This window comes from Anomaloglossus baeobatrachus, chromosome 5, assembly GCF_048569485.1.
Source record: "Anomaloglossus baeobatrachus isolate aAnoBae1 chromosome 5, aAnoBae1.hap1, whole genome shotgun sequence".
Classification (NCBI taxonomy): Eukaryota; Metazoa; Chordata; class Amphibia; order Anura; family Aromobatidae; genus Anomaloglossus; species Anomaloglossus baeobatrachus.
Window position 1 is genome coordinate 247,471,071 of NC_134357.1, and position 71,678 is coordinate 247,542,748.

Sequence of the window (71,678 nt, forward strand, 5' to 3'; positions counted from 1 at the left end):
TGCTCTCTCCCTGCTGCAGGCACACTGCTCTCTCCCTGCTGCAGGCACACTGCTCTCTCCCTGCTGCAAGCACACTGCTCTCTCCCTCCTGCAAGCACACTGCTCTCTCCCTCCTGCAAGCATACTGCTCTCTCCCTCCTGCAGGCACACTGCTCTCTCCCTCCTGCAGGCACACTGCTCTCTCCCTCCTGCAGGCACACTGCTCTCTCCCTCCTCCAGGCACACTGCTCTCTCCCTCCTGCAGGCACACTGCTCTCTCCCTGCTCCAAGCACACTGCTCTCTCCCTCCCACAGGCACACTGCTCTCTCCCTTCTGCAAGAACACTGCTCTCTCCCTCCTGCAGGCACACTGCTCTCTCCCTGCTGCAAGAACACTGCTCTCTCCCTCCTGCAGGCACACTGCTCTCTCCCTCCTGCAGGCACTCTGCACTCTCCCTGCTGCAGGCACACTGCTCTCTCCCTCCTGCAAGCACACTGCTCTCTCCCTCCTGCAGGTACACTGCTCTCTCCCTCCTGCAGGCACTCTGCACTCTCCCTGCTGCAGGCACTCTGCTCTCTCCCTGCTGCTGGTGCACTTACCTTAGTTGCAGAACTGACTGTTTTGAAGCAGCCGCTGTGCAGAGGAGTCAGTCACATGTGAGCATCCTGAGTAGAGGGGGCAGGCAGAGGGGGCGTGGCCAGCTTCGAGAGCAGCAGGAGGGTACAAGGAAGGTATCCAAGGAGTGTGTGTGTGTCCAGCATAGAGAGGGGGCGTGGACGATTGCAAAGGGGCGTGGCCAGCAGCATAGATGCCAAGGAAGGCATCCAGAGAGTGTGGCAGGCATCCTGAGGGGGCGTGGTTGGCAGAGTGCGGGGGCGTGGCAGCTGCTTCTCACTGCACTGCGGGACACAGAGCTTCCCGGGCGTGAGAACGGGACTGAAGTATTAAATCGGGACTGTCCCGCTATATCCGGGACGGTTGCGAGGTATGTTAAAACTTGTGCACGGAGGCAGGCTCCGGATCATCAAGCAGTGCTGCAGGGGACGGAACCCGGACGAGCTCCCCCAGGAGGGCAGCGGCACCCAGAGACTTGGTTTACTACATTGTCAGCGTCTGCTTTCCTTCCGAGTGAGTCCTTGATCACCGTCTGCTCCCAACGAGCCTGCGCTCCCCTGCAATCCATCCCAGCATCCAGAGTCTCAGGGCCTTCCCTACCTGTGGAGGGTAATGTCATCTGGCTGCCCCCCATTCCATCACCCCGGGTACTCCCAATGGCAGCGGCAGTACTCCTTATTACCACATACCACAGGTGGCGTCACAAACTATATCTCCTGTAAATAGCCCCTTCTTCATTTAAAGTGTGGTCCCTAGCCCCCGGGTCCGGAGACCCTCGAACCATGAGTAATCACCCCCGGATCCGAGCGGTTCAACCGCTGCTGCACACCTCGACATCACCAGGGGGGCACGAACAGCACCAGGGGAGTATGGACAACTGTGGGGGTTACACAGCATTGAGGGGGCACACAGCACTGGGGGCTGGTACACACACTACTAGGGAATACACAGCTCTGGGGGCTGGTAAACACACTACTAGGAGGCACACAGCTCTGGGGGCTGGCACACAGCACTGGGGAATGGTACATAGTGTGACGCCCTGGCAAAACCAGATAGTCACACATAGGCATAACACCTTCCCTCACCTAGGTTACACACAGCCGACCTGAAACCCTAGTCACCCCCCCGTAGGGCAAGACAGGCACACCAGTGGGCGGGACCAGGCGGTTAGGAAACGCCCACCTAGGGGTCTAGACAGCCCAGGGCGGGAAAACAAGCAGTTCTGAGTCAGATAATTTTGTAGTTTGAGTTGAGAGGAGTGTGGGCTGGAGCTAGGCGTAGCTCCAGCAGAGGAAGTTCAAGTTGAACGGTGCCAGGGTCGGAGCCCTGGTACCTTGGCTAGGTGGCAGACGGTGGTCTCCGTCAGCAGGAGACGGAAAGACGGCTCGACAGATCCGAGGAGGACCGGAAAAGGGTTGGAGCCCACCGGTACCGACACCGGAGACCCGACCGGAAACCGTGCACAGAGGGGGTACTCGGACCCTGAAGCCGGGACCGAAACCAGCAGCCTAGCTAATTAACCGATTGAGGGCAGGATTATAGGTCCTTTCCCAACCAAAGTCCCGAAAGAAGACAACCACCTACAGAGAGGGATAGGGCCACCACCAGGGCCCATAGATCCCACGGGTCAGCGTCTGCGGGCACGGCTCCTTAGGCACACAGAAAGCCGGGAGCGGACTCCTGAGTTCCAAACCAGGCAGCCAACAATACACAAAAACAGTGCAGAGGAAAGGACAGCGACCACCAGCCCGGGTGGGGGACCAGAGTATAACCGGCCGCGGCGGCCGGCCACCAGCACCTTGGTTTACCAAAAGACTCGTGTGATTCTGGTCCACCTGGGCGTGCAAGCCCCTGCCGTCGCCATACCCTGCACAGAGACACTGGGCCCCGGGGCAACCATCCCTACCCACGGAGGGGTTAACATCCGGCTGCCATTACATCTCCCCCGGGTATCCCACAACAGCAGCGGTGGTGTCCCACCTCACCACACATCGTGGGTGGCGTCACAGACATTCTACAATCAATCCCGTACAAATACATCCCCCTTTTATTCGGAGTGAAAGCGAGACCCCCGGGTCCGGGGACCCCTCAAGCCGTACCGTAGGCCCCGAATCCGAGCAGCTGCTGACACGGGGGCGGCACACCCCGAAACTTGGCGTCACGAACAGGATTCAAACCCATCCACCTACCTGGTGGAAGTGCGCCTTGAATTGGACAGTCAGCGGTGATCTGTTGAGAAATTTTCAGAAGTCGCCATTTTTGCCGCCATTTTTAGGCGCGAAAAACTACAGCCCAGCGTCTTCTCCCCCGAGAAAGGGCGCAAAGCTGAAACCAGCCGCACAAGAGAGTGCTTGCAAAAGACAACTGTGGGGGTTACACAGCATTGAGGGGGCACACAGCACTGGGGGCTGGTGCACACACTACTAGGGGGTACACAGCTCTGAGGGCTGGCACACAGCACTGAGAGCTGGCACAGCATTCGGGAATGGTACATAGCACTGGGGGTTGGCACACAGCACTGTGGGATGGCACACACTACTAGGGGGCAGCCAGCACTGAGGGGGACACACACACTACTAGGGAGTACACAGTACTGGGTGCTGGCACACATCACTGGGGGATGGCACACACACTACTAGGGGGCACACATCACTGGGGGATGGCACACACACTACTAGGAGGTGGCACACATCATTGGGGGGTGGCACACACACTACTAGGGGGCACATAGCACTGTGGGATGGCCCACACACTACTAGGGGGCACATAGCACTGTGGCATGGCACACACTACTAGGGGGCATACATCACTGGGGGATGGCATGCACACTACTAGAGGGGCACACAGCACTGGGGGCTGACACACAGCACTGGGGGCTGGCACACAGCACTGAGGGGGTCACACACACTACTAGGGTGTACATAGCACTTGGGTGAAGGCTGAGGCTCACCACATGGGGGGGAGAAGGCACACCCCAAAGGTCCGGGAGGCATGTCCAGCAGAGCGGCGGGTAAAGCTGCTGCTCCTCTAGTTCATCTGTGGGATGGGATCGAAACTCGCGCTGCTTACCCCGCCCACAAGCACAGTGGATGGATTGATAGAAATCCCATGCCCTCGTCGCTTCTTTTCTACACAGCGTAAACTGACATACAGTGCGGATTCCCTAGATGCAGCATGTCAATTTATACTGCGGAAAGCAAGTGTCTAAACCTGGGAAAACAGAGTCTGCTGCCTCATTAGTGAATAGATCCATGGTGGATTTCCCTTGAATCACGTATTTCGGAGATGTAGATAGAAACTCTGATGTAAGCGCTCAGCATAGAGCACAGGATAAATGTGAACTGATCAAAAATGTTCTGTACCAAAGTGTCACCAAATAGCATTCAACTCAACCCACAAAAACACCAGTCCCCACTCAGGTCCATCATGGGCTAACGGAAATATAGGGGGCTTCCACGTTACTGGTAGTGTGCCGCCCTCGCGTCAGCCGCCGGGCTGTTCAGATCCGGATCCGCGGTGGCTCGAGAGATCTCCGGATTTGGGGGTAGGGGTCGCGCGGCCACTCGGAATAAATGGGGATTATCTACAGGGGATTGTAAGGACAGTTTGTGATGCCACCCGTGGTGCGTGGTAAGATGGAGTACCACTGCTGCAATGGGGAGTACCCGGTGGCGATGGTGCGGGCAGCCAGATGTTTAACCCCTCCACGGATAGGGGGAATGCCCTGTGACTCGATGAGGGAGACGGGGAGGTGCCGTTGGGACGGTAAGGAGTCGTTTGTGTACTCACTCAGTCCAATAACACTGACACCGACAACTGTGCTAAACCAAAGTTCTGGACACCGCTGCCGCTTGGTGGGAGCACGCCTGGATCCCGTGCCCGTTGGTGTTGCCTGTTAGTCTGTGGCCTTTACCTTGGCACCTAGTTTCTCTTGTTGGTCCATTGAGTATAAAACTGGTCCAGTCACGGCCGCCATCAGGGCATTACTACTGAGACTGGTGTAGGGGGCCCAGTGAAGAGGGGGGCCCGACTGAGCCAGGGACAATTACTTAGTTTATTAAGCCCCGGGCCCCCCTTCTTCACCGGGCCCCCCCAGTCACAGCCGCAGCAGAGGACCCGGCAGTGTTGCTTTTGCCACTATACACATGGCTAATTTGCATCGCATGTAAATTAGCCACGTGTGCTGGAGATACCGGGTATGCCGCTGCATACTCGGTATCTAGGGGGGGTGGGGCTGGCAGTGCATCTACCCTGGGCGCAACTCTGAGGGGGGCACTGTCAGGCTGCCTGATGAGGCAGTGTAAAGTCTCCGCAAACGCAGCCCCGTAGTGGGAGCCAGTTATTCTCTGAGTGCTGCAGTCACGCTGACAGCCACACTCATAGAATCTGCAGCGCGCGGCTCCCACTGCTCAATTGTCCTTGTATATGTCAGACGCGAGGATAATTGAAACTGTGAACGCTGATGCTGACTTCCGGGTCAGAGCGACGGCTGTTATGTAATCAGGTCAGCTGATCACACTGCTGACCCGGAAGTCAGGGCCGCAGTGCTGAGGTGGCAGAGGACGCTGATAAGTGCTCCAGTGGAGCTGAAGACACAGAAGAGGAACAGTATGTGGTGAGAGGGGGGTATCTATGGAAACAGTTCCCTCCCCCACTCTCTCTCCCCCATACTATCTGTGGTATACTGTGAAAGTATGGTCGGAAGAGAGGATGGGGAGGGAGAAATTTCTTTGGACACCGTATGGGGAGAGAGGGGATGAGGGGTGATGCATGGGAGTGAGAGAGGATGAGGGGTGATGCATGGGGAGAGAGAGGATGAGGGGTGATGCGTGGGAGGAGAGCATGAGGGGTGATGCATGGGAGGAGAGGATGAGGGGTGATGCATAGGGAGAGAGAGGATGAGGGGTGATGCATGGGGAGAGAGGATGAGGGGTGATGCATGGGGGGAGAGAGGATGAGGGGTAATGCATGAGGGGTGATGTGTGGGGGGGAAGAGAGGATGAGGGGTGATGCATGGGGGGAGAGAGGATGAGGGGTGATGCGTGGAGGAAGAGAGAATGAGGGGTGATGCATGGAGGGAGAGAGGATGAGGGGTAATGCATGGTGGGAGAGAGGATAAGGGGTGATGCATGTGAGGAGAGAGGATGAGGGGTGATGTATGGGGAAAGAGGATGAGGGGTGATGTATGGGGAGAGAGAGGATGAGGGGTGATGTATGGGGAGAGAGAGGGAGGATGTGGAGCGAACTGGAAATAAATTTGGAAGACACAGAATAAAGAGTGACATGGTACGAGGAGCTAGTGGGCAGGATGGGGAGTGAGGGGAAAAGTATATGGACACGCAGGAGGTAGTGAGGAGACAGTAAGGGATGAGAAGAATGTGAGGGGTCACAAAATAGAGACTGGGTAGTGGATGGGGGCGGTATGGAGAGGGGGAAGAATGGGAGGACAGTGAGGCCATAGCAAGGAGGTGGAGTGTGATGAGGGCACAGTATAAAGACTGGGCAGTTTAAGGGGACACAGTGTAAAGGACAGTGTGAAGACTTTGCTCAGTATGGAAAGAGAGGGTGTATGGAGGGCATGTACCATAAGAGGGTCAGTGTGGGGTCATATTTTGTGCAGAGAACACGGTGAGGGGACGTTATTTATTCTGGGGCATAGCGTACAGCAGATTTTTTTAAATAGGAATATTATAATCATTTTGCTATTTTTAGGGGCATCGTGTCTGGATGTGCTGCAGAAGACCGGAGAGGATGGAAATCTGCAGAGACGAGATGTGAATGTGAAAAGTCATCATGGCGTCAGGACAAGGTTAATAGAAAGAAATGAATCAGAGACAACATCATCTAAAAGATACCTGAATGTAAATGTTTATTTGTGATACTGACTGTGTGTCATCATTAGGCCTGGGTCCCACTTGTGATTGCTTCTTATTTTAGCGCAATAGGACCCCCACTGATCAGCTGTTCTTGGTGAGGAGGGTTTGTAAAATGTTTGGGGTTTTTTTTATTTTCTTTTTGCGGCAAATATGCCAGGAGGGGTTCAAAAATGGGACAAAAGCCAGGATAAGTACATATACCAGAATGTGCCAAGGAGGGATATATATATACAGTTAGGTCCAGAAATATTTGGACAGTGACACAAGTTTTGTTATTTTAGCTGTTTACAAAAACATGTTCAGAAATACAATTATATATATAATATGGGCTGAAAGTGCACACTCCCAGCTGCAATATGAGAGTTTTCACATCCAAATCGGAGAAAGGGTTTAGGAATCATAGCTCTGTAATGCATAGCCTCCTCTTTTTCAAGGGACCAAAAGTAATTGGACAAGGGACTCTAAGGGCGGCTTTGCACACTACGACATCGCAGGTGCGATGTCGATGGGGTCAAATCGAAAGTGACGCACATCCGGCGTCACTTGCGATGTCGTAGTGTGTAAATCCTAGATGATACGATGAACGAGCGCAAAAGCGTCGTTATCGTATCATCGTTGCAGCCTCCGACATTTCCATAATGCCGGGGGAGCGACAGGTACGATGTATTTCCTCGTTCCTGCGGCCGCACACATCGCTGTGTGTGAAGCCGCAGGAGCGAGGAACTTCACCTACCTGCCTCCCGGCTGCAATGAGAAGGACGGAGGTGGGCGGGATGTTTACATCCTGCTCATCTCCGCCCCTCCACTTCAATTGGCCGCCTGCCGTGTGACGTCACTGTGACGCCGCACGACCCGCCCCCTAAGGAAGGAGGCGGGTCGCCGACCAGAGGGACGTCGCAGGGCAGGTATGTGCGTGTAAAGCTGCCGTAGCGATAATAATCGCTACGGCAGCTTTCACTAAATATCGAACGTGCGACGGGGGCGGGACTATCGCTGCAGCATCGGTAACACATTGTTACCGATCTTGCAACGTGCAAAGCCCGCCTAAGGGCTGCAATTAACTCTGAAGGCGTCTCCCTCGTTAACCTGTAATCAATGAAGTAGTTAAAAGGTCTGGGGTTGAAAAAGCTAGATGGAACCTTGAATGTCTATACACCTGAAAGGGGGCATTTGCGGGAACATTTTCTGTCACAATGTAAAAATGTAAAGTGTGCCTTATGTCCTATTTCTTGGTGTGTTGAATGTATCTTACAAAGGTCCATTTGATCTTAAGAACTGTTACGTGTACTGTTAAAGGATTACATTTATAAATAAAAGAATTTAAAAAAAAAAAAAAAAGGGTCTGGGGTTGATTACAGGTGTGTGGTTTTGCATTTGGAAGCTGTTGCTGTGACCAGACAACATGCGGTCTAAGGAACTCTAAATTGAGGTGAAGCAGAACATCCTGAGGCTGAAAAAAAAGAAAAAATCCATCAGAGAGATAGCAGACATGCTTGGAGTAGCAAAATCAACAGTCGGGTACATTCTGAGAAAAAAGGAATTGACTGGTGAGCTTGGGAACTCAAAAAGGCCTGGGCGTCCACGGATAACAACAGTGGTGGATGATCGCCGCATACTTTCTTTGGTGAAGAAGAACCCGTTCACAACATCAACTGAAGTCCAGAACACTCTCAGTGAAGTAGGTGTATCTGTCTCTAAGTCAACAGTAAAGAGAAGACTCCATGAAAGTAAATAAAAAGGGTTCACATCTAGATGCAAACCATTCATTAATTCCAAAAATAGACAGGCCAGAGTTAAATTTGCTGAAAAACACCTCATGAAGCCAGCTCAGTTCTGGAAAAGTATTCTATGGACAGATGAGACCAAGATCAACCTGTACCAGAATGATGGGAAGAAAAAAGTTTGGAGAAGAAAGGGAACGGCACATGATCCAAGGCACACCACATCCTCTGTAAAACATGGTGGAGGCAACGTGATGGCATGGGCATGCATGGCTTTCAATGGCACTGGGTCACTTGTGTTTATTGATGACATAACAGCAGACAAGAGTAGCCGGATGAATTCTGAAGTGTACCGGGATATACTTTCAGCCCAGATTCAGCCAAATGCCGCAAAGTTGATCGGACGGCGCTTCATAGTACAGATGGACAATGACCCCAAGCATACAGCCAAAGCTACCCAGGAGTTCATGAGTGCAAAAAAGTGGAACATTCTGCAATGGCCAAGTCAATCACCAGATCTTAACCCAATTGAGCATGCATTTCACTTGCTCAAATCCAGACTTAAGACGGAAAGACCCACAAACAAGCAAGACCTGAAGGCTGCGGCTGTAAAGGCCTGGCAAAGCATTAAGAAGGAGGAAACCCAGCATTTGGTGATGTCCATGGGTTCCAGACTTAAGGCAGTGATTGCCTCCAAAGGATTCGCAACAAAATATTGAAAATAAAATATTTTTTTTTGGGTTTGGTTTATTTGTCCAATTACTTTTGACCTCCTAAAATGTGGAGTGTTTGTAAAGAAATGTGTACAATTCTTACAATTTCTATCAGATATTTTTGTTCAAACCTTCAAATTAAACGTTACAATCTGCACTTGAATTCTGTTGTAGAGGTTTCATTTCAAATCCAATGTGGTGGCATGCAGAGCCCAACTCGCGAAAATTGTGTCACTGTCCAAATATTTCTGGACCTAACTGTATATATATATATATATATATATATATATATATATTATATTTGGAGGTCCCCAGGGTGGGCCATATATTCCAGGATGGGGACAAATAAACCAGGATGGGAACATGTATAACAGGAGCATCCCAGGGAGAGGACATATATACCAGGAGGATAACATATGTGGTAGGTAGGGGACGAAAACCAGAATAGGCCTAGGAGGAGAATATATATACTGGAAGGGGGACATACATACAAGGAAGGGCCCAGAATGGGGACATACTGGTGCATTTTAGTAAATTAGAATATCATCTGTAAGCCATAATCATTAACAGAAATAAACACTTGAAATAGATCATTGTGTGTAATGAATCTATACAATATATAGTTTCACTTTTTGTATTAAATTACTGAAATAAATTCAACTTTTTGATGTTATTCTAGTTTATAGAGATGTACCTGTATATGCCAGGATGGGCAGTGTGTGTGTGTATGCGTGTGTGTGTGAGATACTATACAGAAGGGCTGCTTGTATGGGGGATAGTATACAGAGGGGCAGCGTATGTGAGGGATATTATATCAAGGGGCAGTGTGTGTAGGGGATATTATATATAGAGGCAATGTGTGTGGGAGAGATATTCTACACAGGGGTAGAGTATGTGTGGGGATATTATACATATATAAATGCAGCCAAGCAATAGTGTAACACTGTGGTAACAATTAAAATATAACCTTTAATGGTTAATGATTAAAAATATCAAACCACACAACAAATACGGTTGTAGAGAACAACCAAACAGATTGGAGCAGATGTAAAGCTCCTAGTATCACCATGGAAGGACAAACTTCACACGGGGGGAGGGGGGGGGAACCTCCCACCACGGTGATAGAAAAGCAGACAACACTAGACAAGTTGTCAAATACATAAAACTGAGTCATACAAAAGATAGTATAGTCATATAGACAAAGCTCATAAAATATATAAAGAAAACTTTAGTTGTCCAATATATAGAGGGGGGGGGGCAATTCATAACAGCCTCACAATACCCCTCAATTGGCAACCATCTGACCTGCTATGCTCTTAGACGTCCCAACGCGTTTCATAATATGCTTATTCCTCAGGGGACTATGGTCAAAAGAGAGCTGCAGTAATAAACAAAAAAGGTCAGGATGCTATTTGAGTACAAATGTAACAAAAGAGAACGTATATTGTAAAAAGAAACCACATGTTTTTACCTTCAGTAGAGCAGACCTCCAGCATGTTGTGTCTGGGCCTTGGCATACAGCACCAGACTTTCAAAACTCCCACCCTTAAATATCCTGTAGGTGTACAGGGGAACGCCCCTCTCACGTTAATGGGGCTAATGATAATTGTCCACCATATGTAGGGAGGCAGTCCTATCCTCGGGAAACAAACGCCCCTAGGGTGTATGGGCGGAGATATACTCCTATTGTTCCTCCCTTAGCAATCCCCCCATACAAGAGCAGGGCTTTCCCCGCGATCACGTCACGGGGGCACTGCCCACCTCTGACCCACGCCGACATGGGCGTGGCCCAGGCTCCGCCCTACATACTAACACCTCAATCAGCCGCTTGTCACTAGGCGGCGTATATGTAAAGCGACACACATCCGGTCGCACAGTGTTTCCTCACCATCATGCTGTCACATGCACGAACAGCGTAATATCCGGTCACGCGGCCGCGCACGTGACCCGGTGACCATGGAAGCGCTGGACGCACATCGGCCAGAGGACCACGTGCGCGAGCCGCGCAACATCCGGTCACGTGGCTATGCAAATGAAGCGACCATAGACGCGCTGAATGTACAACGGGCAGAGCATTCCATGTGCAAACAGCGTAACATCCGGTCACGCGGCCGCGTACGCGATCCGGTGACCATAGAAACGCTGGACGCATATCGGATAGAGGACCATGCGCGCGAAAAGCGCAGTGTCCAGTCACATGGCAATGCAATTAAGTAGGCGACCATGGATGCAATATCCGGTCACCTTAAGCCGTACAAGTGAACCGGTGACCATAGAAACGCTGGACGCACATCTGCTAAAGGGGGGGAGGTGCGCGAGCAGCGCCATATCCGGTCACCCGGCTATGTAAACAGTCTGGTGACCATGGTAATGCCGGACTCCCCACGGGCACCACCCACCCACAATAATACTAACCTATAAACAATGACGTTATTAACTATCACTACTAAAAAAGCTGCAAAATGTAGTTTGTCAATTGTAAGATCACTGTCAATAGCCCATGTTAGATGTAAGACCGCACTTTTATGTTAAAAAAAACGTGAATATATAACACATACTCAAGAGATAGCGTTATTATGAATTCAAGTAATAGCCAGCTAAGGTTGTATAAGTGCAACACACTACTGACTAATGCCACATGCTAAGGTCATACAAGGTATAGGTAATGGGGGTAGAGAGGAGCAGAGGTGGAGCCAGGGGAGGGGGGGGGAGGCAGGGGGAGGGCAATAGCTGGCAAGCCTAAATATTATAATGGCTCAAAAGGTACAGCCCCAAACGAGGAGAAGGTAAAATATATACGTTAACTCAGGTTGTCCTACCAACGAAACCCATATAAGGTAGACATATAGATCGGATTAGGGCAGGCATCCACACAAAAACCGTGACCAAGGGCACCGGGAAAGAAAACTAAGGAGATGGAAAAAGCAAAAAAACAAATATTGAGAAGGCCATGATTCCTGAAATGATCCCTAAAATGGCCCTAAGAGACTCCTACCTACCGACGGAGTGTAACAACACCTTAAGGTACCGGGTGCCCCCGTTCCACGGTGGCTGTCCCTAGGAGTCCCTCACTGACCCTACAGGACTATAAGAAGCATCCAAAAGTAAGAATCTCATTAAGGCCTAATGGGGTCTGTGTCCTGAGGGTATGGATCCATCTGCATTCCCGTTGGAGAATCCTACGATCCCAATCCCCACCCCGGGCCGGATAATTAATGAGATCAATGCCCATAAATGTAAGGCCGGAGATGTTCCCATTGTGTACCATTTCTACATGTTTGGCCAACGGGGTGTCTCTTTTGTTGGCAATATCCCGAAGGTGTTCCCCGACACGCCTCCTGAACTCTCTACTTGTTTTGCCCACATATTCAAGACTGCAGCTACATCTTGCCTTATATATTACACCTCTCGAGCGGCAGTTAATAAACGCTCTAATCTGAAAAGTCTCTCCCGTTACGGAGCTCGAGAAGCTTTTACCAGTCTGAATGTGTGGGCAAGCGACACAGCCACTACATTTGTAACATCCTTTAAGGTCCGAATGCAACCAACTGATTTCCTTAGGACGTACAAAGTGGCTGTGAACGATCCTATCACCGATGGAGCGACCCCGCCGATAGGTGCATTTCGGAAGGGTTCCCACTATATCACCAATATCTACATCCATTTTCAGGATAGCCCAGTGCCGCTCGAGAATCCTGCGTACTTCTATGGAGCAGTTATTAAAAGTGGTGATAAAGCGGAACTTGCCATCCATTATCTCCTCCTTCTTTGGTGAAGGGACCAGTAGACTTGTCCTGTCTCTTGATAGTGCCGTCTGAAATGCCTGGGAAAGGACCTGATCGGGATAACCTCTTTCTCTAAATCGGCTGCGTAGATCCTCTGCTTGATGAGAGAAATTCGAGGGGGTCGAACAGTTCCTACGTGCCCGCAGGTATTGGCCCTTCGGGATGCCTGCCCTAAGGGGTCTAGGGTGGTTACTTTCCCAGCGCAGGAGTGAGTTCGATGAAGTGGGTTTACGAAAAGTACTTGTAGCAAGGGTGCCATCTGCCTGTTTTGTAACCAGGATATCCAGGAAAGAGAGCTCCCTTTCACTACTCTCTGCCGTGAAATGAAGACCAAGGGGGTTCTGATTGATATCTGAGACAAACTGAACAAAAGTCTCCTTCGTCCCCCGCCACAATACGAAAACATCGTCTATGTAGCGGGTCCATAGGACGATGCTGTTCAAATCATAACTGGAACCCTCCCCAAAAATCAGGTTTTCTTCCCACCAACCCAGGAGCAGATTTGTGTAGGATGGTGCACATGGACAACCCATGGCGGTGCCCCTGAGTTGGTGGAAGAAAAACCCGTCAAATAAAAAGAAATTCCTGGTGAGACAAAACTCAAGCAACCTGAGAAGCCAATCATTATGTTTGAAAAATTGACAACCCTGACCTTTCAAAAAGTATTCCACTGCTCTCAGTCCATCACTATGTACAATTTTTCAAACATAATGACCCACTTCGTCGAACTCACTCCTGCGCTGGGAAAGTAACCACCCTAGACCCCTTAGGGCAGGCATCCCGAAGGGCCAATACCTGCGGGCACGTAGGAACTGTTCGACCCCCTCGAATTTCTCTCATCAAGCAGAGGATCTACGCAGCCGATTTAGAGAAAGAGGTTATCCCGATCAGGTCCTTTCCCAGGCATTTCAGACGGCACTATCAAGAGACAGGACAAGTCTACTGGTCCCTTCACCAAAGAAGGAGGAGATAATGGATGGCAAGTTCCGCTTTATCACCACTTTTAATAACTGCTCCATAGAAGTACGCAGGATTCTCGAGCGGCACTGGGCTATCCTGAAAATGGATGTAGATATTGGTGATATAGTGGGAACCCTTCCGAAATGCACCTATCGGCGGGGTCGCTCCATCGGTGATAGGATCGTTCACAGCCACTTTGTACGTCCTAAGGAAATCAGTTGGTTGCATTCGGACCTTAAAGGATGTTACAAATGTAGTGGCTGTGTCGCTTGCCCACACATTCAGACTGGTAAAAGCTTCTCGAGCTCCGTAACGGAAGAGACTTTTCAGATTAGAGCGTTTATTAACTGCCGCTCGAGAGGTGTAATATATAAGGCAAGATGTAGCTGCAGTCTTGAATATGTGGGCAAAACAAGTAGGGAGTTCAGGAGGCGTGTCAGGGAACACCTTCGGGATATTGCCAACAAAAGAGACACCCCGTTGGCCAAACATGTAGAAATGGTACACAATGGGAACATCTCCGGCCTTACATTTATGGGCATTGATCTCACTAATTATCCGGCCCGGGGTGGGGATTGGGATCGTAGGATTCTCCAACGGGAATGCAGATGGATCCATACCCTCAGGACACAGACCCCATTAGGCCTTAATGAGATTCTTACTTTTGGATGCTTCTTATAGTCCTGTAGGGTCAGTGAGGGACTCCTAGGGACAGCCACCGTGGAACGGGGGCACCCGGTACCTTAAGGTGTTGTTACACTCCGTCGGTAGGTAGGAGTCTCTTAGGGCCATTTTGGGGATCATTTCAGGAATCATGGCTTCTCAATATTTGTTTTTTTGCTTTTTCCATCTCCTTAGTTTTCTTTCCCCGTGCCCTTGGTCACGGTTTTTGTGTGGATGCCTGCCCTAATCCGATCTATATGTCTACCTTATATGGGTTTCGTTGGTAGGACAATCTGAGTTAACGTATATATTTTACCTTCTCCTCGTTTGGGGCTGTACCTTTTGAGCCATTATAATATTTAGGCTTGCCAGCTATTGCCCTCCCCCTGCCTCCCCCCCCCCTGGCTCCACCTCTGCTCCTCTCTACCCCCATTGCCTATACCTTGTATGACCTTAGCATGTGGCATTAGTCAGTAGTGTGTTGCACTTATACAACCTTAGCTGGCTATTACTTGAATTCATAATAACGCTATCTCTTGAGTATGTGTTATATATTCACGTTTTTTAACATAAAAGTGCGGTCTTACATCTAACATGGGCTGTTGACAGTGATCTTACAATTGACAAACTACATTTTGCAGCTTTTTTAGTAGTGATAGTTAATAACGTCATTGTTTATAGGTTAGTATTATTGTGGGTGGGTGGTGCCCGTGGGGAGTCCGGCATTACCATGGTCACCAGACCGTTTACATAGCCGGGTGACCGGATATGGCGCTGCTCGCGCACCTCCCCCTGAAAGAAAAAGGTTCTCGTAGACCTCGAGAGCTAAGAAGACGTTGTAGACAATCCGTTCCAAGCAAAGACTGAAGTTTATTCCGAGATAGCAACAGAGCAGATAAGACAGGTTATCGGCACGAAGACACACGCAGGTGTCTTGTAGAACAGCAGAATTAGCAACAGATGAAGAAGTGTCCCCGATAGGTGTGTGGGGGCTTTTATACATGTTAGACAAAGGAAAGCTCATACTGCAGAGAAAGGCGTACACATTAGAAAACAAAGAATATAATGATACATCATGACATTATTTACGAGCATTGCGGTAGAAACGTATCAGATCCCTATGGGCCTCCATGGTACTTTTAATTAATTCAGTAATGTTGTCATGGCTAACATCTCTGATCCCTGAAGGCGCCTCTACTTCACATAACTCTTCAAACACTGACAACTCTGACAACTTTGTTTCTTTATCAATTCAATATACCTACTGTTTATGACTACACATCACCATCTATCAACTGACGCAATTGTATTCTTCTATTCGATTTAACCTTTTTAGACTTTTTCTTATACTTGCTAACAATACTGATGTCATCTCTATCTCCTCTCTGGGGGTGAACTCTAGCCAATGCATCTCATTAGCTGCAAAGTTAGTTTGCTCAAGTCTGACCAAGATGGCTGTTAGATGCAACATGGCTGCTCAGCATATTTTGGCTGACTAGTCTCTAACACCCCCCCTTTAGCAGATGTGCGTCCAGCGTTTCTATGGTCACCGGTTCACTTGTACGGCTTAAGGTGACCGAATATTGCATCCATGGTCGCCTAATTAATTGCATTGCCATGTGACTGGACACTGCGCTTTTCGCGCGCATGGTCCTCTATCCGATATGCGTCCAGCGTTTCCATGGTCACCGGGTCACGTGCGCGGCTGCGTGACCAGATATTACGCTGTTCGTGCATGTGACAGCATGATGGTGAGGAAACACTGTGCGACCGGATGTGTGTCGCTTTACATATACGCCGCCTAGTGACAAGCGGCTGATTGAGGTGTTAGTATGTAGGGCGGAGCCTGGGCCACGCCCATGTCGGCGTGGGTCAGAGGTGGGCGGTGCCCCCGTGACGTGATCGCGGGGAAAGCCCTGCTCTTGTATGGGGGGATTGCTAAGGGAGGAACAATAGGAGTATATCTCCGCCCATACACCCTAGGGGCGTTTGTTTCCCGAGGATAGGACTGCCTCCCTACATATGGTGGACAATTATCATTAGCCCCATTAACGTGAGAGGGGCGTTCCCCTGTACACCTACAGGATATTTAAGGGTGGGAGTTTTGAAAGTCTGGTGCTGTATGCCATTCATTTAAACTGCCTGTATGCCAAGGCCCAGACACAACATGCTGGAGGTCTGCTCTACTGAAGGTAAAAACATGTGGTTTCTTTTTACAATATACGTTCTCTTTTGTTACATTTGTACTCAAATAGCATCCTGACCTTTTTTGTTTATTATTGCAGCTCTCTTTTGACCATAGTCCCCTGAGGAATAAGCATATTATGAAACGCGTTGGGACGTCTAAGAGCATAGCAGGTCAGATGGTTGCCAATTGAGGGGTATTGTGAGGCTGTTATGAATTGGCCCCCCCTCTATATATTGGACAACTAAAGTTTTCTTTATATATTTTATGAGCTTTGTCTATATGACTATACTATCTTTTGTATGACTCAGTTTTATGTATTTGACAACTTGTCTAGTGTTGTCTGCTTTTCTATCACCGTGGTGGGAGGTTCCCCCCCCTCCCCCCGTGTGAAGTTTGTCCTTCCATGGTGATACTAGGAGCTTTACATCTGCTCCAATCTGTTTGGTTGTTCTCTACAACCGTATTTGTTGTGTGGTTTGATATTTTTAATCATTAACCATTAAAGGTTATATTTTAATTGTTACCACAGTGTTACACTATTGCTTGGCTGCATTTATACATCAATTGTGAAGCATGCGACATCTTTTTGAAATTGGATATTATACATAGGAGCAGTGTGGGAGAGGAGGTGTAGAGCGTGTAATATGGAGCGGGGCGGTGTAGAAAGTGTGTTATGGAGAGGGGCGGTGTACAGTGTGTATTATGGAGAGGAGTGGTGTAGAGGCTGTATTACAAAAAGAGGTGGTGTAGAGAGTTTATTACAGAGAGGGGTGGTACAGAAGGTGTATTATGGAGAGAGGCGGTTTAGAGGGTGTATTATGGTGCGTGGTGGTGTAGAGGGTGTTATGGAGAGGGGCGGTATAGAGCGTGTATTATGGATGGAGAGGGGCGGTGTAGAGGCTGTAATATGGAAAGAGGCTGTGTAGGTGGTGTATTATGGTGTTATGGAGAGGGGCAATGTAGAAGGTGCATTATGGAGCAGGGAGGTGTAGAGGGTGTATTACGGAGAGAGGCGGTGTAGAGTGTGTATTATGGAGCAGGGTGGTGTAGAGGGTGTATTATGGAGAGAGGCGGTGTAGAGCGTGTATTATGGTGCGGGGTGGTGTAGAGGGTGTTATGGAGAGGGTCTGTGTAGAGCGTGTATTATGGATGGAGAGGGGCGGTGTAGAGGCTGTAATATGGAAAGAGGCTGTGTAGGTGGTGTATTATGGTGTTATGGAGAGGGGCAATGTAGAAGGTGCATTATGGAGCAGGGAGGTGTAGAGGGTGTATTACAGAGAGAGGCGGTGTAGAGCGTGTATTATGGAGCGGGGTGGTGTAGAGGGTGTATTGTGGAGAGAGGCGGTGTAGAGCGTGTATTATGGTGCGGGGTGGTGTAGAGGGTGTTATGGAGAGGGGCGGTGTAGAGCGTGTATTATGGATGGAGACGGGCGGTGTAGAGGCTGTAATATGGAAAGAGGCTGTGTAGGTGGTGTATTATGGTGTTATGGAGAGGGGCAATGTAGAAGGTGCATTATGGACCAGGGAGGTATAGAGGGTATATTACGGAGAGAGGCGGTGTAGAGCGTGTATTATGGAGCGGGGTGGTGTAGAGGGTGTATTATGGAGCAGGGTGCTGTAGAGGGTGTTATGGAGAGAGGCGGTCTAAAGCGTGTATTATGGAGCAGGGAGGTACAGAGCGTTTATTATGGAGCAGGGATTTGTAGAGGGTGTGTTATGGAGTAGAGCGGTGTAGAGGGTGTTATGGAGAGAGGCAGTGTAGAGCGTGTATTATGGAGCAGGGAGGTACAGATCATGTATTATGGAGCAGGGAGGTACAGATCGTGTATTATGGAGCAGGGAGGTGTAGAGGGTGTGTTATGGAGTGGGGTGGTATAGAGCGTGTATTATGGAGCAGGGAGGTACAGGGCGTGTATTATGGAGCAGGGAGGTATAGAGCGTGTATTATGGAGTAGGGAGGTGTAGAGCGTGTATTATGGAGCAGGGAGGTGTAGAGCGTGTATTATGGAGCAGGGAGGTGTAGAGCGTGTATTATGGAGCAGGGAGGTATAGAACGTGTATTATGGAGCAGGGAGGTATAGAGCGTGTATTATGGAGCAGGGAGGTACAGAGCGTGTATTATGGAGCAGGGAGGTATAGAGCGTGTATTATGGAGCAGGGAGGTGTAGAGCGTGTATTTTGGAGCAGGGAGGTATAGAGCGTGTATTATGGAGCAGGGAGGTATAGAGCATGTATTATGGAGCAGGGAGGTGTAGAGCGTGTATTATGGAGCAGGGAGGTGTAGAGGGTGTATTATGGAGCGGGGTGCTGTAGAGGGTGTTATGGAGAGAGGCGGTGTAGAGCGTGGATTATGGAGCAGGGAGGTACAGAGCGTGTATTATGGAGCAGGGAGGTGTAGAGGGTGTGTTATGGAGCCGGGCGGTGTAGAGGGTGTTATGGAGAGAGACAGTGTAGAGGGTGTATTATGGAGCAGGGAGGTACAGAGCGTGTATTATGGAGCAGGGAGGTATAGAGCGTGTATTATGGAGCGGGGTGCTGTAGAGGGTGTTATGGAGAGAGGTGGTGTTTTGAGCGTGTATTATGGAGCAGGGAGGTACAGAGCATGTATTATGGAGCAGGAAGGTTTAGAGGGTGTGTTATGGAGCAGGGAGGTACAGAGCGTGTATTATGGAGCAGGGAGGTATAGAGCGTGTATTATGGAGCGGGGTGCTGTAGAGGGTGTTATGGAGAGAGGTGGTGTAGAGCGTGTATTATGGAGCAGTGAGGTACAGAGCATGTATTATGGAGCAGGAAGGTTTAGAGGGTGTGTTATGGAGCAGGGAGGTGTAGAGCGTGTATTATGGTGCAGGGAGGTACAGAGCGTGTATTTTGGAGCAGGGAGGTATAGAGCGTGTATTATGGAGCAGGGAGGTGTAGAGCGTGTATTATGGAGCGGGGTGCTGTAGAGGGTGTTATGGAGAGAGGCGGTGTAGAGCATGTATTATGGAGCAGGGAGGTACAGAGCGTGTATTATGGAGCAGGGAGGTGTAGAGAGTGTGTTATGGAGCGGGGTGCTTTAGAGGGTGTTATGGAGAGTCGCTGTAGAGCGTGTATTATGGAGCAGGGAGGTATAGAGTGTGTATTATGGAGCAGGGAGGTATAGAGCGTGTATTATTGAGCAGGGAGGTATAGAGCGTGTATTATGGAAAGAGACAGTGTAGAGAGTGTTATGGAGCAGGGCGGTGTAGAGGGTGTATTATGGAGAGAGACAGTGTAGAGCGTGTATTATTGAGCAGGGAGGTGTAGAGGGTATATTATGGAGAGAGACAGTGTAGAGCGTGTATTATGGTGCAGGGAGGTACAGAGCGTGTATTATGGAGCAGGGAGGTATAGAGCGTGTATTATGGAGCGGGGTGCTGTAGAGGGTGTTATGGAGAGAGGTGGTGTAGTGAGTGTATTATGGAGCAGGGAGGTACAGAGCATGTATTATGGAGCAGGAAGGTTTAGAGGGTGTGTTATGGAGCAGGGAGGTGTAGAGCGTGTATTATGGAGCAGGGAGGTACAGAGCGTGTATTATGGAGCAGGGAGGTATAGAGCGTGTATTATGGAGCAGGGAGGTACAGAGCGTGTATTTTGGAGCAGTGAGGTATAGAGCGTGTATTATGGAGCAGGGAGGTGTAGAGCGTGTATTATGGAGCGGGGTGCTGTAGAGGGTGTTATGGAGAGAGGCGGTGTAGAGCGTGTATTATGGAGCAGGGAGGTGTAGAGGGTGTTATGGAGAGAGGCGGTGTAGAGCGTGTATTATGGAGCAGGGAGGTACAGAGCGTGTATTATGGAGCAGGGAGGTGTAGAGGGTGTGTTATGGAGCGGGGTGCTTTAGAGGGTGTTATGGAGAGAGGCGGTGTAGAGCGTGTATTATGGAGCAGGGAGGTATAGAGTGTGTATTATGGAGCAGGGAGGTATAGAGCGTGTATTATTGAGCAGGGCGGTGTAGAGGGTGTATTATGGAGAGAGACAGTGTAGAGCGTGTATTATTGAGCAGGGAGATGTAGAGGGTATATTATGGAGAGAGACAGTGTAGAGCGAGTATTATTGAGCAGGGAGGTGTAGAGCGTGTATTATGGAGCGGGGTGGTGTAGAGGGTGTATTATGGAGCAGGGAGGTGTAGAGCGTGCATTATTGAGCAGGGAGGTGTAGAGCGTGTATTATGGAGCGGGGTGGTGTAGAGGGTGTATTATGGAGCAGGGAGGTGTAGAGCGTGTATTATTGAGCAGGGAGGTGTAGAGCATGTAATATGGAGCGGGGAGGTATAGAGCGTGTATTATGGAGCAGGGAGGTATAGAGCGTGTATTATGGAAAGAGGCGGTGTAGAGAGTGTTATGGAGCAGGGCGGTGTAGAGGGTGTATTATGGAGAGAGACAGTGTAGCGCGTGTATTATTGAGCAGGGAGGTGTAGAGGGTGTATTATGGAGAGAGACAGTGTAGAGCATGTATTATGGAGCAGGGAGGTATAGAGCGTGTATTATGGAAAGAGGCGGTGTAGAGAGTGTTATGGAGCAGGGCGGTGTAGAGGGTGTATTATGGAGAGAGACAGTGTAGAGCGTGTATTATTGAGCAGGGAGGTACAGAGCGTGTATTATGGAGCAGGGAGGTGTAGAGGGTGTATTATGGAAAGAGGCAGTGTAGAGAGTGTTATGGAGCAGGGCGGTGTAGAGGGTGTATTATGGAGAGAGACAGTGTAGAGCGTGTATTATTGAGCAGGGAGGTGTAGAGGGTGTATTATGGAGAGAGACAGTGTAGAGCGTGTATTATTGAGCAGGGAGGTGTAGAGCGTGTATTATGGAGCGGGGTGGTGTAGAGGGTGTATTATGGAGCAGGGAGGTGTAGAGCGTGTATTATTGAGCAGGGAGGTGTAGAGCGTGTATTATGGAGCGGGGTGGTGTAGAGGGTGTATTATGGAGCAGGGAGGTGTAGAGCATGTATTATTGAGCAGGGAGGTGTAGAGTGTGTATTATGGAGCGGGGAGGTATAGAGCGTGTATTATGGAGCAAGGAGGTATAGAGCGTGTATTATGGAAAGAGGCGGTGTAGAGAGTGTTATGGAGCAGGGCGGTGTAGAGGGTGTATTATGGAGAGAGACAGTGTAGAGCGTGTATTATTGAGCAGGGAGGTGTAGAGGGTGTATTATGGAGAGAGACAGTGTAGAGCGTGTATTATGGAGCAGGGAGGTATAGAGCGTGTATTATGGAGCAGGGAGGTATAGAGCGTGTATTATGGAGCAGGGAGGTATAGAGCGTGTATTATGGAGCAGGGAGGTATAGAGCGTGTATTATGGAAAGAGGCGGTGTAGAGAGTGTTATGGAGCGAGGCGGTGTAGAGGGTGTATTATGGAGAGAGACAGTGTAGAGCGTGTATTATTGAGCAGGGAGGTGTAGAGGGTGTATTATGGAGAGAGACAGTGTAGAGCGTGTATTATTGAGCAGGGAGGTGTAGAGGGTGTTATGGAGCGGGCGGTGTAGAGGATGTATTATGGAGCGGGGTGGTGTAGAGGGTGTATTATGGAGCAGGGAGGTGTAGAGCGTGTATTATGGATCGGGGCGGTGTAGAGCGTGTATTATGGAGTGGGGTGGTGTAGAGGGTGTATTATGAAGAGAGACAGTGTAGAGCGTGTATTATTGAGCAGGGAGGTGTAGAGCGTGTATTATGGAGCGGGGTGGTGTAGAGGGTGTATTATGGAGCAGGGAGGTGTAGAGCGTGTATTATTGAGCAGGGAGGTGTAGAGCGTGTATTATGGAGCGGGGCGGTGTAGAGGGTGTTATGGAGCGAGGCGGTGTAGAGGATGTATTATGGAGCGGGGTGGTGTAGAGGGTGTATTATGGAGCAGGGAGGTGTAGAGCGTGTATTATGGAGCGGGGCGGTGTAGAGCGTGTATTATGGAGCGGGGTGGTGTAGAGGGTGTATTATGGAGAGAGACAGTGTAGAGCGTGTATTATTGAGCAGGGAGGTGTACAGTGTGTATTATGGAGCGGGGTGGTGTAGAGGGTGTGTATTATGGAGAGAGACAGTGTAGAGCGTGTATTATTGAGCAGGGAGGTGTACAGTGTGTATTATGGAGCGGGGTGGTGTAGAGGGTGTATTATGGAGCAGGGAGGTGTAGAGCGTGTATTATTGAGCAGGGTGGTGTAGAGGGTGTTATGGAGCGGGGCGGTGTAGAGGGTGTTATGGAGCGGGGCGGTGTAGAGGGTGTTATGGAGCGGGGCGGTGTGGAGGGTGTATTATGGAGCAGGGATTTGTAGAGCGCGTATTTTGGAGCGGGGCGGTGTAGAGGGTGTATTATGGAGCGGGGTGGTGTAGAGCATGTATTATGGAGCGGGGTGGTGTAGACGGTGTATTATGGAGCAGGGAGGTGTAGAGCGTGTATTATTGAGCAGGGAGGTACAGAGCGTGTATTATGGAGCAGGGAGGTGTAGAGCGTGTATTATTGAGCAGGGAGATGTAGAGCGTGTATTATGGAGCGGGGCGGTGTAGAGCGTGTATTATGGAGCGGGGTGATGTAGAGGGTGTATTATGGAGCAGGGAGGTGTAGAGCGTGTATTATTGAGCAGGGAGGTGTAGAGCGTGTATTATGGAGCGGGGTGGTGTAGAGGGTGTATTATGGAGCAGGGAGGTGTAGAGCGTGTATTATTGAGCAGGGAGGTGTAGAGCGTGTATTATGGAGCGGGGTGGTGTAGAGGGTGTATTATGGAGCAGGGAGGTGTAGAGTGTGTATTATTGAGCAGGAAGGTGTAGAGCGTGTATTATGGAGCGGGGCGGTGTAGAGGGTGTTATGGAGCGAGGCGGTGTAGAGGATGTATTATGGAGCGGGGTGGTGTAGAGGGTGTATTATGGAGCAGGGAGGTGTAGAGCGTGTATTATTGAGCAGGGAGGTGTAGAGCGTGTATTATTGAGCAGGGAGGTGTAGAGCGTGTATTATGGAGCGGGGTGGTGTAGAGGGTGTATTATGGAGCAGGGAGGTGTAGAGCGTGTATTATTGAGCAGGAAGGTGTAGACCATGTATTATGGAGCGGCGCGGTGTAGAGGGTGTTATGGAGCGAGGCGGTGTAGAGGATGTATTATGGAGCGGGGTGGTGTAGAGGGTGTATTATGGAGCAGGGAGGTGTAGAGCGTGTATTATGGAGCGGGGCGGTGTAGAGCGTGTATTATGGAGCGGGGTGGTGTAGAGGGTGTATTATGGAGCAGGGAGGTGTAGAGCGTGTATTATTGAGCAGGGAGGTGTAGAGCGTGTATTATGGAGCGGGGTGGTGTAGAGGGTGTATTATGGAGCAGGGAGGTGTAGAGCGTGTATTATTGAGCAGGGAGGTGTATGGCGTGTATTATGGAGCGGGGCGGTGTAGAGCGTGTATTATGGAGCGGGGCGGTGTAGAGCGTGTATTATGGAGCGGGGTGGCGTAGAGGGTGTATTATGGAGAGAGACAGTGTAGAGCGTGTATTATTGAGCAGGGAGGTGTAGAGCGTGTATTATGGAGCGGGGTGGTGTAGAGGGAGTATTATGGAGCAGGGAGGTGTAGAGCGTGTATTATTGAGCAGGGAGGTGTAGAGCGTGTATTATGGAGCGGGGTGGTGTAGAGGGTGTATTATGGAGCAGGGAGGTGTAGAGCGTGTATTATTGAGCAGGGAGGTGTAGGGCGTGTATTATGGAGCGGGGCGGTGTAGAGCGTGTATTATGCAGCGGGGTGGTGTAGAGGGTGTATTATGGAGCAGGGAGGTGTAGCGCATGTATTATTGAGCAGGGAGGTGTAGGGCGTGTATTATGGAGCGAGGCGGTGTAGAGCGTGTATTATGGAGCGGGGTGGTGTAGAGGGTGTATTATGGAGAGAGACAGTGTAGAGCGTGTATTATTGAGCAGGGAGGTGTAGAGCGTGTATTATGGAGCGGGATGGTGTAGAGGGTGTATTATGGAGCAGGGAGGTGTAGAGCGTGTATTATTGAGCAGGGAGGTGTATGGCGTGTATTATGGAGCGGGGCGGTGTAGAGCGTGTATTATGGAGCGGGGCGGTGTAGAGCGTGTATTATGGAGCGGGGTGGCGTAGAGGGTGTATTATGGAGAGAGACAGTGTAGAGCGTGTATTATTGAGCAGGGAGGTGTAGAGCGTGTATTATGGAGCGGGGTGGTGTAGAGGGAGTATTATGGAGCAGGGAGGTGTAGAGCGTGTATTATTGAGCAGGGAGGTGTAGAGCGTGTATTATGGAGCGGGGTGGTGTAGAGGGTGTATTATGGAGCAGGGAGGTGTAGAGCGTGTATTATTGAGCAGGGAGGTGTAGGGCGTGTATTATGGAGCGGGGCGGTGTAGAGCGTGTATTATGCAGCGGGGTGGTGTAGAGGGTGTATTATGGAGCAGGGAGGTGTAGCGCATGTATTATTGAGCAGGGAGGTGTAGGGCGTGTATTATGGAGCGAGGCGGTGTAGAGCGTGTATTGTGGAGCGGGGTGGTGTATAGGGTGTATTATGGAGAGAGACAGTGTAGAGCGTGTATTATTGAGCAGGGAGGTGTAGAGCGTGTATTATGGAGCGGGATGGTGTAGAGGGTGTATTATGGAGCAGGGAGGTGTAGAGCGTGTATTATTGAGCAGGGAGGTGTAGAGGGTGTTATGGAGCGGGGCGGTGTAGAGGGTGTTATGGAGTGGGGCGGTGTAGAGGGTGTTATGGAGCGGGGCGGTGTAGAGGGTGTTATGGAGCGGGGCGGTGTAGAGGGTGTATTATGGAGCAGGGAGGTATAGAGCGCGTATTATGGAGCGGGGCGGTGTAGAGGGTGTATTATGGAGCGGGGTGGTGTAGAGCATGTATTGTGGAGCGGGGTGGTGTAGAGGGTGTATTATGGAGCGGGGCGGTGTAGAGGGTGTATTATGGAGCGGGGCGGTGTAGAGGGTGTATTATGGAGCGGGGCGGTATAGAGCGTGTATTATTGAGCAGGGAGGTGTAGAGCGTGTATTATGGAGCGGGGCGGTGTAGAGGGTGTATTATGGAGCGGGGCGGTGTAGAGGGTGTATTATGGAGCGGGGCGGTGTAGAGGGTGTATTATGGAGCGGGGCGGTGTAGAGCGTGTATTATTGAGCAGGGAGGTGTAGAGCGTGTATTATGGAGCAGGGAGGTGTAGAGCGTGTATTATGGAGCGGGGCGGTGTAGAGGGTGTATTATGGAGCGGGGCGGTGTAGAGGGTGTATTATGGAGCGGGGCGGTGTAGAGCGTGTATTATTGAGCAGGGAGGTGTAGAGCGTGTATTATGGAGCGGGGCAGTGTAGAGCGTGTATTATGGAGCGGGGAGGTGTAGAGGGTGTATTATGGAGCGGGGCGGTGTAGAGGGTGTATTATGGAGCGGGGCGGTGTAGAGGGTGTATTATGGAGCGGGGCGGTGTAGAGGGTGTATTATGGAGCGGGGCGGTGTAGAGCGTGTATTATTGAGCAGGGAGGTGTAGAGCGTGTATTATGGAGCAGGGAGGTGTAGAGCGTGTATTATGGAGCGGGGCGGTGTAGAGGGTGTATTATGGAGCGGGGCGGTGTAGAGGGTGTATTATGGAGCGGGGCGGTGTAGAGCGTGTATTATTGAGCAGGGAGGTGTAGAGCGTGTATTATGGAGCGGGGCAGTGTAGAGCGTGTATTATGGAGCGGGGAGGTGTAGAGGGTGTATTATGGAGCGGGGCGGTGTAGAGGGTGTATTATGGAGCGGGGCGGTGTAGAGGGTGTATTATGGAGCGGGGCGGTGTAGAGGGTGTATTATGGAGCGGGGCGGTGTAGAGCGTGTATTATTGAGCAGGGAGGTGTAGAGCGTGTATTATGGAGCGGGGCGGTGTAGAGGGTGTATTATGGAGCGGGGCGGTGTAGAGGGTGTATTATGGAGCGGGGCGGTGTAGAGGGTGTATTATGGAGCGGGGCGGTGTAGAGCGTGTATTATTGAGCAGGGAGGTGTAGAGCGTGTATTATGGAGCAGGGAGGTGTAGAGCGTGTATTATGGAGCGGGGCGGTGTAGAGGGTGTATTATGGAGCGGGGCGGTGTAGAGGGTGTATTATGGAGCGGGGCGGTGTAGAGCGTGTATTATTGAGCAGGGAGGTGTAGAGCGTGTATTATGGAGCGGGGCAGTGTAGAGCGTGTATTATGGAGCGGGGAGGTGTAGAGGGTGTATTATGGAGCGGGGCGGTGTAGAGGGTGTATTATGGAGCGGGGCGGTGTAGAGGGTGTATTATGGAGCGGGGCGGTGTAGAGGGTGTATTATGGAGCGGGGCGGTGTAGAGGGTGTATTATGGAGCGGGGCGGTGTAGAGCGTGTATTATTGAGCAGGGAGGTGTAGAGCGTGTATTATGGAGCGGGGCAGTGTAGAGCGTGTATTATTGAGTAGGGAGGTGTAGAGCGTGTATTATTGAGTAGGGAGGTGTAGAGCGTGTATTATTGAGTATTCAAATTGTCTCTCCAGTAAAGGAGACAAACTCTAGCGCAGCGCCACCTATTGGAAGTAGCGATCCTAAAAGTCACAAGTGGATTTTCGACAATCCTTTGCAATATGACTCAGGATATATAAGCCAGATCAGAATCCCAATTTGCAGACACGGTGTTTCGGGGTGCTTGCCCCTCGTCAGTGCAAAGTATGGGGGTGTCTGATCTGGCTCATGAGAAAGCTATGTGGGGACCACGGGGGAACACTATTCTCCTTAAGGAGACTTTGCAAGCCAGTCTGGCTGCCAGGTAAGGGGACTTATAGCTATATATTATTGAGTAGGGAGGTGTAGAGCGTGTATTATTGAGTAGGGAGGTGTAGAGCGTGTATTATTGAGTAGGGAGGTGTAGAGGGTGTATTATGGAAAGAGGCGGTGTAGGTGATCTGTTATGGTGTTATGGAGAGGGGCGATGTAGAAGGTGCATTATCGAGAGGGTGTATTACTTTTCTGAGGGAAATACTTCATTTTCTGGAACAACTTCAAGGGTGCGAAGACTTTTGGCCATGACTGTGTATATAATATAATATGTGTTTTTCCAAGAGTGGTGGCGGACTGTGGAAGGTTTGCGGGGTGGAGGCGGAGCTGGGGTGAGCCTGGGTGGAGTCTCAAGGGGGCCCCATAATTTTGCCAGTATGGGGCTCTGAAATTCCTAGTGGTGGCCCTGATGACATCAGTGAAGAGTATGTGGAATAGATGTAAAGTTTCATCATCCTATCTCATTTCTTTCTGGGTAAAGCCAAAGACTTATCAGCAGCCCCTTGTACACATTAAAGGGAATCTGTCATCAGATTCTTGCTGCCAGAACCACTGGTTTGTTCTAGTTGGAAACGCTGCGGGTGTTTGTCTATGGAATATCTGCCATAAGGAGGTATCCATGTTGACCTCCCCACTAGCTTGTCCAGGTCCCCCTCCTCCTTTCTCCCCCACCACGTGCACCCGCCTCTCTACAGCCTGGGCACTGAATCAGGAAATTGCAAACAATCACGTGTTCCTGCTCACATGACCCTGACGTCATTACTCCTGCCTGGGGCAGCTCCATCCTAGACACGGTCATGGAGACTGTAACTCCCTGATTTCCAGGTAAGCCATCCTTTGTTCGGGAGAATGTGGCCACCATTATTACATCCATAATCACAGGGCTTTAAAATTCTAAGAGAGCAAATCTGACTACTATGGCATTTGACATTCAGGCCCCTGGGAAAGCTGGATGACAACTCCAGATGGCACATAAATGCAGGAATCGCAAATAACTCTTCTTGTCACAGGATGTAGTTTTTTGAGCCGAGCATAAGAATGATTTCTAAGGAAAGAAAAGAATAAAAGAATGACAGTTACTTCTCTGCTAGGTGCACCTCCGTGCCAATTCTTTTACAAATCCTCGCCCTTCTACCTTAAGGGGTACTTTGCACACTACGACATCGCAGCGGCGATGTCGGTGGGGTCAAATTAAAAGTGACGCACACCCGGCATCGCATTAGACATCGCAGTGTCTAAAGCCTAGATGATACGATTAACGAGCGCAAAATCGTCGTAATCGTATCATCGGTGCAGCGTCGGCGTAATCCATAATTACGCTGACGCAACGGTCCGATGTTGTTCCTCGCTCCTGCGGCAGCACACATCGCTGTATGTGAAGTCGCAGGAGCGAGGAACATCTCCTACAGGCGTCACCGCGGCTCCCGTAGAATATGCGGAAGGAAGGAGGTGGGCGGGATGTTTACATCCCACTCATCTCCGCCCCTCCGCTCCGATTGGCCGCCTGCCGTGTGACGTCGCAGTGACGCCGCACGACCCGCCCCCTTAACAAGGAGGCGGGTCGCCGGCCAGAGCGACCGTCGCAGGGCAGGTGAGTGCATGTGAAGCTGGCGTAGCGATAATTTTCGCTACGCCAGCTATCACAATATATCGTACCTGCGACAGGGCGGGGACTATCGCGTGCAACACCGCAGCATCGGCTTGCGATGTCGCAACGTGCAAAGCCCGCCTAAGTCTACCGCAATCCACACACAGTAACCATTTGTTCAAATTTCTGATTTTCTTTCTACCTAGAACCCTATGAATATGACGTTTCTCTAATGACCACTAATGGAGCCCATCGATCTTCAGGTAAAGGGAACTATATAAGATTTGACGCCATCAGATGTAAAGATTAAGCCTTTAATAAATATTGTTTTATATATCAATTAGGATGACGATCATAGACATGTAAAGGCTGAAGAGGAGGAGGTGATATGTGTGAAGATCAAGGAAGAAGAGATTTCTACTGATGTTAGCTCAGGTCAGTAGCAACAACATAATACTGTAAGCATTCATGCTGTCCTTGATTTCAGCTTCTGTACACATCTGATTGGCCAGTAGGGGGCATCACAAACCGACAGTCTAAGGGCGCTTTCACACTTGCATTCAGCGCAATCCGCCGCTGTGGAGAATAGCGCAGTCCGTTAACGCACTGCGCTATTCTCCATAGACTTGTATTGACGACGCACTGTAACGCAAGTGTCAGCGTTGCATCCGCTGGACGACGCTGAGTCGTTATTTTGACACAGCATCGGGCGGAGGGAACGCTGCATGTAGCATTTTTTGGGTTGTTAAAATAACGCACCTTGACGGATTCCATTACAATCCGCCAAGGTGTCTAATGATTGTCTATAGTGGCGGATTCCGCCGCAATGCACTTAGCGGCGGAATCCGCTGACTGATTCCATCACGTTCTACTGCGCATGCTCAGCATGTCCAGCAGAACGATCTAAATCATTTAAAATCACTCCTGGTCTCTCTCTCCCTCTCACCCCTTATCTCATACTCACCGATCACGGGCGCAGCGCTGCACGGCTGTCACACTGGTCTGGCGGCTTCTCCTGCTTTTGAAAATGCCGGCCGCTCATTATTCAATTTCATATTCCCTGCTTCCCCCGTCCACTAGCTCCTATGATTGGTTGCAGTCAGACCCGCCCCCACGCTGGGTTACAGCTGTCCCACTGCAACCAATCATCGCCACCGGTGGGCGAGTCTATATCGTGCGGTACAATAAATAAATAAATAATTGAAAAAAACAGGCGTGCGGTCCCCTCTAATTTTGATACCAGCCAAGATAAAGCCACACGGCTGAAGGCTGGTATTCTCAGGATGTGGAGCCCCACGTTAGGGGGAGCCCCCCAGCCTAACAATATCAGCCAGCAGCCGCCCGGAATTGCCGCATCCATTAGATGCGACAGTCCCAGGACTCTACCCGGCTCATCCCGAATTGCCCTTGTGCAGTGGCAATCGGGGTAATAAGGAGTTAATGGCAGCCCATAGCTGCCACTAAGTCCTATGTTAATCATGACAGGCATCTATGAGATACATTCCATGATTAACCTGTAAGTGGAAGTAAATAAACACATACACCCGAAAAAATACTTTATTTGGAATAAAAGACAAAAAAGCACCCTCTTTCACCACTTTATTAAAATCCCCAAATACCTCTCCAGGTCCGACGTAGTCCACAGAGGTCCCGCAACGCATCCAGCTCTGCTACATGAAGCTGACAGGAGCGGCAGTAGAACACTCCTGTGAGCTCCACGCAGAAACTGAAGGGAGTCGCGCTGTCAGCAGGGACGTCACTGAGGTAATGCCTTTGTGTGTGGGGTGATGATGGGTGCAGTAGTGCCTGCGTGTGTGCGGTGATGATGGGGGCGGTAGTGCCGGTGTGTGCGGTGATGATGGGTGCGGTAGTGCCTACGTGTGTGCGGTGATGATGGGGGCGGTAGTGCCGGTGTGTGTGGTGATGATGGGTACAGTAGTGCCGGGGTGTATGTGGTGATGATGGAGGCTGTAGTGCCGAGGTGTCTGCAGTGATGATGGGGGCTGTAGTGCCAGGGTGTGTGCGGTGATGATGGGTGCTGTAGTGCCGGGGTGTGTGCAGTGATGATGGGTGCTGAAGTGCCGGGTGTGTGTGATGATGATGATGGGGGCGGAAGTGCCGGGGTGTGTGTGATGATGATGGGGGCGGTAGTGCCAGGGTGTGTGTGATGATGATGGGGGCGGTAGTGCCGGTGTGTGCGATGATGATGGGGCAGTAGTGTCGGTGTGTGTGATGATGATGGGGGCGGTAGTGCCTGGGTGTGTGCGATGATGATGGGGCAGTAGTGCCGGTGTGTGTGGTGATGATGGGGGCGGTAGTGCCGGGATGTGTGCAGTGATGATGGGTGCGGTAGTGCCGCGGTGTGTGCAGTGATGATGATGAGTGTGGTAGTGCTGGTGTGTGCGGTGATGATGGAGGGTCTATCTCTCTCTCGCGGCTAGAAAACTTTTTTGCACATGAATCTGTTGCCTTTATTATCACACTATTTGCAAGGCATCCGTTACACGTGTCACACAACACATTGTAACCGATGCCGCCCTACGCAAGTGTGAAAGCGCCCTAATCCTGTTTGTCATATAATTATGTTAAACAAACCTAATATAGAAACAATACTACTTCAATCAGTTTTAAGATCTCTTAATCCTGTTTTTTTACTCATACACATTTATCTCCGTACAGACGACATTAAATTTGTATTCACAGATACTGAAAATAACACAATATTTAGAAATTTGGAAGATGAGGGGAAAGATGCGTCCTTCAATACCTGGGAGGAGAAAATGTCCATAAATACTGGTAATTTTTGGAAGGTGATTGTTAGGAATTTGTGCCCCATTATAAAGCAAAAGTTATTATAGTATGGAGCCTGCTGGCAGTCTCTTCAGCAGCACTTCTTTCACTCTGTAACAGTTTGTATCTTTCTCACCAGCTAAGTGCCCTCTCATATTCACTTCCCACAGTAGCTTCTCTTGGCAAACACTTGCTGCAATCCCTACTCGGTCACTGCGCCACAGTCCCTCACACACGGGTACCAGTCCCTGAGCCATCCTTCATGTGGCACTCTTCTCCACACGCAGCAGCTTTAGGGCTACGGCACACGGCATTCCAGTCGGACCCATGTTACTCTATAGGGCCATTCCCATCTGTGATTATTTTCTCAGCCCTAATCAGACCGAGACAACAATCGCAGCGTGCGGTGAGTGAAATCTGATCCGTATTCACGCCCACCCATACAAGTCTATGTGTGTGAGTGAAACATTGCACTGCACTCGGATGACACCGGGGTGAAGTGCGATAATCACATCAGCTGGCAATGGAGATGGGGAGATTAATCCCTCCCTTTCCTCCGCAGCGCCCGCCCTCTCCTCTGCAGCTGTGATCCAAACGCAGGATCGGGTCACAGTCGCATGACACTCTGCTTACACTCACAGATAGCGGGAGCCGAGGGTCATTAGCATATCGCATCCAATGCACTCGCATCAGATGCCATACGCTCATGTGGTTGCCCCAGCCTTAAACTCTTCTGTGGTGGCTGTTCCTCACTTGTTTTGGGCACTTGTCTTCACATCCACACTCTTCAATAGATTGCAAACATGTAAAATCACAGAGCATAGAAAATGGCTTGAAACATGCATTGGTATGATACTACTGTAATATGTCTTAGGCTCCAGTTAGATATTCATTTTTATCTTGTACATAAAAAAACTTTCTGCTTAAAGACATTTTATCTAGTTCAGGAACATTAGTGTCCCTCACCTTATTGAAAATGTATATTGCAGTGAAAAAAGGTAAAATTCGTTATCGAGAATATATATATATATATATATATATATATATATATATATATATATATATATAATTACTGTGTGTGTATATATTTTTTTTTTTTTTTTTATTTATATTTAGCAGAATAGTTTCCACTAGTTTATACGCTATTGCAGCTCCTTCTCGTTTGACCTGAACTCAATTACCAGACAGTCCATGGACAGATGTGGTGCTATTTTGGAAGAAAAAACAAAGACGCAAACCTTTATAATAATTTTTGACAACCCCTTTAATGGCCACATTAGATTTAAAGTTTCTCTTCCACCATAAACCAGCAAGATGTGTCCACACTGTTCTACAGCTGGCGATGGCTTAGAAGAAATCCTTATACGTTTGACTGCAGTACGCACACCAGACAAAAATATTTGAGAATTCTGCCGCATTACATTGTGTTTGTTTTCATTATCTAATTTGATTTTTCAAGTGCAATGGGATTAATGTTAATAGATAGAAGGAAGAGTAGTAATATGTGGTTGTGGACTTTAATCCAGCAGCCATAGTAAACTTGCAATACGAGACTAGCTATCTATTAGTAATTGTAGGTCGCGTAGATCGCTATTAGGTCGGAGTCACGCTTGCAAGTCTCGCATCCCATCACCCAGCATGGCCGCACACTTTCTGGACAGGAGCATCTCGGCTGCATAGAAATACATGCAGCCAACCCGCTCCTGTCAGGAGAGTGTGTGGCCATGCCGGGTTATGCGATGCGAGACTTGTCTGAATCACTCACAATTGTGACTTTGGCCTTAGACATGGTTGTGGACCTAAAAGAAAAGCAGGACTCATCACTGAAGAGGATAGCCCTCCACTCCAGACTTCAGTCTCCATATGGCATAATGTAGGATTGTCAGTCTCCTTTAGTCTTCTTTCTAGATGTATTAACACCTCAGTGTTACATTGATTTTGCGGTGGAGCCAGTGGTATGGCCATTTTTCCAAAATGTCCCAGGTGCAGTTTTTCATAACAATAATACGAGGCTGCATGTTGCTCATCCTACTGTGAGCACCCTTCATGGTCAAAACGTGCTACCATGGCCTGTAACATCTCCGGAGTAGTCTTCACTTAAAATTAGGGATGTCATTGGTTGACAATTGCAAAGGGAGCTGCCAGCAGCGGATCTTGATGATTTGTGTGCAAAGTGCATTCAGTGTGGCAGAAAATGTCTCAAACATAGTAGTCAAGGTGTATGTATGTGGTACTCATACTCGATACTGAATATATTAAGATGTTTTACACATTATGTTTCTTTTTACTATTTTGCATATCAGTAGCATGTCTGTCCATCCTGTGATTTCCGTAATTCTACAATTTTTCCTTCTTGGTGTTGCAATTTCAATCACAAAGAGTATAGCATCACACTCAGATCCTTACATATTGGAACGAAGTGCATTGAATGCATTTTATTCACATAACATACAGGTTAAGAGGACTCTCTCTGAAATCTTGGTGGAAGGAATGACTAGAATGAAGAGTGGAGTTTTTTAGTTTCTAATTTCACATTTCTATTGTCCAAGTGACACTGTTGTGACCAATTGGGCAGATAGTAAATAAGACTGGATTATAGGCTTTAGTTTAGTTGAGAACCAGAAGTTTGCATTGAAATCAAAATTATTTACTAATTCCACGTAATATATATTTATATTTCAGACAAACAGAGACCGACAAGGTGGGGGTCCAGGACATCCAAATCTATTAGAAGGTCAGAGTCACCTCACTGTGGACCAGAGCCCTTGGAATCATCTTCTGAGGAGGCAGAGATGTCCCTGGCTGGTTTTTCCCAGCACTCTGTGATATCACCCAGACATAACATTGGAAGGGGACCAGAGAGGGGCTTTAAGCGCAGCAGGAAGAGAAGGGAGGAAACAGAGTTCATGGAATCTGTGATGCATCACCTCAATGAAATGAATGAAGAAAGATCTCGCCACTTAAAGGAGATGATGTCTCAGAAAGAGATAATCATGAGACAGTTGAGGGATGATGAGGACAGTGACATGCTTTTTCTCAAAAGTCTCCTTCCTTTGATGAAGGAACTGCCAACTCCCAAGAAAATGGAATGTTGGACAGCCATGGTGGACGTTATGGCTAGATTTTTGGCACCATCTCAAGCTCCAGCTGCCTCCAGCTCCAATGCTGCTTCTTCATATGCTCCAGGCCCTGAATCTTGATGTGAACCATCTGGATACTCCTCAGCCCACAGTAACTCCCACCATAATCACAGACTGAGCCTAAGGCCCGATTTACACTCTGCGATATCGTTACAGATATCGCTACCGTACGTACCCATCCCCATCGGTTGTGCGACACGAGCAAATCGCTGCCCGTGGCGCACAACATCGCTAGGAACAGTCACACTACTTACCTGCCTAGAGTCGTCGCTGTGACCGGCGAACTGCCTCCTTTTTAAGGGGGCGGTTTGTGCGGCATCACTAAGCGGGTGCCCAATCAAAGCGGAGGGGCGGAGATGAGCGGGACAAACATCCCGCCCACCTCCTTCCTCATTGCCGGCGGGCGCCAGGTAAGGAGAGGTTCCTCGTTTCTGCGGTGTCACACTTAGCGATGTGTGCTGCCGCAGGAACGATGAACTACATCGTCCAAGCGGCAGCAAAGATAATTGGGAATAGGGGGGCATGTCACCGATTAGCGATTTTGAACGTTTTTGTGATGATTCAAAATCGCTCATAGGTGTCACACGCAACGACATCGCTAAAGCGGCCGGATGTACGTCACAAATGCCGTGACCCCAACGAGATCGCTTTAGCGATACCGTAGCGTGTAAAGCCACCTTAATAGCAGAACAGGGCGAGTATCAATAATACCCAGCCTAGTGCTGCAACATTATAAAGAACTACTTTACAGCAGGGCTAATATTTGCAACATCATTTTTCTTTCATAAATTGACACAAAACAATAACAAATTTTACATATGACACTTAGTGTAACCGGAATTTTAATTTTGAAAATCAATAGTACACATGAAAATAAACACTTTTGTAATATATCTTATCAGAGAAATCTGTGTCTTTCTACTTGTAGGCTGAGTTTTTACGCTAAGATTTTCAGATTTCCCCCTTACTCAGATAGGCGATGGCAGTTCATGTTTATACAATTCCATGGCAAAGGAAGGGGGTGAGGAGGAAGGCGGAGCTAGAGGAGCCAGAGGGGAGGAGCTAAAGACAGAGGGGGCAGAGCTAAAGGCTGCAAGTTCTCCTGAAGTGACAGCTCCAGTTTAAATAATAAACCAAATCCATATACTCAAAGTTTGGGGGTTGTTCTGCAGAAAAAATGCTACTTTTATCCATGGATTTTGTCCAGTGTTTCATTAAGTTTTATTCACTTGAATATCAGATAGAGCCTATGTGTGCCCCGCTTCTGGAAAACAATCCGGCCCTTTACTGGATTTCATTAGGCCTGCTAGGGTCGCACATAGTGGTCACAGCTATACAGCTCCATCATAAGGGCTCATTCAGACGACCGTTCCGTCTGTCCTGGTCAGTTCCTTTATTTGCGGACCTACTGACAAGACTATCTTTTCAATGTGTTTAGTATAAGTGCTTCCGTGTGCCATCGGATGCCGTATGTCCGTTCCGTTGTTATGGAACATGTCCTATTCTGTTCCACAAAATGCAGACCGTGACACAAGTCAATGGGCCCTCAAAATCCCCGGAAGCCAGACAGCGGTACATCTGTGTGGCTCCCGTCTATCACTGCCCCTGCAGTCTATGTCCCACTGCCCTGGCCAGCCCTGCAGTGCCTCAAGCAGCAGTGTGCGAGCAGCTGCGGGGATGACAAGCTTTGCCGTCATGAGGTTAGGTAAGTTCATTACCTGCGGTGATGGAGTCTAGTCGTGACGTCAGTGCAGGTCACTGACTTCCATGATGCCGCGTTTTTACATCAGGTCTCGCGAGCGGCCTGAGAATATGACTAGTGGTGACGTCACAGGTTCACGGGACAATTTATGTGAGAATGCAGCGGCCATGGAACTCTGTGACGAGCGCTGACATCACAAGTTCAGCGGAGTTCATAACCACAGGTAATGAACTCAGCTAACCTCATGAAGTCGGCGCTTGTCATGCCCTGCAGTGACCTGGCCTGACCTATTGATGTTGGCTCTAGTCACAGAACTGCTCTCCCAGCCAATGGGGCACATTCTGTTCTTCATTGACGGTGACAATGAGTATGGATCGTCATGGGATTACGCCGGACCCGGATTGTTTTTTCTTTTCAATAAATTGGTGAAAGTGTTTTTTAAAAAACATTTTTGTCATCCATTTCTTTTTATTACTGACTGGGTTAGTGATGTGGCGTATCAGATAGACGCCGTGACATCACTAATGCCATGGCTTGATGCCAGGTGACATTACACAGCTGGCATCAATCCCGTATATTACCCTGTTTGCCACCGCACCAGGGCAACGGGATAAGCTGGGGTGAAGCACCAGGACTGGCGCATCTAATGGATGCACCACTTCTGGAGTGGCTGTGACCTGCTATTTCTATTCTGTGGAGAGTCCAATAACCGTGGACCTCCTTGGTTTGAGAATACCAGACCACAGCTGTCCGCTTTACCTTGGCTGGTGATCCAATTTGGGGGGGACCCTACATTTTCTATTTTTAATTTAATTTACTATAACAGCATGGGGTAGACTCTGTTTTGGATTACCACTACCAGCCAAGGTAGAGCTGCTAACTGCTGTCTGCAGCCATCTGCTTTATCCTAACTGGCTACAAAAAAATAGGGGGGACCCCACATTGTTTTTGGGGGGTAAGTAAAGAATTTGTGGCTAAAAACAAGGCTAAGCACCCTTAAATGCCACATGAAAGGCACTAAAGGGTGCAAAAATATAAAATGCAGGGGAGGAACATTATATATTTCTCTCTATCTATCCAGCTATCTATCTTTCTAGCTTTTAACTGTATGTACCACTCCTTCTGTTGTTTTGTGGTCCGCTAAAAAAAAAAACCCCCAGAAGGCACACGGATGTAAAAAGAACCATGAAAGGAACAGATAAGGTTGTCACACAGATGTCATACGGATGCATATGAGGAAAAACAGGACTGTTTTTTTTACAGACCCCAAAAATGGGATAGTCGTGTTAATGTACCCTATGGCTATGTGCGCACTTTGCGTTTTCACCTGCGTTTCCGCAGCATTTTGAGCAGCAGCGTTTTCATGCCAAAAGGCATGCGTTTTAATTTTCCAGCAAAGTCTATGGGACATGGGGATTTCTTGTGCGCACTTTGCGTTTCAAAACGCTGCGTTTAATTTGCATAATTTGTGGCAAAAACGATGCGTTCAAAGAAGCAGCATGTCAGTTGTTTTTGCCATTTGGGCTGCGTTTTGGTAACATTGAAGTCAATGAAAAGTTGTAAAAAGCAAGCAACATCTAAATTCCAGCGTTTTATCTGCTTTTTAGCTGCAGAAAACATGCGTTTATGACATCAAAATAATGGAATGATATGTCTCTTTACACACACACATAGTCCGACAATTAAAATTAATGAAAAATATTATTTTATTGCTATTTTAGCGATAAATATTAAAAAAACCGCTATAATTAGATGAAATAACTATTTTTGTTATTTTAATAATTATATAGGTGTTCCCTTTTTTTCCCCCTTTTTTCATAGTGTTTGAAAGTTTAAACTTTATTTAGCAGTGTCTTTATGTTCAAAACGCATCTATCTAAACGCAATGGAAAAGCATGTAAAAAGCGCTAAAAACGCGGTAAAAACGCACGCGTATTTACCGCGATTCTGTGGTTAAAAGCAACTTTGGCAAAAGCAATTTCTGCCAGAGGATGCGTTTAGAACTGCAACTAGGACGACGCAAAGTGCGGACATAGCCTAAGACTTGCAAAGGATGTAAGTGTGTATTTTTTGCATAGTTATGAGGCCACAATCATATATACATGTTTGTCTATAGAAGATGGCACCCCACCACAATTAAATATCCCTGAAATTGTAAAAGGGGTTCTCTAGGCTGAAATGAAAAGTCTGCAGTCAGTATGTCTCTGCAAACTGCCGAATCATGACAGTCTACCATGTGCACACTCTTTTGATTCCCCTGTATACTACGTGTAGATGGGCAGACACCTGACCATATGTTTAAGAATTAGTATGAGCATATATGCGCAAGCTCCTGTCAGTCATTAAAAGGCAGCTTCACCTCCATCAGCGACGTGCCCTTGTCATTCTGTGTTATTTAGGAAAAAAAACTGTGGAAGAAACAAGCGCAGAAATAGGGTCTTATCTGGTAGACAAGGGTATGCAAAAGTAAAGACAGGTACTCACCTGCTTCAGTTGTGACTGGCACAACTCCAATGTAAGCATATAAGCTGATGATGCAGCAGTGGTCAGCAGCAGCCCCGATGCAGAATTGGCAGATAACAGATGGCTGGGAGAAAAACGGGTTAAATGCTGCGCTAGAAACCACGATTCCGATGGATAAAATAAATCCTTTCCTTTATTGGCACAAGTCAACGCGTTTCGAAAGCATATCCACTTTCTTCATCAGGACAAGACAGTACAAGAAAAGAATGACCCATTCTTTTCTTGTACTGTCTTGTCCTGATGAAGAAAGTGGATATGCTTTCGAAACGCGTTGACTTGTGCCAATAAAGGAAAGGATTTATTTTATCCATCGGAATCGTGGTTTCTAGCGCAGCATTTAACCCGTTTTTCTCCCAGCCATCTGTTATCTGCCCATTCTGTGTTATTCTGATGCCCAGATGGAAGGGAAACAGTGGCAACAAAAGACGTACATTACAAAAGTGATTGTTAGGAAGAATTAAAGCTGATGAAGGGGGTCATATAGTAGTGGAAACCCCCTTAAACCACCTGCAGAACAGTGCACCCTAGTGCACAGTGTCCCTAGTCAATGCAGATAATTGCATCCACTTCAACAGATACAGTGCACTGTTAGGCTATGTGCGCACGTTGCGTAAATTCATGCAGTTACGCTGCGCTTTGTAGAGCAGCGTAACTGCATGCGTCCTGCGTCCCCTGCACAGTCTATGGAGATTGTGCAGGGGCCGTGCGCACGTGGCGTCTCAGAGCGCAGCGCTTCGGCTACTGCCGAAGCGCTGCGCAAAAAGAAGTGACATGTCACTTCTTCCGTGCGCTTTGCCGGCAGCTCCTGCTCTGTCTATGGCAGGAGCTGCAGGCAGAGCGCACGTTCTCGCCGGCACCATGCGCTTCAGAACGGAGCTTTTCAGCTGCGCTCTGAAGCGCACCTTTTCGGTGCTGGGCTAGTACGCAACGTGCGCACATACCATTATACACAAGGTCCCAGCAGAACATTGCACACAGGGTCAATACAGCACCCTATTGCACCCACAGAGCAAAGCAGAGCATTGCATCCTAGTGCACCCACAGAGTAAGGGTATGTGCCCACGACCAGGACTCACTGCGTCCTGGATGCAGCGGGTCCTGACTGGGGGGGGGCGCAAGTCTCTACCACATGAGAACGCAGGAGACCGCAGCCGCTTGTGCCCACGATCAGGGTTCAGTGCGCTGCGGTCTCTCGCTGTGTTCTCCCTATGGACGACGCATGTGAATCTGCAGGAAACAATTGACATGTTGTGGCTTGGAAAGCTGCACCGCAGGTCAGTATTTGCTGCGAAAAAAACAAGCACAGTGGGCATGAGCTTTCTAGAAATCCCCTCCGCGTCCAAAACGCCGCAAACACTGATCATGGGCACGTAACCTAAGACCTCAGTTGCATACAAAACATCACTATGATACTTGCCCGAATAGTGTAACGAGTGTCATGTGAGTGCGCATTATTTTTCTCGGCTAGCATGCACATGACATGCGAGGGCTGTGCAAGTGCTATGCGAGTGTGTAAATGTTTTTCACCTAGCATCCGTATGACATGCATCTGCCATCTGTATGACATGCTGTGCGATATTTTTCTCACACCCATAGATCTAGTGCGATCTACGCTGCATGCTGCGATTTGATCCTCAGCACGATTAGAGCTGATGGACACTGCCTGATTGCACTCGCACCAGTGTTAATCAATCTGAAGTGTTATTGGATTGCACTAGTCCGTGAAAATTGCAAGTGGAACTGAGCTCTAAAGCAGAGTATTGCACCATATTGCACCTACAGAATGAAGCAGAGCATTGCTCCCGCAGATTGAGGCCTCGCCCTCAGTCGCAAATGGCATCAAATGATATGCTAATGCTCAGGCTCTGCTGCGACCGTGAGCTGAATGTCATTCACTGTGATCCAATCTGGCGATTAGATCACAGGTGCAGAGAAGAGGATGAGCGTAATCTCTCCATCTCCTCCGCTACCTGTCTCTCCATATATCGGACTGCACTTGGACGACATCCATGTGCAGTGCGATGTTTCATACACTCCCATAGATTTGCATAGACATGAGCCTCACCCGGTCCTGTCAGGAGTGATGAGTGAGTCACATACCTGTGTGCCTCCAGCCTAGGGTAAGGACACATGGAAAGTAAGAGTCGAAGGCGATAAAAAATTGCAGACCAATATTACTCTATAGGCCAGCTCCAATTTGCGATTTTTTTCTTAGCCCTAATCATACCGTGAAAATAATCGCAGCATGCTGCGGGTGGAATCCAATTTGTTTTCACTCGCACCCATACAAGTCTATGGGTGCAAGAGAAAACATCGCACTGCACTGGCAATACACTAAAGTGCAGTGTGTTAATCGTATCAGCTGATAATGGAGATGGGGAGATTACTCCCTCCTCTCTCCTCCACAGCTGTGATCCGATTGCAGCGCAGTATATTTACACTCGCAGCAGAGCAGGAGCCAATAGCATAACACATCGCATTGGATGCTGAATGACCATGTGTCCTTACACTGGTGCCAGTACAACACAGTGTCAATTGCACTGTAAACGCAGGTTGGAGAGAGGGTACATTCCACTTGCGTTTTGCACTGACGAGTGCAATCTGATAATACATATGCAATTGATTTCTCCTGCCAGAGCAGCATGTGGATTGAATCGCAGCATGATGTGTTTGGCTCAAACACCCCCATACAAGTCTATGGGAGTGTGTGAAACATCGCACTGCACTCACACGTCATCCGACCGCAGTGCACGCAGAGATAGGCAGCAGAGGAGATGGGGAGAAAGTGCTCCCTCCCTATACTCTGCAGCTGTGATCCGATCACAGTCGCATGACGCTCTGCTGACGTTCACAGCAGAGGGTCATTAGCATATCGCTTCCCATGTTCTCGCATCAGAAGCTATGCACTTATGGAACCGTACCTAGAGGCAGGGCATTGCACCCATCCTCAAACCTGAGCAGCACAGCACTGCACATACGTCCAGCAGAGCATTACACCCCAGCGCACCTACAGTCATTGCATTGAGCCACCCCGATTACTGCAGAGCATTCTCCTCAGAAGCGGCTCTCCTCCTGGGGTCACTACTATGCAGGCAGCTGGAGAAGCTCTGCAGAACTTTCAGCAGTCTACAACAGCTCCGCCCACACGTCTAGTCACATGGCCATGCCGTCATCACAGGTCCTGCAGTCACCAGGATTTAGGGTAAAGCCTAGACTGTATGGGCTCCTTCCATGGTTGAGTCTAGAATGTACGGGCTCCTTCCAGGTTAGTAGGCGTGACCGGCTCTGTTGGTGGGCGTGGCGGTTTCCTCCGGGTGCCTACCTGCACCCCCTCTCCGCTTGGTGGTCTTACCCCCTGACCCCCGCTTCTGTTATACGCAAATCCATGACCACGGGGACTTAATAAAATAATGTTTATTCCGTCAGGCTGCATTTCGAACACGCCCCTATCACATGACAGCAGTGACGTCATACCTGGAAGGAGCCCATACAGTCTAGCATTTAGCCAGGCTTTAGCATCTGCCGTCCAGGTAATATAGCTGCTGCTCTTACAGGAGGAGCCCGCAGAGCTGGCTGGGCCATGTAGTGCCACATACAGGCAGAGCAGCCCTGCAGTATCTGCTGCCCAGCATTCTCTATATCATGCCACTGCTGCCCATGCTGATATGTTATGGCCCTGTATCCTGGCCTGTACCTAACGTTTACACACAAGGATAGAAGCTAGGACTGTCTGCTTTTAAAGGGGTTGTCCACTTTCGGGGAACTTTTTCTTTTGTTATCTAAGTATATGCACTTTTTGCCTAAAAATCATTCTTGTAATTCAATTTAATTAAACATATTGCAGTTTGCCTTCTATAACCTCAGTTTTGCACTGTCTGTTGCTGACTGCAGAATGGGTAAACTGAGAATCTGTCAGTGAGCTTATTCTGATGGGTCAATGGGAGATTTATGACCACATTAGATCTCAATGTGCAGGGAAAGAAAGAGCCTCTAAAATCTAATGATGCAACATTTTTAATTAAATCAATTTCAAAAAAAGATTTTTAGCCCCAAATACATGCACTTTAACTAAAAAATAAAATTGTCCCAGATTGACTTCTCCCACCCCAGTGCAATCCATCAGAAAGCAGCATAGCTTGCGGAATACTAGAGGTGTGTAATATACACACTGTTTGGATTTTCCACCAGTCTTTTTGGGAAAGGTTCCACTTATTCCTGACAGTAACTGGTCCCAAATTTAGCATGTAAAGGGAATGTATCGTTCTCAGCCATTGTTTGAGCAGTGATGACAAGTGAATGCACTTCTCTATTGCAGTCAGCAATCGTCTGGACTCCTCATGGCCAGTATTCTGTATGACAACATAACGTGACAGATCGGGGAAGAATGGACGGAAAAAGCAGCAGATTGAATGAAAAGATATTACAACTGACCCTGGAGATCATCCATCTGTTGACTGGGGAGGTAATGGATTCTGCAGTTTCCAAACCCTGTATTAACCCATTGGTGACAGTGCCAGCTTTGGCCTGCCTGATCAAGCCCCATAGGATACATTATAGCTTGCGAATTGGTGGGGGTTTGACAATAGATCCCATGAAAAGTGCTCCTCAATACCCTGTCTGAATGGAGCGGTGCCCAGAAATGTCCCCCACCCCACAAGTCATTCTCTATGGAACTGCCATAGATAGCAGAGCTGAGCTCATGGCTGTCCCAATGACAATGGATGGATGTGCTGCACATGTCTGGCCACCCTTTATGCAGACGGGGCATTCTGAGCCTTGTTAAGATTTAAGACGCCATCGAATAGCAAGGTACTCTCTATCCTGTGGATAGGAGAAAACGTCTAAAGGCTACTTTACACACTGCGATATCGGTCCCGATATCGCTAGTGTGGGTAGCCGCCCCCATCTGTTGCGCGACACGGGCAAATCGCTGCCCGTGCCACACAACATCGCCCAGACCGGTCACACATACATACCTGTCCGGCGACGTCGCTGTGACGGGCGAACCGCCTCCTTTCTAAGGGGGCGGTCCGTGCGGCGTCACAGCGACGTCACTGAACCGCCGCCCAATAGCAGCGGAGGGGCGGAGCTGAGCGGGACGTAACATCCCGCCCACCTCCTTCCTTCCTCATAGCGGCCGGGAGGCAGGTAAGGGGAGCTTCCTCGTTCCTGCGGCGTCACACGCAGCGATGTGTGCTGCCGCAGGAACGAGGAACAACCTCGTTACTGCTGCAGTAACGAGATTTGAGAATGGACCCCCGTGTCGCCGATTAGCAATTTTGCACGATTTTGCAACGATGCAAAATCGCTTATCGGTGTCACACGCAACGGCATCGCTAATGCGGCCGGATGTGCGTCACGAATTCCGTGACCCCAACGAGTTCGCATTAGCGATGTCGCAGCGTGTAAAGCCCGCTTAAGGCTATGTTCACACTAGAAAAATGATTTTTCTTAAGAAATTTCTTAAGAAATTTCTTAAGAGTGAAGGATTAGTGCACCTGCGTTTTTGGTGCGTTTTTACCGCTGGTTGCTCCCACGGTTATTGTGCCAATTATCTATGGCAAATAATGCAGTTAGCTGCAGAAAAGAAGTGACATGCTCATTCTTTTTCTTAAGAAAATCTACTGAAAGAATTTTCTTATGAAAAAAACGCAGTGTGTGCACAGCTAATTTTTTTTGCCATAGGTTTTGCTGGGGAATGTCTGCAGAAAGGTTACAAGAATTTCTCAAGAAATTTCTGCAGCAAAAACGGACCAAAAACGCAGGTAAAAAACGCAGTGTGTGAACATAGCCTAAAGATGGGAATAATCCTTAAATGTAACATTGCTCTATCATTATGAGGTGACCTAGCCGCCATGTTGGGAAAATGTCAAGTATATTTCTCGTTGTCTGTCCTTTCACATAGGACTATGGACCTTTGAAAAAGTTTGATCACCATGTTACTGCCAATTGCCATCAAATCTTTGAAAAATTAGACACGGCTAAATGCCCTACTATGGCATCTCCATCTCTTCTCCTGTTACATGAGCGATACAATGATAAGAAGATCCTGGACCTCACCACTAAGATCACTGAGCTGCTGACTGGAGAGGTGAGCGCTGCCGGGAACGCTGGAACCTTGCATGATAACATAAGAGGGCAATATGCTCAGATGAGAACTATCATATGTATGTGTCAGGTTCCTAGAAAGTGAAGACGTCTCATTCTGTGTCTTAGATTCCTATTAGATACGACGACATCATGGTCTATTTCTCCTTGGAGGAGTGGGAGTATTTAGAAGAACACAAGGATCTGTACCAGGACGTTATCACGGAGAATCCACAGACCTCACAGGGTAAGTGATGACTACATAAGTGCTCTGATAAACCATACACAAGCCACACATTCAGTCACTGTTTCCTACAGACAGGTTTATTCCGCGAGAGTCGCTGGACGGATGCACCAGTCCTCTATCTCCACAGACGTCTGCAGCAGAAAACATGGAAGATAATGCACTGGATGAGTGTGAGGTAGAAATAAAGCTGATCCTCTGATCTCTACAGACCGATATTATTCTGTGATATGAGTTCTCTTGTTTAAGAATCTAAAACTGTTACATTTGGGTATTTAGGATTTTCCTATTGTTGTGAAAACTGAAATTCTGGGGGTAGCGTGTGATGATCCGCAGTGCAAACCGGAGGATACTCTGATAGATAGTAACCCAGGTGAGTAATAACTGGGGAAATGACTCTCACATTTAACCATTCATTGCCTCTACTAGTGTACAGTCAGGCCCACATTATATCAGCCATTAATGGTACATTCACAATAGATCTGGGCAGAGGGGTTCTTGTGCCTGGTAAGTGGCTATGAGCGGTGTAACTATTCATCTCCTCACCCCTCGCCTCTAATCTTTGTGTTTTCTAAAATTCTGCCCTATATCCATTAGCACCTGTAACATGCCTACTAGTCTCCCTTCCTCAGTATCCATATGTAATATTGAGGAATATGCAGTATCTCTGGCACAGCATAATATGAGACCCCTGTGATCCACATAGCACCCATCTGCTACTAGTTACTGATTTCTATATGTTTACCTTCAGACCACCATCTTTTTAGTCTGCTGGCCGCAGATAAAACTGCCCTCACTTGGACAGCACTCAGCCCAATGGTAATCAATAAGCAAACGTTGAATCCAGTGGACCATAGGCAGGGAAATGTATAGAAAAAAGCCTTTTATTAGCAAAAATTAAAACATTCGCAGTACAGGCTCGCACAAAGAACAAGAGAAAATGCTACCAACGTGTTTCGACGATAAATCAGTCACTACATCTTAATCATGGATACAAAATATTCTGACAGACTCCTAAACACTATCCAAACTGGGTACACCTTGACGTTAGTGGGATAGCTTTATGCTTTTTTTGATCAAAAACAGTGTTTACTAAGTACCCTATGCTTATATGCACTATGCTTTTATTTAGTTACAGCAGGGTATGTTTTCACAATTTTTCCCTTGGTTTCTCTTTGTCTTATGGCCAGTGTGAACATGGTCTCACAAGTTCCATGTATACCATCTCATACTCCGGCTCACTTTTTTGTTTTTAGACTCCTAAATACGTCTAGCCATATCCCATCATGCAACTGTGCTGCTACTTAATCAATAAGATACAGTGAGTAAAATAAATAAACTATACCTAGACACAATCTTAGTATATAACAAGAGTATACATAAAACCAATACACATGAATATAAGAACACATCTATCAACATTAATAAGTGCAAACATTTAAGAAATCTTGCTAAACATTGTCCTAATAATATTGTGTAATAAGTATTTATTTATGATCTGAACGATCGCTTTAAACTGCGGACTAAAAGTTGTCAAGAAAGTGATAGATGTATTATCCTCTGTATTCGTAGAATATTTTTTAGGTTTTTTTTTATCTTCCATTAGTGTATTTCTGTTTAATCTGCCCACATAGTTTTTAGCCCAATTTAAAGGGAACCTGTCACCAGATTTTTCCCTATTAAACAAAAAATACCACCTTCTGCAGCTCCTGGGCTGTATTCTACAAATGTGCACCTTGTTGCTGACCCCCCTTGCAGACCCCTAAAAGAACTTTATAAAACTTTACCGTTTCCTTTGCAAATGAGTTTGGTTGGCCAGATGGGCGGGCTCTATTTCGTCTCCTGTCCCCCTCCTGCCGCTGTTCGCCGTCCCCCAGTCATGATTTACATGGATGACGCCGCCCCCGTCATCGTCCACGCTGCTGGAGTTTCGCTGTGCCCCTATCGCGGGGCTGAGCATAAAGTTTCCCTCACGCGAGAGCCGGTGATGTAGTTGTGCAGGCGCGAGATTATGGGCGGCGCTGTGTATGACCTCAGCAGCGTCATCCTCGTACCCGCCCATAATCTCGCGCCTGCGCAACTACATCACCGGCTCTCGCGTGAGGGAAACTTTATGCTCAGCCCCGCGATAGGGGCACAGCGAAATGCGCCTGCGCGAGGCTCCACCAGTGTGGGGTGGCATCATCCATGTAAATCATGACTGGGAGACGGCAAACAGCGGCAGGAGGGGGACAGGAGACTAATTAGAGCCCGGCCTTCTGGCCAACCAAACTCATTTGTATAGGAAACGGAAAGATTTTATAAAGTTCTTTTAGGGGTTTGCAAGGGGAGTCAGCAACAAGGTGCACCTTTATAGAATACAGCCTAGGAGCTGCAGAAGGTGATATTTTTGGTTTAATAGGGAAAAAACTGGTGACAGGTTCCCTTTAAAGACCACCTGGGCTAGCCTCTGGCTAAGGCCGGCTTCTCACTTCCGAGTTTCTCGCAGTAGTGCAATGCGAGAAATTCTCGCATTGCACTCGGACCCGTGTCATTCAATGATTCAGCTCCCATCTGCGATTTTTTTTCTCAGTCCAAATCGGACTGAGAAAAAAATCGCAGCTAGCTGCGATAGAGTTTCTCGTGCGAGTCTCTCCAATGCAACTCTATGGGAGTGTGAAAAAAAAGCATGTCACACGGACCGGCACTCACACCATCATAGTGACATTCGTTTTTATAAATACATTAATCGCATGTTTCTCAAGACACTGGAAATGAGTGAGGTCTCACAATGTCGGTCAATCATAGAGATTGACCGACATTGTGAGACCTCACTCATTTTCAGTGTTGTGAGAAACATGCGATTAATGTCAGTCGGTCTCTCCCTCTCGGTCTCTATTCTCTCCCTCTCTGTCTCTCTCTCTCTGTCCATGTCGGTCTATCCCTCTCCCCCCTTCTCTCATACTCACTGATCCCCGGTCACCGGCGCGGCACTGCACGGCTGTCACACTGCTCTGGCGGCTTCGCCTCTTATGAAAAAGCCGGCCGCTCATTATTCAATCTCGTGTTCCCTGCTTTCCCCGCCCACTGGCGCCTATGATTGGTTGCAGTCAGACACGCCTCCACGATGAGTGACAGCTGTCTCACTGCAACCAATCACAGCTGCCGGTGGGCGAGTCTATATAATGCAGTTTAAAAAATAAATAAATAATTTAAAAAAAACAACGTGCGGTCCCCCCCAATTTTAATACCAGCCAGGGTAAAGCCACACGGCTGAAGGCTGGTATTGTCAGGATGGGGAGCCCCACGTTATGGGGAGCCCCCCACCCTAACAATATCAGCCAGCAGCCGCCCGGAATAGCCGCATCCATGAGATGCGATTGTACCCGGCCATCCCGAATTGCCCTGGTGCGGTGGCAATCGAGGTAATAAGGAGTTAATGGCAGCCCATAGCTGCCACTAAGTCCTAGATTAATCATGGCAGGCGTCTTCCCGAGATACCTTCCACGATTAACCTGTAAGATTAAGAAAATGAATACATACACCCAAAAATCCTTTATTTGAAATAAAAAAACACAACCTCTTTCACCACTTTATTCAAGATCCCAAATACCCTTCCATGTCCGACGTAATCCACAGAGGTCCCTCGACGCTGTCAGCTCTGCTACATCAGAAGCTGACAGAGAGCGGTCACAGACCATGACCGCTCTCTGTGAGCTCCCCGCAGCGACTGAAGTGAGTCGCGCTATCAGCGATGACATCACTCTGGTTACCCGCGGCCACAAATCTCAGCGGGAGGACTTCAGCTGTGGCCGCGGGTAACCTCAGTGACGTCATCGCTGATAGCGCCGAACACTGCGGGCACTCGGGATTTGCGGTCACCGGTGAGACCTTCACTGGTGACCTAAAATCAGCCCATGCCACACAGACAGAGCCGCGGCATGACAATAAAGTAGGGTCACGTTCATCCGACTTCATTCTGATCGTGCGGCTCTGTCTGTGTCTGCTGTCAGCGGCCATTCAGCTCTGCTACATGGCTCTGTCTGTGTCTGCTGTCAGCGGCTATTCAGCTCTGCTACATGGCTCTGGCTGTGGCTGCTGTCAGCGGCCATGTAGCAGAGCTGAATGGCAGATGACAGCTGCTGAGAAAAAAAAGGATCACACACGGATCACACGCATTACACACGCTATGCAAGTCATTAACCCCTTCAGCCCCGGGGCACTTTCCGTTTTTGCGTTTTTGTTTTTTGCTCCCCTTCTTCCGAGAGCCGTAACTTTTTTATTTTTCCGTCAATCTTGCCATATGAGGGCTTGTTTTTTGCGGGACAAGTTGTACTTTTAAATGAAATCATAAGTTTTACCATATGGTGTACTGGAAAGCAGCAAAAAAATTCCAAGTGTGGAAAAATTGCAAAAAAAGTGTGATGGCACAATAGTTTTTGGGATGTTTTATTCACGGTGTTCACTATATGGTAAAACTGATGTGTGGGTATGATACCTGAGGTCGGTGCGAGTTTGTAGACACCAAACATGTATAGGTTTACTTGTATCTAAGGGGTTAAAAAAAATTCACAAGTTTGTCCAATAAAAGTGGCGCACGTTTTGCGCCATTTTCCGAAACACGTAGCGTTCTTATTTTTTGGGATCTATGGCTCAGTGACGGCTTATTTTTTGCGTCTCGAGCTGATGTTTCTAATGGTAGCATTTTTGCGCAGATGCTACGTTTTGATCGCCTGTTATTGCATTTTGCGTAAAACTTGCGGCGACCAAAAAACGTAATTTTGGCGTTTGGAATTTTTTTGCCACTACGCCGTTTACCAATCAGATTAATTGATTTTATATTTTGATAGATCGGGCATTTCTGAACGCGGCGATACCAAATATGTGTATATTTATTTATTTTTTAACCCTTTAATTTTCAATGGGGGGAAAGGGGGGTGATTTGAACTTTTAGGTTTTTTGTTTTTTTTTTAATTTTTTAAAACTTTTTTTTTACTTTTTTTATTTTATTTTACTAGTCCCCCTAGGGGGCTATAGCAATCAGCAATCCGATTGCTGATCGCTATCTGCTGATCACAGCTATACCGCTGTAATCAGCAGATTCAGTCACTTTCTTTCTTCCTCTGCTCCGTGCCGAGGAAGAATGAAAGTGAAACTTCGTAGCACCAGGCGTCATCACATGACCCTGTGCTACGATGGCAAACACCGAACGTCACGTGATCACTCACGTGACGTCCGGAGGGGCGGCGGTAAGTAAAAAAGATGGCCGCGCGCATGTAGATCTCGCTGCCAGACTTTGGCAGCGAGATCTAAGGGGTTAATGTTCCGGGTGGAATGCGATTCCACTCGGAACATGTAGGCACACATGTCAGCTGTTGAAAACAGCTGATATGTGTGCCGATCCACGCCGCCTGCCCGCGGCAGGGGGCGGGGCTTACCGGGACACGATCCATGACGGAAAGATCCGTCCATGGTCGTGAAGGGGTTAAATAATTAAAAAAAAGCATCGCACTTGCGTTGCACTCTGACCTAACGTGAACTAAAATCAGCCGAGTTTTTTTCAGCCTAGTCGGACCGATTTTACACGCATAGATGTGTTTCCAGCCTAATAGTCTCTCACAGATTAAATTCCTCTCCTTAATATAATCTTCATCAGAGCTGCAGTTCCTTCTAGCCCTTTATTAATTCTCCTATAGGCACATTTCTTATGACGTGCTGGATGACACAATTGTGCATGTAATATTGAATTGCTATCTGTCGGTTTCCTATATGACTGAACCTCTACTATCCCTGTATTAGTATTTCCCATGAGTTTAATATCCAGAAATTAATATCATGTTCCTGTAAATTAGTAGTCAATGTTATTGTTCAAATATAGGATAAAGGATGAGGAGTCATCTCTCTCCCACACAGATATCATATCATCGATATAACAACCGTAAAATAATATGCTTTTACAAAAAGGATTAAACTTATTCAAAATGTACTGTTCTTCCCAAACTGCTACTGTTATGTTAGCTAGCGATGGGAAAAATTTCGTAGTAAATCAAATAGACGGTAAAAGGATTGGGCATGGTGAATTGCAAGAAGCCCAATTTTTTATTTTTCCACGTGCATATGCTGAGTGTTAGGAGAGTATTTTTAGCTCAGGATTTATAAGCTTAAACGAGGAGTGGAACAATCAAAGGAAAAGTATAAGAGAAACCCGGGCACCACTTTTGCATTTTTTTACCCATTCCTGGGTTTGCGTTACAAATACTGAGGAAAAACAGTCACCACATACGCAACATGGATGTTTTCCCAGTGGGTCAGGAGGAAGAATACTAAAAATGTACACAATTAATGATTACTATCTTCTTGCTTCTATCCCACAGATGGAAACCGCAGGATCATCTCTGATGAATGTTCACATTTGACTCACAGTTCTGAAATAGGACAAACAGACATCGTGCAAGATTTCCCACCTGAAAACCATGTTTTCCCAAATCTACATGTTGTGTCTTATGAACATGCAGGCTATTCTTTTGGTAAGCCAGATATTGACGCTCACAGTTCACCCCCAGAAGTCGATAAAAGCTTTTCATGTTTGGATTGTGGGAAATGTTTTGCCCATAAATCATCTCTTGTTGATCACCAGAAGAGTCACACAGGAGAGAAGCCGTACTCATGTGCCCAATGTGGGAAATGTTTCACACGAAGATGGACACTTGCTGAACATAAAAAAACTCATGAAGGATTAAAACCATTTTATTGTTCTGACTGTGGGAAATCTTTCTCAGTAAAATCTTCTCTGACTGAACATCAAAGAATACATACAGGGGAGAAGCCATTTTCTTGTTCATACTGTAGAAAATGCTTTTCACACAAGTCAACGCTAAATCAGCATCAGAGGATCCACACTGGTGAGAAGCCATTCCCATGTTTGGAGTGCGGGAAATCCTTTAATCATAAATCTGCTCTTGTGGAACATCAGAGAATGCATACAGGTGTGAAACCTTTTAAGTGCCCTGATTGTGGGAAATGCTTTGCCTATAAATCAGGCCTTATTGAGCATCAGAGGAATCATACTGGTAGCAAACCATTTTCATGTTCTGAATGTGGGAAATGCTTTACATTTAAATCAACTTTTATTAGCCATCAGAGAATCCACACTGGTGAAAAGCCATTTTCATGTATAGAGTGTGGAAAGCGTTTCCGACAGAGATCGAACCTTGTTGACCATCAGCGAAGTCACACAGGGGAGAAGCCATTCTTCTGTTCTGAGTGTGGTAAGGGTTTCTCCAAAAGGTCAAGTCTCACAGAGCATCAGAGAATGCACACCGGAGAACGTCCATTTTCTTGTACTGAATGTGGTAGAACTTTTTCTCACAAGTCTACTCTTTATGAACACAAAATGAGTCATTCTGGTCTGAAGATGTTCCCATGTTCTCAGTGCGACAAATCTTTCACCAACAAGTCTGGTCTCATACGACACTGGGGAACCCACTCTGATGATAAGCCATTTCCATGTTCTGATTGTGGTAAATGTTTCAAGCTAAAGTCAGATCTCACCAGACATCAGAAAATCCACGCACATGAGAAATCGTTTCTTTGTACGGAATGTGGGGAGGGCTTTACAGAGAAATCTGCGCTTTTCCAACATCAAATATCTCATAGAATTAAGAACCCTGTGATCTGTTCAGAATGTGGGAAATGTTTTGCAGCAAGCTCGAACCTCGCTAAGCACCGGAGGGTGCACACAGGGGAAAAACCCTTTTCTTGCACTGAATGTGGGAGAAGCTTCACAAATAAGTCAAACCTCGTGACACATTACAGAATCCACACTGGCGAGAAGCCATTTCCATGCACTGAATGTGGGAGGCACTTTAAACAAAAAAAGAATCTCGTTAAACATCAGGAAACCCACACTAAAGTTGTTACTTTGACGGTACTGTAATCCCCCTCCTAACTGGTTTTACAGTGGGGAGACCCTGAGACTGAGCATAGGTGCCTTCTCTGGAGAGGGCGTATCCAGAAAAATAAATGTTCTTTTCTTACGATAAATCTCATTTTTTGCTCACCCTTTACCTTGGAATAGGCCATTAATGTAATATCGGTGGTGGTCCAATTCATTGCTGCTCTGTCTTAAGTCGATCGGACTATGCTGCAATACCAGGTATACCCATTTTCAAAGTACAGAGCTTCGCCTGGTAAATAATGGGCAGCATGGCAGCTCTTTCAGTCCTCTGATGGGTACCAGAAGATAGACAGCCACCCATCCGATATTGATGGCCTCTCCTAACACTAGGCCATCAATATTGTAGATTGGCTTATGTTTTTTATTCCACTACTAGGACAACCCCTTCTAATTGTACGTTTCCCCTATTTAAAACAGTAAGGGTATGTGCGCACGTTGCTTTTTACCTGCTTTTTACCTGCTTTTTTGCTGCTTTTTCTTCGGCGCTCCATTGGGAGACCCAGACGATTGGGTGTATAGCTACTGCCTCCGGAGGCCACACAAAGTATTACACTAAAAAGTGTAAGGCCCCTCCCCTTCTGCATATACACCCCCCGTGGGATCACGGGCTCCTCAGTTTTATGCTTTGTGCGAAGGAGGTCAGACATCCACGCATAGCTCCACTGTTTAGTCAGCAGCAGCTGCTGACTATGTCGGATGGAAGAAAAGAGGGCCCATACTAGGGCCCCCAGCATGCTCCCTTCTCACCCCACTTTTGTCGGCGGTGTTTGTTAAGGTTGAGGTACCCATTGCGGGTACGGAGGCTGGAGCCCACATGCTGCTTTCCTTCCCCATCCCCCTGAGGGCTCTGGGTGAAGTGGGATCTTACCGGCCTCCAGGCTCTGAGGCCGGGCTCCATCCACAGACCCGGAGATCCTGCTGGAATGGAGCTGAGTATCGTCAGGGACAAGGCCCTGCAACGTTAAGGTACTCTGTGTCCCCGTACAGACCACGCACACACACACCAGCATGCTGGGTGTGTTAGTGCGCCGGGGACAACAGCGCTGCGCGCTGGGGCTATACTCACTGCAGCTTAGCTGAGTGAGTTAATGTGTGGGAAACTGCCGCGCCGGCCGCTGCTAGAAGCTGCGGCGCGGATGAGACTTGTGGTGCGCCGGGGACTTCCGCGCTGACCGTGCTTTTACGACGGCAGCGCTTATAAATCGAGTCCCCGGCTTTTGCGGCCTAGTTTCGTTTCCTTCCCGCCCCCGAGCCTGCCAGTCAGGGAAGAGGCGGGACGCTGTACAGTGGTCAGCACCGAGGGCTGGAGTCTTATTTACATACTCCAGCCCCCTCACTGGGCACAGTGGGACGCCAGTTTCCCGCTCGTTGTCTGGGGCACGCCCACGGCCCGCCCCTCTTCACAGGACGCCGGCAGCCATTCCTGCATGCAGTCTAAGCTGGAGAACGGACACAGGCTCTGGGAGACCCGGTCAAGGGATTCTGGCGACCACACACCCGCTTAAGCGGGCGGTAAGCAGCACCTTGGTGCTGACCCCACGAGTGCCACAGTGTTTTGTGTACTTTATGCTTGTACCTATATTTGCACTGTACGGTCGCTTCTTGGCTAGATACCCCTGGATTGCTCTGAGGAGACAACAGCATGTCGTCCGCAGAAAAGCAAGGGTCCCAAGGCACAGGCTTTCTATGCTGTCTGTACCGCATGTGAGGCTGTTTTACCGGCAGGTTCCACTAACCCCCATTGGGTAGAGTCTCTGCTAGTGGTGGCCCAGAGAGAGCCACCTGTGAAACTGTCCAGAGGACAGAGTTTGCAGTTTTTTGCGGATAAAATGTCTGGGACTATGACCAAGATTCTAGAAACTTGCAGTCCAGGCCGGTGACTCAGACAATGGGCACTGTTGAACAATGCCCCCCGGTCTCCCTCAGTTGGAACTAATACGTGCTCCAAGGGGGTCCCATACATCCCAGGCTGAAGGCTCTGCACGGACGACAGTCCCAGTCAGCCTAAGCGAGCTCGCTGGGAGAGACCCTCGACTTCACACACTAGTCAGGGTCTCAGCGAGAGGATTCTCTGTATGATGAGGCAGAGGTAGCTGATCAGGATTCTGATCCTGAGACCGCTTTCAATCTGGATGCTCCTAATAGTGACGCCATGGTGAACGATCTCATAGCGTCCATCAATAGACTGGTGGATATTTCTCCCTCAGCCCCTCCAGTGGAGGAGTCAGCTTCGCAGCAGGAGAAATTCCATTTCAGGTATCCCAAGCGTAAATTCAGTACTTTTTTGGGCCACTCTGACTTCAGAGAAGCAGTCCAGAAACACCACGCTTATCCAGACAAGCGTTTCTCCACACGTCTTAAGGATACACGTTATCCCTTTCCCCCTGACGTGGTCAAGCGCTGGACCCAGTGTCCAAAGGTGGATCCCCCAATCTCCAGGCTTGCGGCTAGATCCATAGTTGCAGTGGAAGATGGGACTTCACTTAAAGATGCCATTGTCAGACAGATGGACCTCTGGTTGAAATCTGTCTATGAAGCTATCGGCGTGTCGTTTGCTCCGGCATTCGCAGCCGTATGGGCGTTCCAAGCTATTTCAGCTGGTCTTGCGCAGGTGGACACTGGCACACGTATATCTGTGCCGCAGATGGCGTCCTTAACCTCGCATATGTTTGCATTGCGACTTACGCTATTAATGCTGTCCTGGACTCTACGAGCCGTACGTCAGTGGCGTCCGCCAACTCCGTGGTTTTTACGCAGAGCCTTGTGGTTAAGGGAATGGAAGGCAGATTCTGCTTCCAAAAAGTGTTTAACCAGTTTGCCATTATCTGGTGTCAGACTGTTTGGTGAGCGATTGGATGAAATCATTAAACAGTCCAAGGGTAAGGATTCTTCCTTACATCAGCCCAGATCAAACAAAACCCAACAGAGGAAAGGACAGTCGAGGTTTCGATCCTTTCCAGGCTCGGGCAGGTCCCAGTTTTTCCTCGTCCATAAGGACTCAAAAGGCTCAGAGGGGCTCAGATTCCTGGCGGGCTCAATCACGCCCAAAGAAGGCAGCCGGAGGAACCGCTACCAAGGCGGTTTCCTCATGACTTTCAGCCCTCTCTCTCCGCATCCGCGGTAGGTGGCAGACTCTCCCGCTTTGGCGACATTTAGCTGCCACAGGTCAAAAACCGGTGGGTGAGAGACATTTTGTCTCACGTGTACAGGATAGAGTTCTGTTCTCGTCCTCCGGCTCGATTCTTCAGAACTTCCCCACCTCCCGACCGAGCCGATGCTCTTCTGCAGGCAGAAGGAGTGGTAATCCCGGTTCCTCTGCAGGAACAAGGTCACGGTTTTTACTCCAATCTGGTTGTGGTGCCAAGAAAGGACGGCTCTTTCCGTTCCGTTCTGGACCTATAACTGCTCAACACATGAAAACCAGGCGGTTCCGGATGGAATCCCTCCGCTCCGTCATTGCCTCAATGTCTCAAGGAGATTTCCTAGCATCAATAGACATCAGGATGCTTATCTCCACGTGCCGATTGCTCCAGAGCACCAGTGTTTGCTACGATTCGTTATAGAAGACGAGCATCTTCAGTTCGTAGCCCTGCCCTTCGGTCTGGCGACAGCCCCACGGGTTTTCACCAAGGTCATGGCAGCAGTGGTAGCAGTCCTGCACTCTCAGGGTCACTCTGTGATCCCTTACTTGGACGATCTACTTGTCAAGGCACCCTCTCAAGAGGCATGCCAACACAGCCTGAACGTTGCGCTGGAGACTCTCCAGAGTTGCGGGTGCATCATCAACTTTTCAAAGTTAATTCTGACCCCGACCCAATCGCTGAGATATCTTGGCAGGGAGTTTCATACTCTCTTAGCGATAGTGAAGCTTCCGCTGGACAAACAGCGTTCACTACAGACGGGGGTGCAGTCTCTCCTTCAAGGCCAGTCACACCCCTTAAGACGCCTCATGCACTTCTTAGCGAAGATGGTAGCAGCAATGGAGGCAGTCCCTTTCGCGCAGTTTCATCTGCGTCCACTGCAATGGGACATTCTCCGCCAATGGGATGGGAAGTCGACGTCCCTAGACAGGAACGTCTCCCTTTCTCAGACGGTCAAGGACTCTCTTCAGTGGTGACTTCTTCCCACCTCATTGTCAAAAGGAAAGTCCTTCCTACCCCCATCCTGGGCGGTGGTCACGACAGACGCGAGTCTGTCAGGGTGGGGAGCAGTCTTTCTCCACCACAGGGCTCAGGGTACGTGGACTCAGCAAGAGTCCACCCTTCAGATCAATGTTCTGGAAATCTGGGCAGTGTATCTTGCCCTGCAACCCTTCCAGCAGTGGCTGGAAGGCAAACAGATCCGAATTCAGTCGGACAACTCCACAGCGGTGGCATACATCAACCACCAAGGCGGAACACGCAGTCGGCAAGCCTCCCTGGCAGTCCGGCGGATTCGGATGTGGGTGGAAGACAGAGCATCCACCATATCCGCAGTTCACATCCCAGGCGTGGAAAACTGGGAAGCAGACTTCTTCAGTCGCCAGGGTATGGACGCAGGGGAATGGTCTCTGCACCCGGACGTGTTTCAGGAAATCTGTAGCCGCTGGGGGATGCCGGACGTCGACCTAATGGCGTCTCGGCACAACAACAAGGTCCCGATTTTCATGGCGCGGTCTCACGATCAAAGAGCTCTGGCGGCAGGCGCCTTAGTTCAGGATGGGTCGCAGTTCCAGCTACCCTATGTGTTTCCCCCTCTGGCACTGTTGCCCAGAGTGCTACGCAAGATCAGCTCCGATTGCCGCCGCGCCATCCTCGTCGCCCCAGACTGGCCGAGGAGGTCGTGGTACCCGGATCTGTGGCATCTCACGGTCGGCCAACCGTGGGCACTACCAGACCGGCCAGACTTACTGTCCCAAGGGCCGTTTTTTCTGTCTGAATTTTACGGCCCTGAACCTGACTGTGTGGCCATTGAGTCCTGGATCCTAGCGTCTTCAGGATTATCTCAAGACGTCATTGCCACCATGAGACGGGCTAGGAAGCCGACGTCTGCCAAGATCTACCACAGGACGTGGAAGATATTCTTATCTTAGTGCTCTGCTCAGGGAGTGTCTCCCTGGCCATTTGCATTGCCTACTTTTCTTTCCTTCCTGCTCTGGTTTGGAAAAAGGTTTGTCGCTCGGCTCCCTTAAAGGACAAGTCCCAGCGCTGTCTGTATTCTTTCAGAAGCGCCTAGCACGACTTCCTCAGGTACGCACGTTCCTGCAGGGGGTTTGTCACATTGTCCCTCCGTACAAGAGGCCGTTAGACCCATGGGATCTGAACAGGGTACTAATTGCTCTCCAGAAGCCGTCCTTCGAGCCTCTGAGGGATGTTTCACTTTCTCGACTTTCACAGAAAGTGGCCTTTCTGGTAGCGGTCACATCTCTTCGGAGAGTGTCCGAACTAGCAGCGCGGTCAGCCAAAGCTCCCTTCCTGGTGTTTCACCAAGACAAGGTAGTGCTGCGCCTGATTCCGGAGTTCTCCCTAAGGTGGTATCCCCCTTTCTTCTCAATCAGGATATCTCCTTACCTTCCTTTTGTCCTCATCCAGTTCATCGATATGAAATGGATTTGCATTTGTTGGATCTGGTGAGAGCACTCAGAATCTACATTTCCCGCACGGCGCCCCTGCGCCGCTCGGATGCGCTCTTTGTACTTGACTCTGGTCAGCGTAAAGGGTCCCAGGCTTCCAAATCCACCCTGGCTCGATGGATCAAGGAACCAATTCTTGAAGCCTACCGTTCTGCTGGGCTTCCGGTTCCATCAGGGCTGAAGGCCCATTCTACCAGAGCCGTGGGTGCGTCCTGGGCATTACGGCACCAGGCTACGGCTCAGCAGGTGTGCCAGGCAGCTACCTGGTCGAGTCTGCACACTTTCCCAAGCATTATCAGGTGCATACCTACGCTTAGGCGGATGCCAGCCTAGGTAGAAGAGTCCTGCAGGCGGCGGTTGCCTCCATGTAGGGAAGGGCTGTTTTACGGCCCTAACTTGAGGTATTAATTTACCCACCCAGGGACTGCTTTTGGACGTCCCAATCGTCTGGGTCTCCCAATGGAGCGCCGAAGAAGAAGGGAATTTTGTTACTTACCGTAAATTCCTTTTCTTCTAGCTCCAATTGGGAGACCCAGCACCCGCCCTGTTTCCTTCGGGATTTTTGGTTTTTTCGGGTACACATGTTGTTCATGTTGAATGGTTTCAGTTCTCCGATGTTCCTTCGGATTGAATTTGTTTAACCAGTTATTGGCTTTCCTCCTTCTTGCTTTTGCACTAAAACTGAGGAGCCCGTGATCCCACGGGGGGTGTATATGCAGAAGGGGAGGGGCCTTACACTTTTTAGTGTAATACTTTGTGTGGCCTCCGGAGGCAGTAGCTATACACCCAATCGTCTGGGTCTCCCAATTGGAGCTAGAAGAAAAGGAATTTACGGTAAGTAACAAAATTCCCTTCTTCTTCTGCGCTGTTTAATGCCAAAATGGATGTGTTCTTCTATTCAAGCAAAGTCTATGGGAATTTGGGTTTCTTGTTCACACTATGTTGTTCAAAATGCTGCCTTTTTGAGGCAGAACTTTGGTCAAAAACTCAGCTTTTCAAAGAAGCAACATGTCAATTGTTTTTGCCATTTGGGTTTTGCACTGCAAAGCTGAGTTTTTGACCAAAGTTCTGCCTCAAAAAGGCAGCATTTTGAACAACATAGTGTGAACAAGAAACCCAAATTCCCATAGACTTTGCTTGAATAGAAGAACACATCCATTTTGGCATTAAACAGCGCAGAAGAAAAAGCAGCAAAAAGCAGGTAAAAAGCAACGTGCGCACATACCCTAAAGCTGATACTTTCCATGCTGATGCCGTTCCGTCGATGTCTGGGCTCCCATGAGGTTGTGACGTCACACAAGTCCCGTGCCCAATCACTGCCAGTTTCTGTCTTCCCAAGTTCGGACAGATGAGTTAATCAACAGGAAGTGTGCACTTCAGCTGCAGCTCACTTCCTGATGATTGCTGCGTCTGAAGACGGGGGGACAGAAGCCAGCAGTGATTTGGTGCAGGGCTCGCATGACGTCACAACTCACGGGAGCCCAGACATTGCTGGAACCACCACCACCATCAGAGGTGAGTATAGGCTTTTTTTTATTTTAGGGGGAAATGTGAAATGAGAAGGGGTTGTACTAGTAGTGCACAACCCCTTTAAAGGAAATTTGTCCTCAGGTTTTTGCTGTGTAATCTCAGAGAGCATAGGGGCAGAGACCTTGATTCCATCAATAATGTGTCACTTACTTAGCAGCTTGTGGCAGTTTCAATAAAACACTGATTGTATCAGCAGAAGATTCTCACTGTAGACTAGATGTCCTAGTGCCAGGCAGTCCAGCTAATCTGCATAACCCTGCCCCCACCACCGATTGTCAGCCTCCTGTGTATAGTGTATTTTGCGACCATGTCGCTAATCAGTATTGGTTGGGTCATACCGAGGTCAGCTGGATGCTGGCGGCGAGGTACATGCTCCAAATTAATCACTGTCATTTCTCAATGCTCTGGCCTTGGCAATAAAAGGTCCTCATAGTGCTAATGCATGCTATCTGCATGAAGAAGCAGTTAAAATGAACAAGCAAAACGCGCGTTGGGGTTCTTCCCTTTAGATCGGCCTCTCATCTTGTGCTACATCATTCTTTGCAAGTTGGAACCGGCCATGCAGACTTGTTTTCACATGGCTGTTGATTGCCTTTTTGTGTCTCAATGCTGGTAATGCACTGATTTTTGTAAAGGCAATGAACTGTATAATTCTTTTTATACATTGTATGGTAGGTTGTGCTTGGTGTCTGGTCAGTTATGCACTGCCTTTTAAATGTTTCTATTTTTAACTTTTTTTGCAATTTTAATTTATTTAGTAAAACAAGATAATTTTCTAAGCATTTAAAACTCCATTTTGACTCCTTGGTTCCATGTATGTTTATGTGGCGTTGCTGTTAGGGCCACCTTTGAGCATTCACCATTGCCCTCCTATGGCCCATATTTTTTAATTACAGTAGATGCACCAGAGGGATTTAGTTTTGCATATTCACATTTTTTTTCTTTTTTGTTTTTCCAAATTGCGGTGATACAGCTGACGTTTTTCCTGACATTTCAGGAAAATCACAGCAACACAACCCCACACAACACAATTGTATTGTGTGAACATAAAACCTTTATTATATACCAAAATCTTATATTTGATTGGCATAGCATTTCTGACAACGACCTCTCAAACACAGGTACCTGCTGTCTTGCAGAAACCGATCCTGGTCTAACATTGCGTGTGTTGTATTGGAGTAAATGGGGTAGACTGCACTACCATAGACAATCTGTGCCCTTGTTTTTTCTGGTTATTCCTCTAAGGCCCTGTGCGCACTAGAAAAAGGATTTTTCTCAAGAAATTTCTTGAGTGAAACATTAGCACACCGGTGTTAAAAAAACGGACCAATAACACATCAAAAACGTATGCGTTTTTGGTACTTTTCACAGGTTGGTTGATGCGTTTTTTAATGCTTTAACAGCAATAAATAATCTAGATAGATAATGGCAAGATAGAAAGATGAATAGATTTATGGATAGATAATCGATAGATGATGGATGGAAAAATTCATAGATAATAGAGGGATAGATGGAGGGATAGAGAGATAGATATTACAGCTTTATTTTTTACGTTTGTGTTCCCCCCCCAGTATTTCTCAAACAGCAGTGACCCTGCGGGACACTGCAGTTCTCGAGAGTGGTAATGTGTTCACATTACCAACCGTGAGAAATGTCCTGTAGTTACCCCTGCAGTCTCGTTACGAGGCTGCATTGAATAATATGTGTCAGACGCGGATGCAAGTGTCGTGGGACCTCAGTGGATTACGCCGGAGCTATGTGTTTGGGGGGAGGTAATAAAGTGGTGAAAGAGGGGACCTTTTTGTTATTTTATTTAAAATAAAGGATTTTTCAGTGTGTGTGTGTGTTTATTCACTTTACTTACAGGTTAATCATGGAAGCTGTCTCATAGATGCCTGCCATGATTAAACTAAGACTTATTGGTAGCGCACAGCTGCCATTAACTCGTTATTACCCCGATTGCCACCGCATCACGGCAATCGGGAAGAGTCGGTAACATGCCGGGGCTGTCGCATAGTGGATGCGACATTCTTGGGGCAGCGGCGGGCTGATATTCTTGGCTGCTGGAGGGAGGGGGGGCATTAACCCTGACCCTCGCCCTCCCCAGCCTTAGAATACCAGGCCCCTGCTGTGTGTTTACATCGACTGGACGGTAAAAATATGGCGGAGACCAGGTTTTTTTTCCGTTTTTATTTTTAATATGTACGTTTGATTTCTATGTATCTGTGTGCGAGTGTGATCTGTGTGTGTGTTTACTCTCTGCTCAGCTTCCTCTTCCTGTTATGACATCACTTCCCTGCAAAACGCAGGCAGTGATGTACACTATGTCCCGAAAAAAACGAAATAACGCGGGAATAACACAGGAATAATGCAATGAAACGCACATAATTTGCTGCCTGCGTTATTCCGTGCGCTATTTCATGATTACATTACAGTCAATGGAGTGAATAACGCAGTTCGCTGCAGAAAATAAGTGACTGCTCATTCTTTTTCTCAAAAAAATCTACAGAAAGAATTTTCTTGAGAAAAAAAAACAGTGTGCGCACAGCTAATTTTTTCTTCCATAGGTTTTGCTGGGAAATGTCTGCAGAAAGGTACAACCATTTTCTCAAGAAATTTCTGCAGCAAAAGCATACAAAAAACGCAGGTAAAAACGCAGTGTGCGCACAGGGCCTAAGAGTATTTCTGCCTTTTATGTTCTGGTACAAATAAGTCTCTCAATAGCAGAAAAAAAATGGCTGCAACCTCAAGGGGTAGAGTTAACATTTCCATAACTTCATTTTGCATATTTTTAAGCTCTCAGATATTCCGAAATTCGCTAATTTATGAAGACGTGTTAATCCTTGTAAATTTGGCAAATTCTATTCTAGAGGGGGCCTTTGTTTTGGCCTGAAACGCCATTAAAAAAAGAAAAATGACCCTATAGTCTGTGACCCAAATTACAATGCCTCATATACTTTTGTTCTTCCACAGGGCCTCAATGTTGTCATGTAGAATATGGTGGATCATGAAGGTGACAATGTTCATGTAATAACCAAACGGCTGCACTCAGAGTCCACCAGCAGAGGCTGACCCTCTGAGTAGTATGCACTGCCAAGGGAGCATGCCTTAGCTTCTCATACATCATTCCTAGAAATGTATTTCCAGTGATGGAGGAAGCAATGGAACGTTTACCTTACAGGGCCTCAGTCAGCACAGAAAGACTGTTCAAAGTACAGCTCGTGCATCATGGCAGAAAATCATTTAAATACACTTTCCACCAGCATGTATTCCATCAGTCTCCACCCTCCCCACTTTTTGATTGACGGGTCTTGCTTCATAGAGCCAGAGAAGGGTGGAGATAGGTGGAAAACATGCATGTGGGATGCTGTATTTAGATGATTAGCTCTGACACGACGCATAGAGCGTCTGTACTGCGTTTGAACAGTCTCTGTGCGGACATTGGCGGACCTCCAGCAGCGGCTTTTTCCTGCTCTTATCGCTTCATTGGGGAACACAAGAAACTATGGGTGTATGCTGCTGCCACTATGCTATAAAAAAGTTAGCTTCTCCTTGGTAGTATACACCACCGACATACTTGTAGTATAGGGGACGTGAAGTGAGTGGGCAGGAGCAGAGATGGCGGGGCATGACCAGCCGGACTTAATAAACATGCATTTTTCTACTGCTCTGTCCACTATAGAGAAAGTCAAAGACACCAGTTACCATGTGTCCGATATCACAGCGCTCTTACTGCTCTCTCCAGTATACAGAGTCAGAGCCACCAATTACCATGTACCACATGTCTGATACCACAGTGCTCCTACTGCTCTGTCCACTATAGTCAGAGCCACCAATTACCATGTAACACGTGTCTGATACCACAGTGCTCCTGCCACCAATTACCATGTACCACGTGTCTGATACCACAGTGCTCCTACTGCTCTGTCCACTATAGTCAGAGCCACCAATTACCATGTACCACGTGTCTGATACCATAGTGCTCCTACTGCTCTGTTTACTATAGTCAGAGCCACCAATTACCATGTACCACGTGTCTGATACCACAGTGCTCCTACTGCTCTGTCCACAGCGCTCCTACTGCTCTCTCCAGTATACAGAGTCAGAGCCACCAATTACCATGTACCACATGACTGATACCACAGTGCTCCTACTGCTCTGTCCACTATAGAGTCAGAGCCACCAATTACCATGTACCACATGTCTGATACCACAGTGCTCCTACTGCTCTGTCCACTATAGAGTGAGAGCCACCAATTACCATGTACCACATGTCTGATACCACAGTGCTCCTGCTCTGTCCACTATAGAGTCAGAGCCACCAATTACCATGTACCACATGTCTGATACCACAGTGCTCCTACTGCTCTGTCCACTATAGTCAGAGCCACCAATAACCATGTACCACATGTCTGATACCACAGTGCTCCTACTGCTCTGTCCACTATAGTCAGAGCCACCAATAACCATGTACCACGTGTCTGATACCACAGTGCTCCTACTGCTCTGTCCACTATAGAGTCAGAGCCACCAATTACTATGTACCACATGTCTGATACCACAGTGCTCCTACTGCTCTCTCCAGTATACAGAGTCAGAGCCACCAATTACCATGTACCACATGACTGATACCACAGTGCTCCTACTGCTCTGTCCACTATAGAGTCAGAGCCACCAATTACCATGTACCACATGTCTGATACCACAGTGCTCCTACTGCTCTGTCCACTATAGTCAGAGCCACCAATTACCATGTGCCACATGTCTGATACCACAGTGCTCCTACTGCTCTGTCCACTATAGTCAGAGCCACCAATTACCTTGTACCACATGTTCGATACCACAGTGCTCCTACTGCTCTGTCCACTATAGTCAGAGCCACCAATTACCATGTACCACGTGTCTAATACCATAGTGCTCCTACTTCTCTGTCCACTATAGTCAGAGCCACCAATTACCATGTACCACGTGTCTGATACCACAGTGCTCCTGCTCTGTCCACTATAGAGTCAGAGCCACCAATTACAATGTACCATATGTCTGATACCACAGTGCTCCTACTGCTCTGTCCACTATAGAGTCAGAGCCACCACATAACACAGCTCTCCTACTGCTCTCTCCAGTATACATATCAACCGTTTTATAAGAAAAGTGCATTTGAGAAAGAAAATAATTTAAAAATAGCATTTATTGAAATACTTATTTCAAATAGATTATGCAAAAATGTAAGCTCTACAGCTGTGGCAATGTAGCAAGACTAAAAATCTAATATGTAAAGCTGAGTGTATGTCCGCTAAAGGAATCCGCACCGTCACATTTATAATCACTACATTTTGCATAGACACCCCATTTGACTCAGGGAACGTCATAGACTATGTTTTGAGGGGAAATATTAACCCCGCGCTTTAGTTACTATAAAAAAAACCTGCCTGCATTAAGGACAATGGAGCTCGAAGCTACAGGTCATTAATAGCAGATGTGATTGGTTGCTATAGGCAATGAGGGACATTCATAGTACAACAAGCTTATGTGTGAGGCAATATGATTTCTGCGGACAGACGGATAGAGAGAGAAATATATCTCAACTGTAAACACTGCACTCTTTTAGTATAAAGAACAAAATATATTTTTGAAAAAAAAAATTTTAAAGGAAAAGACAGAGTTGAATTTTTCTTTGCAATTACTTGTATATTTATCATTAAGGTGACTAAGAAGACATGGGACGTTTCGGCCCTATGAGGCTTTTTTCACGCCAAGTCACTGAAAAAAGTGAAAAAAAAATAATCAATATTATTACAATATAATACACAAAAATACATATTTACATGGAATATTAAATCATGTACATACAATCTTTTTTTTTTTTGTAGAAACAATTATTTTTTGTAGAAAAAAATCCTTTGGGAAAAAATGTAGTCAGATGAACTAGAGCAACAGTATAGTATATTATTATGCTGTGACAGATCAGTAATATTAAATGCAGTGACAGATCAGTAACAATAACGCATACCTCCACAGAAGAATTTTTTCAGAGAGGTATTTTCAAGAAGAGAAAAGAAGTTGAGGAAGAAGTCCACCAATAAGGTTTTTTGTCCACCAATAAGGTTTTTTGTATAATGAATCACAGGAGGTAGGTTCTGTTGACAAATCATTTGCATATAAGTGATTTGTATATACAATCTATATATCAAGGAGCAGAGGGGTGTAGGGTACCTGGTTAGCATTTCTTACGGGTCTTTCTTTTATATAACCACATCCTTTGGTATAGGGGTAAAGACCCTTAGTGGGAGATTCACTATTTAGTTATACCTTTATGGATATAGAAATAATGATTAGGATCGAACGTGATTATATAGCGGAGACTTATGATATATATTTTTAAATACCTGAAAGTTGCTTCAGATTATGATAACCATAGGTAGGGAATGCTACATTATAATTAGGGATACCTCCATCTAGAGCAAGAGACATAGAAAATCCTATCACGTAATGTAATCACGTCAGGATATAGCTGATAAAAGGTTGGCGTTTAATATGATAGCGTGTGGGTATACTGCTAGAAACGTTTAAGTGTCAAGGTATACAGCATATTATGTATCCTTTTATCTGCTATAAGATTTCATGCAACAGGCTCTGTATGGTGGATAGTGAGAGAGTACATTTGCATTGGTGGAGTGGAATTTCTTCTGCAAACAAGATAAACTAAATTAATAAGTATAGTTATAATGAAACTAACGGAGGTGGGTGGTGGGGCATAAGAGAGAATGGATCGCTTGTATTTACCTGAACGCCTCCTTCCCGGGATGTGGCTGTGTGTGCGTTTCTCAGCGCCCATGCGTTGTTTAAATGCTGAATGCCCGGAAGTGAAGGAGGGCGCCGGCACATGTGCCGTGGTCCCTTGTGTTGTGTGCAGTATTAGGGCATGAACGGTATGTTACCGCTCTACTCTGAATATATGCGCATCGGTGTTTTTTGTGGACTTAGAAGAATTAAACACATGAGGACAGAACGCAGAGATTGGAGGGAGGAAAGAAGGTGGTAACAATTAAATAAGAGTGCAATTATGGAAATTGTGCATTAGCACATAGGTATATGCAGTACAATTATTGGCAATGAGTTATTATGCAAACAATATAATATAGATATGTATAATCGCTGCTGTAAGATCAATTTTAGAGGTCCTGAAAGGAGAACAAAATGACCTGAAATAAACTTAGGTTAGATACATACATAGTAAGGTAAGGGTCCTAATATTCTATAGGCCGACAAAAGATGAATATATTGACAATCTATAGGCTATCACTTACGTAGGTTAAGCCCGCTTTACACGCTGCAATGTATCTTACAATGTGTCGGCAGGGTCACGTCGTAAGTGACGCACATCCGGCATTGTAAGGTACATTGCAGTGTGTGAGAGGTACGTGCGATTGAACGTTTAAACGTTCATCGCATACACGTCGTTTATTCCTCATGAATTGAACGTCATATTGTTCATCGTACCCGGGGTAGCGCACATCGCAGTGTGTGATATCCCGGGAACGATGAACAGATCTTACCTGCGTCCAGCGGCTCCCGGCCCACAATGCGGAAGGAAGGAGGTGGGCGGAATGTTTAAGTCCCGCTCAGCTCCGCCCCTTCACCTCTATTGGCTGGCTGCCGCGTGACGTCGATGTGACGCCGAACGTCCCTCCCACTCCAGGAAGTGGACGTTCGCCGCCCACATCGAGGTCGTATGGACAGGTAAGTACGTGTGACGGGGGTTAATGGTTTGTGCAGCACGTTCAACAAATTGAACGTGCCGCACATACGATGGGGGCGGTTACGATCGCATACGATATCATATGCACAATCGTAACGTGTAAAGCAGGCTTTAGAGGAAGGAGGGGTAAGGGATCAGGTGATTTATACTTTACCATCTACGAATGAGTGCGGGATGAGAGAAGAGGAAGGAAAAGCATGGAGGATATCCTTCAAGATTTCTGTAAATGACATCATATGAAGATTGGTATATGTTAGACATTATCCGTGAAGTTTACTGTAAAGGGGGCTTTACACGGTAGCGATATCGCTAGCAATTTCTAGCGATAGCGACCGTGTAAGTACCCGCCCCCGTCGCGCATGCGATTGTTTGTGATCGCTGCCGTAGCGAACATTATCGCTACGCAGCGTCACACATACTTACCTGGTCGGCGGCGTCGCTGTGACTGCCGAACAATCCCTCCTTCAAGGGGGAGGGACGTTCGGCATCACAGCGACGTCACTAAGCGTCCGGCCAATCAAAGCGGAGGGGCGGAGATGAGCAGGACGTAACATCCCGCCCACCTCCTTCCTTCCTCATTGGGGCCGGCGGCAGGTAAGGAGACGTTCCTCGCTCCTGCGGTGTCACACATAGCGATGTGTGCTGCCGCATGAGCGATGAACCACGACGCTAAACAACCCTTACCGATTTTTGACTTTGGGACGACCTCTCCATGGTGAACGATTTTCACCATTTTTGAGGTCGCCTAAGGTCGCTGGTAAGTATTACACGCTGCGATATTGTTAATGATGCCGGATGTGCGTCACTAACAACTTGACCCCGGCGACCAAACATTAACGATATCGTAGCGTGTAAAGCCCCCTTTAGATATTGCAACATTAAAAACAATGTGTTTAGATGACTTTATAATGCCCAATCAATTTCCCTATCCAAACCCTTTGGTGCCAGAGTCTGTAGTGTGTGTGTATCCAGTAACTCTCTCTTTTCTTTAAGAGTTCGATATATGGTTGCCCCCTCTTCTAGGTCTGTGTATTTTCTCAATGACTTGGTAGTGTAATTGAGCAATTGTATGCTTGGTTTCATAAAAATGATGGGGGATGGGCAACCACAATTTACCGCATCTGATAGTCGATTTATGGCTGGCTATACGGTCTCCTACATGCTGGATGGTCTCTCCAACATATAGGAGGCCGCACGGACACTTGATGATGTAAACAAAAAAATTGCTCTCACATGTAAAACACTCGTTTATCTGAAACGTTTTTCCTGATCTAGGGTGTGTGAAGTGATCGCCTTTTATGACATTGGAGCATGATGGACAATTCAGGCAAGGAAATGTTCCCTTGCGTCTTGTGGTTAAAAAGGTTTGTGAAGTGCTCTTTTTGTCACTGCCTATGTCTGCTCTTACAAGGGAATCTCTTATGCCCCACCACCCACCTCCGTTAGTTTCATTATAACTATACTTATTAATTTAGTTTATCTTGTTTGCAGAAGAAATTCCACTCCACCAATGCAAATGTACTCTCTCACTATCCACCATACAGAGCCTGTTGCATGAAATCTTATAGCAGATAAAAGGATACATAATATGCTGTATACCTTGACACTTAAACGTTTCTAGCAGTATACCCACACGCTATCATATTAAACGCCAACCTTTTATCAGCTATATCCTGACGTGATTACATTAGGTGATAGGATTTTCTATGTCTCTTGCTCTAGATGGAGGTATCCCTAATTATAATGTAGCATTCCCTACCTATGGTTTTCATAATCTGAAGCAACTTTCAGGTATTTAAAAATATATATCATAAGTCTCCGCTATATAATCACGTTCGATCCTAATCATTATTTCTATATCCATAAAGGTATAACTAAATAGTGAATCTCCCACTAAGGGTCTTTACCCCTATACCAAAGGATGTGGTTATATAAAAGAAAGACCCGTAAGAAATGCTAACCAGGTACCCTACACCCCTCTGCTCCTTGATATATAGATTGTATATACAAATCACTTATATGCAAATGATTTGTCAACAGAACCTACCTCCTGTGATTCATTATACAAAAAACCTTATTGGTGGACAAAAAACCTTATTGGTGGACAAAAAACCTTATTGGTGGACAAAGAAGGGAATTTTGTTTACTTACCGTAAATTCCTTTTCTTCTAGCTCCTATTGGGAGACCCAGACAATTGGGGTGTATAGCTTCTGCCTCCGGAGGCCACACAAAGTATTATACTTTAAAAAGTGTAACCCCTCCCCTCTGCCTATACACCCTCCCGTGCATCACGGGCTCCTCAGTTTTGGTGCAAAAGCAGGAAGGAGGAAACTTATAAATTAATCTAAGGTAAATTCAATCCGAAGGATGTTCGGAGAACTGAAAACCATGAACCAAAAGAACAATTCAACATGAACAACATGTGTACACAAAAGAACAACCAGCCCGAAGGGAACAGGGGCGGGTGCTGGGTCTCCCAATAGGAGCTAGAAGAAAAGGAATTTACGGTAAGTAAACAAAATTCCCTTCTTCTTTGTCGCTCCATTGGGAGACCCAGACAATTGGGACGTCCAAAAGCAGTCCCTGGGTGGGTAAAAGAATACCTCGATAAAAAGGGCCTAAAACGACCCCCTCTTACAGGTGGGCAACCGCCGCCTGAAGCACTCGCCTACCTAGACTGGCGTCTGCCGAAGCATAGGTATGCACCTGATAGTGTTTCGTGAAAGTGTGCAGACTAGACCAGGTAGCTGCCTGACACACCTGCTGAGCCGTAGCCCGGTGCCGCAATGCCCAGGACGCACCCACGGCTCTGGTAGAATGGGCTTTCAGCCCCAAAGGAAGCGGAAGCCCAGAAGAACGGTAGGCTTCAAGAACCGGTTCCTTGATCCACCGAGCCAAGGTTGACTTGGAAGCCTGCGAACCCTTACGCTGGCCAGCGACAAGGACAAAGAGCGCATCTGAACGGCGCAGGGGCGCCGTGCGAGACACGTAGATCCGGAGTGCTCTCACCAGATCTAATGAGTGCAAATCCTTTTCACATTGGTGAATTGGATTAGGGCAAAATGAAGGTAAGGAGATATTCTGATTGAGATGAAAAGGAGATACCACCTTAGGGAGAAATTCCGGAACAGGACGCAGAACCACCTTATCCTGGTGAAAAACCAGGAAGGGGGCTTTGCATGACAGCGCTGCCAGCTCCGACACTCTACGGAGCGATGTAACTGCCACTAGAAATGCCACCTTCTGCGAAAGACGTGATAAAGAGACATCCCGCAGCGGCTCGAAAGGTGGTTTCTGAAGAGCCGTTAGCACCCTGTTAAGGTCCCAGGGTTCCAGCGGACGCTTATAAGGTGGGACTATGTGGCAAACTCCCTGCAGGAACGTGCGGACCTGCGGCAGCCTGGCTAGACGCTTTTGAAAAAATACGGATAGCGCCGATACTTGTCCCTTGAGAGAGCCGAGAGACAAACCCTTGTCCATTCTGGATTGAAGGAATGAAAGAAAAGTGGGTAAGGCAAAGGGCCATGGAGTAAAACCATTATCA

General features: G+C 47.8%; 2 protein-coding genes across 6 annotated transcripts; both read left to right on the plus strand.

Annotated features, from left to right (window-relative positions):
* Positions 1-27,960: 27,960 nt before the first annotated feature.
* Positions 27,961-35,634, plus strand: LOC142309901 (uncharacterized). Of its 3 annotated transcripts, XR_012754033.1 has the most exons (6): positions 27,961-28,048; positions 29,018-29,074; positions 29,156-29,246; positions 30,439-30,575; positions 31,515-31,607; positions 34,284-35,634. XR_012754033.1 is itself a non-coding variant. In XM_075347361.1 (5 exons), the coding sequence occupies exons 2-5, from the start codon at positions 29,054-29,056 to the stop codon at positions 34,425-34,427; spliced, it is 363 nt and encodes a 120-aa protein (XP_075203476.1). In that variant the 5' UTR covers positions 27,961-28,048; positions 29,018-29,053; the 3' UTR covers positions 34,428-35,634. The 3 variants fall into 3 exon arrangements, 2 of the variants coding, with proteins under 2 accessions (XP_075203476.1, XP_075203475.1); XM_075347361.1 differs by lacking the exon at positions 30,439-30,575 and having other exon boundaries at positions 31,515-31,621; XM_075347360.1 differs by lacking the exon at positions 30,439-30,575.
* Positions 35,635-42,107: 6,473 nt separating this feature from the next.
* On the plus strand, positions 42,108-53,612 carry LOC142311145 (uncharacterized). 3 transcript variants are annotated; one of them, XM_075349305.1, is made up of 7 exons: positions 42,108-42,168; positions 43,282-43,428; positions 44,872-45,057; positions 45,183-45,300; positions 45,372-45,475; positions 45,577-45,670; positions 51,651-53,612. In XM_075349305.1, the coding sequence occupies exons 2-7, from the start codon at positions 43,351-43,353 to the stop codon at positions 53,210-53,212; spliced, it is 2,142 nt and encodes a 713-aa protein (XP_075205420.1). In that variant the 5' UTR covers positions 42,108-42,168; positions 43,282-43,350; the 3' UTR covers positions 53,213-53,612. The 3 variants fall into 3 exon arrangements, with proteins under 3 accessions (XP_075205420.1, XP_075205419.1, XP_075205418.1); XM_075349304.1 differs by having other exon boundaries at positions 42,158-42,231; XM_075349303.1 differs by lacking the exon at positions 42,108-42,168 and adding an exon at positions 42,308-42,496.
* The last annotated feature ends 18,066 nt before the right edge of the window (positions 53,613-71,678 follow it).

Coding starts and splice junctions, on each gene's coding strand:
- LOC142309901 (XM_075347360.1), top strand. CDS start 29,054: ATGGAGCCCATCGATCTTCAG. Junction 29,075..29,155: donor TGGAGCCCATCGATCTTCAG/GTAAAGGGAACT, acceptor TATATCAATTAG/GATGACGATCATAGACATGT. Junction 29,247..31,514: donor TTCTACTGATGTTAGCTCAG/GTCAGTAGCAAC, acceptor TTGTATTCACAG/ATACTGAAAATAACACAATA.
- LOC142311145 (XM_075349305.1), top strand. CDS start 43,351: ATGGACGGAAAAAGCAGCAGATTGAATGAAAAGATATTACAACTGACC. Junction 45,058..45,182: donor CTGAGCTGCTGACTGGAGAG/GTGAGCGCTGCC, acceptor TCTGTGTCTTAG/ATTCCTATTAGATACGACGA. Junction 45,301..45,371: donor GAATCCACAGACCTCACAGG/GTAAGTGATGAC, acceptor TGTTTCCTACAG/ACAGGTTTATTCCGCGAGAG.